Source organism: Molossus molossus, unplaced genomic scaffold, assembly GCF_014108415.1.
Source record: "Molossus molossus isolate mMolMol1 unplaced genomic scaffold, mMolMol1.p scaffold_m16_p_2, whole genome shotgun sequence".
NCBI classification, from domain to species: domain Eukaryota; kingdom Metazoa; phylum Chordata; class Mammalia; order Chiroptera; family Molossidae; genus Molossus; species Molossus molossus.
The window spans coordinates 10,826,113-10,898,201 of NW_023425355.1; the positions used below are offsets into that span (position 1 = coordinate 10,826,113).

Below are 72,089 nucleotides of genomic sequence, written 5' to 3' on the forward strand. Positions count from 1 at the left end.
GCAGCTCTTGTTGGTAAATGTGACAGGTGACGTGAGAAAAAATTCTAAACACACGTGTGAAGAAGTTTAAACATGACAATAAGATTTTATTATGAATTAAGGGGAATTGATACACCCTCAGTGATATAGAGGATGGGCAGGCTCTAAAGCACTGCCACAAGTCTTCTGTTAATCCTCCATATATCTTCTTGGTTCAAGTAAAGGACAAAGAACCATTCAAATTATACAACCAAAATTCCTAACTTTTCCCAGGCCTGGATTGGACCCTCCTCCCAGTAAATTCTATTGGGGTTTCATGTTCTCTATCCAATCTGATTGCCTTTAGGATTGTTCCCAGGCTAGGCCCTGCCCCTCTGTTTCATCACCTTAACTCCCATTGCACATGTCCAAAAATTTCATTACTTCATCTGATTCTTATTGTGCATGCACCCAGCACAGGAATTTCCTCCCCTCTCTTTGGTAGGTACCAGGCTTTCAGTACCTACAGGGACATTTTCTGTCTCACTTCCCATAATTAAGTCTCCTGGGCAGCAGTTCCACGGAGAGTGTGAATTAAGTCTGTTTACCAGTAAACTAAATGGAATTCTGCAATTTTTTACCCGCTTCTGCCTCCCAGTTTATTAAGATTACTTACTTCCTTTTTCCATTTTTCCTTATATTAATAACTAGCTATCTTCCTCATATCAATAACTAGCTATCTATGTTGACACAGCCTGGCTCCTTGGCTTTGATTTTCTATCTGGCAATGGCATCTGCCAGACAATCATGGATGCACCTATGTGCTCCTTCTCTGCCCAGGTCACTGAGTTCAGTCACAGTATGTACTAGCCACCCTCACAGAAATGCTCACTCTGTCTCTGCTTTTCCTCACTAGGAGGAGTGCCCGTGGCAAGTTCATTCCTCTTCTCTTTTGAGAACCACAGTGAGCTCCAGACTGCTTTTGTGGCTCCTGTGTCCAGTGTTCTTTCTTCCCTCCTCTCCTCTATATCTCGCTCCTACTTGTTTCAATGCATGGATCTCTCAGACGTGTTTGTGTGTTGAGCAGGATATCCTTCGTTGAGTTATAGCTGTTCAAATAATTGTAACTTAAAGGGGACAGACCAGGGGACCTCTCACAATGCCATTTCTCTGACAAGAAAGTAAATCTTAATCGTTATCATAAAAAAGGTAACTGGCCGGTTTGGCTCAGCGGTTAGAGCGTCGACCTGCGGTCCTGAGAGACCCGGGTCCGGTTCCCGCTAAGGGCACGTACCTCAGTTGCAGTTTGTCCCCGGCCATGGTCGGTCGTGCGGGTGGCAGCCACTCGATGTGTTCCTTTCACATCGATGTCTCTCTCTCTCTCTGTTCCTCTCTCTCCCTCCCACTCTACCTGAACAACAACAAAAAGTAACTGTGCAATATGATCGATATGTTAACTTGATTTCAGAAATTATTTTGTAATGTATACATATATCAAATTTTCCTGTTGTATACCTTAAATATATACATTATATTTTCCAGATATATCTTAATAAGGCTTGAAAAGAAAGCAAAAAATAAAATAAAAAGTCTCTTTTTATAATGACACCATTAATTTTTTTCTTTGATTTTCAGAGGGAGAGAGAGATAGAAACATTGATGAGAGAGAACATCGATTGGCCACCTCCTGCATGCCCCCCACTGGGGTAAGGCCCACAACCTGAGCATGTGCCCTGACCAGGAATGGAGTCAGAGACCTCTTGGTTCATGGGTTGACGCTCAACCACGGAGTCACACAGGCTGGTCTATAATGACACCATTTATATTGAATTAACACTCACCATAATGGCCTCATTTTAATTTGATCACCACGGTATATAATCTATCTCTAAATAAAGTTAAATATTGAAGTTATAGGAGTAAATATTCAACCCATATGAGAGTGTTTGTATTTATATATCCCATCTGGAAATGTATAGTAATTTACATTGTGATCTTTTGTCAAAACTTGGGAAATAAAACAATCAAATAACTTATTGAGGTTATGTAGTATAGAATTTTTAGGGAAGACATATTCTAATATTATTTGCTATTAATTTGTTCCCTAAATCAAGTTTGATGTTTGATTTGTTTTGATTTGTTTACTTGAGCTGACATATTATTTTATGTTTTTGATATTCTTTTGACATATGCTGAAACTTTTTCAAGATAAGTACTTTAAAATTTATAGAAGGTGAAAGGAGATTTAAAAATGGTAGAACATTAATTGTCCCAGAATAAAGCTTTGGTTATACTAGTAATAATAAGTCAAATTCTATTAAAACATGTTGATATTATGTAGTATAAGAAAATAAATTACTTATAAATATTATGATGATGACAATGATTATGATGATGATAATGGTAAGAAAATTTAAAAAAATAATGTAGTGTATATCAGAAACTAATTTTTTAAAATTTATTTTTGTTACAGATGTTTCTCCTTTTCCCCCCATTGACACCCTCCTTCCCATCACCCCCCTTGCCCCGTCCCCAGCTTTGTTGTTTATGTCCATCAGTTATGCATACATGCGTATAAGTTTATCAGAAACTAATTTATGTGCCTTAAATTTACTACCATGTTCATAACATCTCCATTTTGCAGGTAATAAAATTTAGGCATACAATATTTAAGTAATTTAACCTTGGTCATATAGCTAGTAAGCAGCATTAAACAACTGAAGTTAGGCAGGGAGGGCAGGGCAAAAAAATGTCATTTCAAAACACTCAAAGAAATGAACCTAGGAATGGGGTAAAAAAAGGAGAAACATCTGTAACAAAAATACAATTAAAAAAAAAAAATGAACCGAGGGAAGAAGTGTAAGAATGTTGGAATAGGGAAGCCTTTTGATATAGAAAGTCATCAAAGGGCACATGATCTTAAAAAGTGTACGTGATTAAAAATCTCAATATTGTAGCAACATTTATTTATTTTTATTTACTTCTGTAATACATGTAAAAGTCATTCTTAGCATTTATCCAAACCCTTGCTTTCCAACTTACTTAACCTCAAATATAAATAAATGAGAGTGATGTTATTATAGAGATTGCTTTGGATATACTTGGATTTTTAGTTTTTAATAATTCAAAATTTATAGTAATTTGTTATTTTTAATATTTATTTAAGGCACACCTTGTAGCTGACCATGGCATACTTTATACTTTACAATAATTCAGTATGGATTGAACTTTTTGCCCTTCCCCAGTTCATGTGTTGAGCCCTATCTCCAAGGTAATTATATTTGAATGTAAGATATTTAAGGAGGTAATTGAAGTTAAATTAGATCATAAGAGTGGAACTCTAATATAATAAGACTGGTTTCCATATAAGAGATACGCCAGGGGAGCTTACACAGAGGAAAAAGGAAATGTGAGGACATGGTGAAAGGCAAGGAGAGAAGCCTCAGGAGAACCCAAGTCTGCTGGCATCTTGACTTTTGTTCTCCAGAAATTTGAAAAATAATTTCTGTTGTTTAACTCACCCAATCTGTAGTATTTTTTTTTATGACAGCCCTATTAGACTAATACAAGCACATTGATGAAACTACAGTACAATGGAGATTCATTCTCATAAATTTTTATCAATGGACAAAACTTAGCAATTACTGTGCTTTTAGCCTTTGCATTAGTGCTACCTGTTAAAGAGAACTTGGATACCATAGCTTACCTGTAGACATCTACACTACTATCAGTGAAAGGGCCACATCCCACTTCCAAGACAGAGTTGAAAGTTTGAGCCTGAGTTTCATGCTAAAAATGGAGAAAATTATTTGAAAGGACAATAAGAAAATTATGGAAAGCAGAGTGTTTTTCAGAGATTGGAGGGACTGAATGATTGGCGGCCAGAGGAGATGTATTTGAATTATAAAAAAACAGCATGATCTAATTTTATTTTTTCAAAAAAACTAGTGGGACTGCAACGAGTTGGTGAAATAAGAGGCTCCTAATTTCTCCTCCTCCCACAGATGTGCCAAACAAATATAACACAAAGATCAATTCCTGCCCTGGCTGGTTTGGCTCCGCGGTTGGAGTGTCGGCCTGCAGTCCAGAGAGACTCAGGTTTGGTTCCCGCTAAGGGCACGTACCTCAGTTGCAGTTTGTCCCTGGCCTTCCTTTCACATCGATGTTTCTCTCTCTCTCTCCCTCGCACTCTATCTGAACAAAAATTGGAAAAAATGTCCTCGGGTGAGGATAAAAAATGAAATCAGTTCCCAATGAGATAAATGCAAAAATTAGTTGACTGAGTCCTATACATTGAGCAAATGAGAAACTAGATACATCAAAATGGGTAGGAAAAGCTGAGACACTTTTATGTCATAAACCCCACTCCCAGCACAGTGCCTTAGAGTCAAAAGGGAACCTCCAATTTTCAGGGTCTCCCTGAGGAGTGAAGGATTTGACCCACATCTAGTACTCCAACTTTTATGGCTATCACCTGACTAACTAGGTTTCAAATAACCTATGTCTGAAAACCAACAGGGCTTGGTGTTTGAGAGTGTGTCTGGACCACAGAAAACAAAGAAGCCATTTTTAACAGAATCATGTGTACTTCCTAAAGATTTCCCACTGGGTTTAGTAGAGAGGGAGCAGACAAATAAAACAAGGATCCCAGTTTTATCCCAGAAGGGGTTTGACTGCATACTTTCCCAGCTGTTGCCCAAGAGTCAGACTTCTAATCAGCTTGCATATGGGAAATTACTGGGATCCTCCTGGAGTCTAAAAGTACTTTGGGAATCTCTTTCTCCTTCTCGCACTGGTGTACTCTAATGACAAACTTAGGCCTCCAACTTTTCTCTATGTAGAATTTATTCACACACCCAGTACTCAAATAATTTGTCTGTCATTCAAGGGACTGGCTCATAAATCACCTATCTCTGAGTTGATCTGGCTTACATGTTGAGAGTTCCCTTGGACCACATTAAACAAGGAGGCAGTTATAAACAGACACACAAACAGTTCCCAAGGCTGTTTCCCTGAGATTATTGCAGAAAGAGCAAGCAAAAGCACAAGGGTCATTGTTTTTTCCTCCTGGGAAAAGTTTGACTGCGTTTTTTCTCAGCTATTGTCCAAAACACAGGTTTCTAATCAGTCTACATCTGTGAGGTGCCTGGTTTCCTCTGTAAAGGGCTTCATGCTTAAGGGCACTTACCTTAAAATGGCTTGTGGAGACCCCCCTTTAACACAAAAAAGACAATTTTTAATAGATATGCAAGTTCTTTTTGTGGCTATCTACCCAGGCTCAGCACACAAGAGCAGACAAAAATACAAAGTTGTCATTTTGTCCCTGGAATGGATTTGACTACATACTTTCCCAGCTGCTGTTTCAGGGTCAAGCTTCTAAATAGCCTACATTTGTGAGCCAATGAAATTCTTAATTGGTAGTCCTACACACGCATGAACAAGCATGTGGGAATTTCCTGCATATTTTCCCCAGGCTTCTCTCAATGACAAAACTCCAGCTTCTCCCCAACTTTCACAGCTATCACCTTTAGGACTGGATTCTAAATATGTAGATCAGGAAGATGAGTCCACTGTGACCTCAGGAAACAGAGAGATGGTTTTATATTAGTGCAAAAACATTCCTATCTGCTATTCCCACTGGCTCAATCAACAACAAACAGGTCCATTCTTACCATTCAGAAAGAATATATGCACCTCTATTTTCACAACATCATTATTTACAATAGCTAAAATCTGGAAACAGCCCAAGTGCCCATCAGTAGATGAGTGAATAAAAAACTAGTGATACATTTACACAATGGAATACTATGTGGCTGTAAAAAAGAAGGAACTCTTAGACTTTGGGACAGCATGGATAGACTTGCAGAGTATTATGCTAAGAGAAATAAGCCAGTCAGATAAACACAAATGCCATATGACTTCACTAATGTGGGAAATCTAATGAACAAAATAAACTGAAGAACAAAATAGAACCAGAGACATGGATACATGGAACAGTCTGACAAATGTCAGACAGGAGTGGGGTGGGGGTACTGGATAAAAGAAAGTGAAGAGATTAGCCATATACATATATGGCCCATGGACACTGACAACAGTGTGGTGAAGGCCGGGGAGAAGGGGGTGGAAGCTGGATGCAGGTGGGCGAGGGGGGAGAATAGGGGACATCTGTAATAGTGTCAATGTTAAAAAAGTAACATCCTGGAAATGGAATAAGAGGAGGCTAGCATAAGTGCTAGAGAATTTAATGCCTAGAGTAAGGTGTAAGAGTAAGATGACCTAACACAAAAACTGGAGTGATATGAAAGCAAGTGTGATTGTAAACAAAATTCAAAGATTTATTATTTTGGTAAATATTTGGGAGAAGAGGTCAATTGTGTGGAAGGGGTATATGCAAGCATTGCTGTAGTGACCATATTTTAGCAAATTAGAATCCTATTTCATAATAAGGAAGGCTTTTAACTGTAAACATTTGTTGTCCAAACAAAAGAATGTGTGATGAGTTAGTGGAGTGTGATTATAATGTAGTATTCAAGCAGAAAATATTTTTTGAGCATGACTGCTGGTGTTTAATTTTTGCATCCTATCATAATACACATGTTTGGTTAATCTCATGATTTGAGAGTTAAAAAGGGCTTTGCTAGTTTTACTAAGAATACTGCAATCCCATAAAAAAGAGAAAAAAAAGATAGGCTTCAGTGATAAATTATATTATCTCTGTACTGCTTGACTCAAGTGGGTTTTCTATGGCTACAGCTTTCAGGAGTTGAATAGTATTTCTTGACGATTGGGTGGAAAATAGTTATACATATTGTGGTTATGAACTTGGCAAAGTTTAAGCATTTCTGAAGCAAAATGGGCCATATTTTTCTGTGTATTTTTTTCTTTGTAGAGTGTCCTTGTATATTATTAGAGTGTATTAACTGCCAACATCCAGATTATAAATTACCTTAGGGCCATTCTAGATGGAAATATAATTCTATTTCCTTACAGACTCAAATACACACACAGACACACACACACATAGAGATACACACATATATATGTTATATATGATTTCTGCTTCCTCACAGTAGTAGCATAACTGACATGCTTGTTCTTACTTTGATAGTTTCATGGCAGATGTGATACATTATATCTGCTGGATCCCTTCTTAATCCCAGTAGGCCAGATATCAAAGCTCAATAGTACTGTAATTTTTGCCCATGTTTTATCTCTTCTAATATATGAAGTGTTCAGTTATCATATCTGGTTCATCTTTATCTCTTGTATGCACAGTGTGTTAGCATATAGTACCTTTGTGATAAATATGCTTTGATGTGACATATTTCCTTTGTAAAAATCTGGTGCTTGTCAACATTTGCTTAACTTTGTTTCAAATAATTTAAGCACTTACTTATCAATCATTATGACCTGTAATAAAGGAAAGCAGACTTTTAAAAATAATCATTTTATAATTGTTGGTAATTCTAGATGTACAACTATTAATGGATGATACATTTTCCTTCTTACTCACTTTCTCATATTTTTATAATCTCATATTCCTTTTTATTAATCTCATATGTGTAATTTTTCCCAGGACCAAAATGGTCCAAAGGTGCATTTTATTTATATGTTGATGTGTTTTCCTAGATAATTCCCATTCCTCCCATTTTTAGTGGATGAAGAATGACAATGGGAGGGACCTTAAGCAAAATTTTTTACCTATTGTTCTTCCCTTTTGAAACAAAATAATTCTTTAAAGAGAAGGTATTTTGAAATTTAAAATCGCAATGGCATTATTGCATATAATTCTATATTAATAGTAGTAGCCAGTTCTCACACATTTGTAGAAAACATATTTGTAACTATTATATGCTGAGATTGGGACAGGGAAAAGAATAAATAGGAGACAATAAAAAAAAAATCAAGGTTCATACTCTGCAAGAGCTTACAGATCAGTCAATCTATGGCTGAGCTGTGACATTAATAGTCTTAAAATCAAAGACTAGTCTTAAAATCAAAAGACCACTTTATGTCTTGGTTTTATAATATTATAGTTGTCTGACTTTGAATGTGAACTTAAAGTTTGACTTCTCTATTATTATCTGTAATGTGATTAAAATAACTTGTCCTGTCCACGTCACATTAATTATTTTACATTATGTAATAGAAAGAGACTGGTTAAATGTTAACTGTCATGCAATTAACAGATCACATGAAGAGCTAAAAAAAAGAAGAATGTTTTACATTTTGTTAGTTTTATGCATGTCAAAGCATGTTCAGGTTCTCCCATTTTATTTTCATGAAAATTTGTGAAATAGAGCCCTGAGTTTTTTGAAAAATCTTTGATTTTTAAACTTTTTTTCTTATAAAGATATTTATTGTACATATGTATTTATGTATGTAATATAAGTGCAAGCACTGTGCATTTATTTTTGTCTTTTAAATGTTTTTTTTTCCCATCATCATTTATCCCCTCTATACCATCTTCCAACTCCATTCATCATCCTTCCCCCACCATCACCACACTGTTTTCCATTATCTATGAGTGCTTTTTCCCCTTTGTGCTCAATTCTTTCACTCCCTCAAGTGTCCATCAGTAGATGAATGGATAGAAAGAGCTCTCTGCCTACTTTTTATCTGTGAGTCTGTCTCTGTTTTGTTTGTTAGTTCAGTTTGTTCATTAAATTTAACATAAGACTGAAATCATGTGGTACTTGTCTTTCTCTGACTGGCTTATTTCACTTAGCATTTTGTTCTCCAGGTCTATCCATGCTGTTGCAAAGGGGAACTTTTTCTTCCTTTTTATGGCAGAGTAGTAATCCATTATGTAAATGTACCATAGCTTTTCTATCCATTCATCTACTGATGGACACTTGGGCTGCTTCCAGATCTTGGCTATTGTAAATAATGCTGCAATGAACACAGGAGTACTTGCATTCTTTTGAATTAGTGTTTTTGGTTTCTTCAGAAAAATTCCTAGAAGTAGAATGGCTGGGTCATAAGGCAGTTCCATTTTTAATTTTTTTGAGGTAACTCCATACTGCTTTCCACAGTGGTTGCTCCAATGAACAGTGCACGAGGGTTCCATTTTCTTCACATCCTTGCCAACACTTGTTTGTTGATTTATTGATGATAGCCATTCTGACAGATGTGATGTAATGTCTCATCGTGGTTTTAATTTGAATTTCTCTGATGATTAGTGACATTGAGCACCTTTTCATATGTCTACTGGCCATCTCTCTGTCTTATTTTGCAAAGTGTCTATTCAGGTCTTTTGCTGATTTTTTTAATTGGATTGTTTGCTTTTTGGTGTTGAGTTTTATAAGTTCTTTATATAGTTTGCATATTAATCCCTTATCAGATGTATTAGCAAATATATTCTCCCATTCACTGGGTTTTCATTTATAAATTTTGCTGTGCAGAAATGTTAAGTTTGATGTAGTCCCATTTGTTTATTTTTTCCTCAGTTTTTCTTACCCTAGGAAAAATATTGGCAAACATATTGCTAGGAGAAATATCTGAAATTTTACTACTTATGATTATTTTTAGGACTTTTATGGTTTCGTGACTTCACCACACTTATTCACCATAGTGCTGGAAGTCCTAGCCAGAAAGATCAGAAAGGAAGAAATGAAAAGCATACAAATTGGAAGATAGAAATAAAAAACTATCATTATTTGCAGAAGACATGATACTGGACATAGAAAACCCTAAAGACTCCACCAAAAAACTACTAGATCTAATAAATGATTTCAGCAAAGTAGCAGGATACAACATTAAAATTCAGAAATTGGTGGCATTTTCATACATCAATAATGAATGATTGGAAAGGGAAACTAGGAAAACAATCCCATTTAGTACTGCAAAAAAATAAATAAGGTACTTAGAAATAAATTTAACCAAAGAGGCAGAAGACCTGTATTCAGAAAACTATAGATATTGAAATAAGAAATTGAGCAAGATACAAATAAGTGGAATAATATACTATATTCATGGATTGAAAGAATTAACATCATTAAAATGTCCACACTATCCAAGGCAATCTATAGATTCAATGCAATTCTCATTAAAATACCAATGTCATATTTCACAGATCTAGAACAAATATTCCAAAAATTTATATGGAAACAAAAAAGACCCTGAATAGCCTCAGCAATCTTCAGAAACAAGAACAAAGTTAGATGTATCACAATATCTGATATCAAGCTATACTAGAAGGCCATTGTAATAAAAATGGCCTTTTACTGGCATAAGACTAGCCATGTAGATTAATTGAACAAAGCAGAAAGTCAAGATTTTAACCCACATCTTTATGGTCAATTAGTATTTGACAAAGGAGGCAAGTGCATACAATGCAGTAAAGATAGTCTCTTCAATAAATGGCATTGGGATTATTGGACGGGTACATAAAACAAAATGAAACTAGGCAACCAGCTTATACCATACACAAAAATTAACTAAAAATGGATAAAATACTTAAATATAAGCTGTGGTTCCAAAAAAAAAAATCCTAGAAGAAAACATAGGCACTAAAATCTCAGACATTTCTCCTAGCAATATTTTTGCTGATACATCTCCTTAGGCAAGGAAAACAAAGGAAAAAAAAACACAAAAGAAACAAATGGTACTACATCAAACTACAAAGACTCTGCACAGCAAAATAAACCATAGAGAATATGAAAAGGGAATTCAGTTAATCAAAGAACATATTTTCCACAAATACCTCTGATAAGGGGTTAATTTCTAAAATATATAAATAACTTATACAACTCAACACCAGGAAGACAAACAACTGAATTAAAATATGGGCAAAGGATCTGATTAAACACTTCTCCAAAGAGGACATACAGATTGTCAATAGATATATGAAAATTGCTCAACGTCTCTTATCATCAGAGTAATGTAAATGAAAATGACAATGAGGTATCACCTCAAATCTGCCAGAATGTTTACCATCAATAAATCAACAAACAAGAAGTGCTGTCAAGTATGTGGAAAAAAGGGAACTCTAGTGCACTGTTGGTGGGAATTGCAGACAGGTACAGCCAATGTGGAAAACAGTGCAGAGTTTTCTCAAAAATTTAAAAAAGAAACTGCCTTTTGACCTAGTAATCCCACTTCTTGGAATATATCCTAAGAATCTTTAAACAGCAAACAGAAAGAATATGTGCACACTGATGTTCATAACAGCATTATTTACAACAGCCAAGATCTGGAAGGAGCCCAAGTGTTTATCAGTAGATAAATATATAAAAAAGCTGTGGTACATTTATACAATGGAATAGTACACAGCTTTAAAAAATAAGGAAATCTTACATTTTGTGACAGCATGGATGGAGCTGGAGATTATTATGCTGAGAGAAATAAGCCAGTCAGAAGAAGACAAGTCCCATACAAACTCACTTACATATAGAATCTAGTGAACAAAATAAACTGATAAAATAGCAAAGGAGGCATGGATACATAGAACAGACTTATAGTTGTTAGAGGGGAGGGGATGACGGTGACTAGATGAAAGAAGGTGAAAATATGAGCTAAGGAACATATATACATAACCCATAAACACAGAAAACAATGTGGTCATGGCCCGAGGGAATGGGGTCTTGGGCTGGGTGGAGGTGTGCAAAGGTGAGAAAATATGGGGACATCTGCAATAGTGTCAACAATTAAAATAAAAACTTAAAAATGTCTTTTTTGTCTTTAACCTTTGTTATTTTAATTATTATGAGTCTTGGTGTGGGTCTCTTTGGGTTCATTTAGTTTTGGACTCAGTATATTTCCCTGATGTGTGTGTCTTTTTCTTTCACCAGGATAGGAAAGTTTTCAGTCATTATTTCTTAAATAGGTTCTGAATCCAATGCATTTTTTTTTTGCTTTCTGTTATTCCTATGATGCCAACAGTGTTACTCTTCATGTCTAGAGGTCTCTTAAACTATCCTCATTTTTAAGTTCATATTTTTTTTTTTGCTGATATGATTTAGTATTTTCTGGTATCTTGTCTTCAAAATTACTAATTCAGTGATTTCTTTGTTTTGTTTTGTTACAGGCTATTTATTTCTCTATTATCCATTATAGTATTTCTTATAAAATTCTTCATTTCTGATTGGTTCTTTTAAATAATTTCTGTATCTTTTTTCATGCTGTTGAAGTTTCACTAATCTCATTGAGCATCCTTATATCCTTTTTCTTAAACTCAATATCTGATGAATTGTTTACCTCCATTTCATTTAGTTATTTTTCTCTATTTTTTAAATTTGGGTGATGCTTCTTTGTTTTCCCATTTTAGATACCTCTCTTTGTTTTTGGTTTTTGTTTTCTGTGTATTAGGTTGATGTGCTATGTCTCCCAGTCTTGATAGGTCAGCCTTATATAGTAAGTGTCTTATGGGACCTAGTGGCACAGTTTTCTTGACCAACTAAGCTGGAGGCTTTAGATATTTCTCTTGTATGGTTTATATGAATCCTCCTGCTATAGTTGAGTCTTAATTGCTGTTGGCCCATTAATGCATGTTGTAGACCCTCAGGCTGGCTGACTGCGAATGTTGACCCTGACCACAGTGTATTAACTGCTTTGTGGGTGCTGACCACATGAAGCAGAATTTGCCTCACACAAATCTGGTGCCTGCTAAGATCTCCCTTTGAATATGCTGCATGTGGAGCTAAATGAATCCTCCTTTAACGTTGTCTAAAACTTGAAACTGGGTGTGTTCATTTTATGGCCTTTTGGGAGGAAATCTGGTGCATGTCAATGTTATATATTGCTTGTCATTTGTCCTGGGCAACCTGTTTAGAGTTCCAAAGCAAACCAGTTTGTGGCTGTCTATGCTGGGCCTGGGTGTGCGTTTGAAGGGCCAAACTGTGCACCAAGGTCAGCCTCCACTAGTACTGAGCCTGGGGGCAGGTCAACAAATGGTCCAAGGCACCCTGAGATCTACTTCTACTTGCTTCTGCCTGCTGGTTGCCTGTTAGGCTTAATCACTGAAAGAGGCTTTGGTATCAAGAAAGTCGTATTAGGCAGATTCTTAGTGAGTCACGAGGTAGGGGCAAGAAGAGTTCACCAGATTTATACAGATTCAAACTTGGTGCTGGTCCTGGGTTTGAGGCCACTCAGAAAAAGTCTTAGGGTACAACACAGCTATATTCCACTGGCCAGGAGCTCATAGACCTTTGTGGTGGTTCAGGGTCTCAGAGAGTCATCAAAGGGTAGCCATCAGAGTTTAACCAGCCCCAAAGACCATGGTTTGGCTAAGTGAATGGAGGGAGGGCTCTGTACCATGTGCGAGAAAAATATCCCTGTTCTAGAGTCATACAAGTCAGTGTATCCTGAATTCTGCCTGGACCTCCTGGAAAGCCTGATCTCCACTGAGCACAGCTACCAGGAGTCTGGAGGTTTGGGTTATTGGACCTCCCATTAAAGGAAGATGTTGGTCAGGCTCACAGAGAGGCAGCAGGAGTGGCCTCCACTTTGGGGTCACACAATTCAGTCACCGGCATCCTCTGCATTTTTCAGGATCTTTAAACCACTTGCCCAGGCAGCTGTCCCTTCTGCAGGGCATGCATGAGTTCCACAGGGTGGGGCTACAGGGAGTCAAGAGGATGGTGCTATTGCATTCCACTAGGTTGATGTCACATGGAGGGGAGAGCTCAACGGAAGAATGATGGTATTGGCTTTGTGGAAGCAGGACTCAGCACAGGGACCCTTGTCACTTTTCCTTCATCTCTCTCCTCAGAGCCACATAACCCAGTTTCTCATCACATAGCTTTCACCCACTTTGCCTTCCCTCTGCCATAAACCAGGGTATGTGGCTAGGAATAAGATTTTTGCACTGGCTCTTTAAGAAGGTGCCTTGTTTTCTAGTAAATTCCGGTCTCACCCTGGTGGTTAGAGTATCTGCTGATTCACACAGGCAGATGTTATTTGGGTGCCTCTTCTTGGCTCTGTTGCTCTGGGTTTGGGAGCCTGGCATGCAATCGAGATCTCTCACTCCTCAGTGGGAAAATTTTGAAGCTGAGATATTTCTGCAGATGCTCAGACATTGCACTTGGTTGTGGGGCCAGCCCTTTTTGAATCCCCACCATTTCTACCAATCTCAATGTGGCCTCTTCTCTAAATTCTTGGTTATAAGACTACTGTTCAGATAGTCTTTAGTTGGTTATTAAGGTTGATTGTTCTATATTTTAATTTATTTCCCATTTGGTCCTTGGAGGAGGTGAGTGTAACTTCAATGTACTCTACTGTCATATTGGATCCAAACCACTTTTTTTTTTTCATTCATTCATCCATTGAGGGACACTTTGTTTTTTGTTTTTGTTTTTTTCCCCATATTTTGGCTATCATAAATAATGATGCAATGGACATAGGCATGCATATATTATTCCAAATTAATGTTTTGGTTTCCTTTTGATAAATTCCCAGAAGTGGAAATGCTGGATAATATTGTAGTTCTATTTTTAATTTTTGAGGAATTTCCATAGTGTTTTCCATAGTGACTATACCAGTTTACATTCCCAATAAAAAAACACAAGTGTTTCCCTTTCTCTACTTCCTCACCACCCATGTTATTTCTTGTTGTTTATGAAAATAGCCAGTGTGAAAGTGATATCACACTGTGGCTTTAATTTGCATTTCCTTGATGATTAGTTAAGTTGAATATATTTTCTTTTTTAAAAATTTATTTTATTTTTGAGGGTATTACAGATGTGTCTCCCATTTTCCTCTCTTCACCCCCCCTACCCATCTCCCACCCTACCCCAGGTCTTCACCTGACTACTGTCTGGGTCCATGGGCTTTGCACATATGCATATAAGTTATTTGATTAATATCTTCCCTCCCTTCCTCTAACATTCCCTTGGAGATCTATCACTCTGTTCTATGCTTCCATGTCTATTTATTTTATTTTTTTAAATTTTATTTTTAATTTTATTGTTGTTACAGATATTTCTCCCTTTTTACCCCATTGACACCCTCCTCTACATCCCCCCCACCCTGTTCCGGCTTTGTTGTCCATGTCCATTGGTTGTGTGTACATGCATATAAGTTCTGTGATTTATTTCTCCCCCCCCCCCACCACTCTTCTGAGGGTTGTCAGTCAGTACCCTACTTCCATGTTTCTGGGTCTACCCTATTCCTCAGACTGTTATGTTCTTTATATTCCACAAATCAGTGAGATCATTTGGTATTTGTCTTTTTCTGCTTGGCTTGTTTCACTTAGAATAATACTTTTCAGGTCCCTCCATTTTGTCTCAAAAGATAAGAAATCTTTCTTTCTTACAGCTGCATAGTACTCCATTGTGCATATGTACCACAGTGTTTTTATCTATTCCTCTACTGTTGGACACTTGGGCTGTTTGCAGATCTTAGCTATTGTAAATAGTGCTGCTATGAACATGGGGGTACATATATGCTTTCTGATTGGTGTTTCGGGATTCTTAGGATATATCCCTAGAAGTGGGATCACTGGGTCAAATGGAAGTTCAATTTTTAATTTTTTGAGATAACACCATATTGTTTTTCATAGTGGCTGCACCAGTCTGCATTCCCACCAGCAGTGTACTAGAGTCCCCTTTTCTCCACACCCTCGCCAACACATTGTTTGTGGTGTGAGGTGATACCTCATTGTTGTTTTAATTTGCATCTCTCTGATGATTAGTGATGTTGAGCATTCCTTCATATGTCTCTTAGCCATTTCTATGTCCTTTTTGGAGAGGTGTTCAGATCCTCTGCCCATTTTTTAATTGGATTCTTTGTCTTCCTTCTGATGAGTTGTATGAGTACTCTATATATTTTGAAAATTAACCTCTTATCTGATGTATCATTGGCAATGATGTTTTCCCATAAAGTGGGTTGCCTTTCCATTTTGGAGGTTGTTTCTTTTGCTGTGCAGAAGGTTTTGAGTGTGATGTAGTCCCATGTGTTCATTTTCTCCTTTGTTTCTGTTGCCTTAGGTGATGTAACAGTGATAATTCTGCCGTGTACGATGTCCAAAATTTTGTTGCCCACATTTTCTTCAAGAATTTTTATGGATTCACAGGTCACATTGAAATCTTTTATTCATTTTGAGTTTATTTTTGTGTATGGTGTAGGTGGATGGTCTAGTTTCATTTTTTTTTTTTGCATATAGCTGTTCAATTTTCCCAACACCATTTATTAAAGAGACTGTCTTTACTCAATTGTATGCTCTGGCCTCCTTTATCAAATATTAATTGAGCATAGTGTCTTGGGTCCATTTCTGGGTTCTCTATTCTGTTCCACTGGTCTATATGCCTGTTCTTGTGCCAGTACCAGGCTGTTTTGATTACAGTCGCTTTCTAATATAACCTGATATCTGGTATTGCGATCCCACCTACATTGTTCTTTTAAAAGATTGCTGTGGCTATTCAGGGTCTTTTTTGGTTCAACTTTTTAAGTATTTGTTCTAGTTCTGTAAAGTATGTCGTTGGTATTTTGATGGGGATTGCATTGAATCTATAGATTGCTTTGGATAATATGTACATTTTAATGATGTTAATTCTTCCAATCCATGAACAAGGTGTGTGCTTCTACTTTTTTATATCTTCCTGTATTTCTTTTTTCAATACCCTCTAGTTTTCTGCAAATAGGTCCTTTATTTTACATATTAAAGGCCATATATGAAAGACCTATAGCCAACATCATACTCAGTAACTCCTTTTTTTTTTTTTTTGGTTAAGTTTATTCCTAGGTATCTTAATTTTTTTGCCATGATGATAAATGGGATTGTTTTTTCAGTTTCTCGTTCTGTGAGTTCATCATTGGTGTATAAGAATGCCATTGATTTCTTGATGTTAATTTTGTATTTTGCTACTTTTCCAAATTCATTTATTAAAACTAGTTAATTTTTGATGCAGTCTTTAGGGTTTTCTATGTATAGTATCATGTCATCTGCGAATGATGACAGTTTCACTTCCTCCTTTCCAATGTGGATCCCTTTTATTTTTTCTTAATGTCTGATAGCTGTGGCTAAGTCTTCATGAACTATGTTAAATAAGACTAGCGAAAGTGGGCATCCCTGTCTTTTTCCTGTTCTTAAGGGAAATGCTTTTAGTTTCAGCCCATTGAGTATGATGTTGGCTATAGGTCTTTCATATATGGCCTTTATTATGTAAAGATATGGTCCCTCTATTCCCACATTGCTGAGTGTTTTTTTTTTTTTTTTATCAGAAATTCATGCTTGATTTTGTCAAATGCTTTCTGAGCATCTATTGATATGATCATGTGGTTTTTATTCTACATTTTGTTTATGTGGTGTATCGCATATATTGATTTGTTAATATTGTACCAGCCTTGTATCCCTGGAATGACTCCCACTTGGTCATGGAGAATAACATTTTTCATGTATGGCTGGATTCGATTTGCTTGTATTTTGATCAGGAGTTTGGCATTGATGTTCATCAGGGATACTGGCCTGTAGTTTTTTGTTTTTTGTTTTGTTTTTTTTAGTGTCTTTTTCTGGTTTTAGAATTAGAATTATGCTGGCCTTATAAAATGAGTTTGGAAGTCTTCTTTCTTCTTGAATTTTTTGAAATAGTTTGAAGAGAATGGGTGTTCTTTTTTGAATGTTCGGTAAAATTCCCCCATGAAGCCATCTGGGCCTGGGCTTTTGTTTGCTGGGAGAGTCTTGATTACCTCTTCAATTTTCTTAGTTGTTATTGGTCTGTTCAAGTTTTCTATCTCTTCCCAGTCCAGTTTTAGGAGACTGTGTGTTTCCAGAAAAGTTCCCATTTTGCTTAGTTTGTGAATTTGTTGCCATATAATTATTCATAGTAGTTGTTAACAATCTTTTGTATTTCTGTGGTGTCAGTTGTTACTTCTCCTCTTTTGTTTCTGATTTTGTGCATTGGCTTCTCTCTCTGTTTCTTGGTGAGTCTAGGTAATGGTCCATCAATCTTGTTTATCTTTTTGAAAAACCAGCTCTTTGTTTCATTGGTTCTTTAAGTTGTTTTTCTTTTGGACTCTATGTCCTTAATTTCTGCTCTGATCTTTACTATTTCCTTCCTTCTACTTGTTCTGGGGTTTTCTTTTTGTTTGCTTTCTAATTCTTTAAGTTGTGAGGTTAGACAGTCAATTAGAAATTTTTCCTGTTTCTTGAGGTAGGCCTGTAGTGCTATGAACTTTCCTCTCAGAACTGTTTTTGCTGCATCACATAGATTTTCTGTTGTTCTGTGTTCATTTTCATTGGTTTCCAGGAAGTTTTAAATTTCTTCCTTGATCTCCTCGGTAACCCATTCATTGTTTAATAACATGCTATTTAGCCTCCATGTGTTCAAATGTCTTTGCATGTTCTTGTTGCAATTGATTTCTAGTTTCATGCCATTGTGATCTGAGAAGATGCTTGATATGATTTCAAACTTCTTGAACATGTAGAGATTTAGTTTGTGTCCTATCATGTGGTCTATCTTTGAGAATGCCCCATGTGCACTTGAGAAGAATGTGAATGCTGTAGTTTTGGGGTGTAAGTCCCTGTAGATATCTATTAAATCTATTTGGTCTAGTGCTTCATTTAGAGTCTTTGTTTCCTTGCTAATTTTTTGTCTAGAGGATCTATCCAGTGATGTCAACGGGGTGTTGAAGTCCCCTGCTATGATTGTATTGTTGTCGATTTCTCCGTGGAAGTTCTCCAGAAGACTTTTAATATATTTTGGTCCTCCTATATTGGGTGCATATATGTTATCAAGGTTATATCTTCCTGTTGGATAGATCCTTTCAATATTATGTAGTGGCCTTCTTTGTCTCTAGGTATGGCCTTCATTTTGAAATCTATTTTATCAGATATGAGTATTGCTACCCCAGCTTTTTTTGCTTTCCGCTTGCTTGAAAGATTTTTTCCATCCCTGCAGTTTCAACCTATGTGAGTCTTTTGTTGTGAAGTGGGTCTCTTGTAAACAACATATAGAAGAGTCATGCTTTCTTATCCAATCAGCTACTCTGTGTCTTTTTATCGGAACATTCAGTCCATTTACATTTAAGGCGATTATTGATATGTACTTATTTATTGGCATTCTTGTTTAGTTTGGTCCAATTTTTCTTCCTATTTCTTCTACTAATTACAGTAGTCCTTTTAGCATACATTTCAGTGCTGGTTTGGTGCTAATGTATTCCCTTAGCCTTTTTTTTTTTTTTTTCCTGGGGAGCTCTTTATTTGACCTTCCATTTCGAATGACAGCCTTGCTGGGTAGAGTAGTCTTGGATTCAATTCCTTGTTTTTCATGACCTTTATTACTTTCTGCCACTCCCTTCTGACCTGTAGTGTTTCTTTTGAGAACTCAGCTGAGAGCCTTATGGGGTTTCCTTTGTAGGTAACCTGTTGCTTATCTCTTGCTGCTTTTAGGATTCTCTCTTTGTCTTTAATTTTTGGCAGTTTGATTACTATGTGTCTTGGTGGGGGCCTGTTTGGGTTCTTCTTATTTGGGGCTCTCTGTGATTCTTGAAGTTGAATGCCTTCTTCCTTCACCAAATTAAAAAAGTTTTCTGTCACTATTTCTTTGAATATATTCTCTAACCCTTGCTCATTTTCTTCTTCTTCGGGGACTCCTATGATGCGAATATTATTATGTTTCCCGTTGTCCCACAGTTCTCTTAAGCTGTCTTCCTGTTTTTTAATTTTCTGTTTGGTTGTCTCATTGGTTGATTTTTTCTACCTTGTCTTCTAATTCCCTGATCCAGTCCTCAGCTTCCTCTACTCTGCTGTTTAGCCCTTCCAATGTGTTCTTTATTTCTGATATGTCAGAAATTTGATTTCTTCTTGGTGGTTTTTAATTTCTAATTGGTTGATTTTCAACATCTTGATGTCCTTACTCATTTTATTGAACTTCTTCAAGATCATGGCTCTGAATTCTAGCTCTGTTAACTTGCTTAACTGCTCCACATTGATCTCATCTTTGGTAGAGGTCTCTTGTTCTGTCATTTGGCTTTTGTTTCTGTTTTTCACCATTTTGGATATCACAGGGGGCTTTGGAGCATGTCAAGTTTTCCTTGTGGGTGTTGGTGTTCTGCTGTTTATGGCACCCTCTCTGGGTTTGGATGAGTGAGGGAGAACCCACATTAAACACCACTGTCGAGTCCCACCTTCCTGTGTAGAGTTGCTAGCCCAGGAATGGTGCAGTTATTTTCCAGCTTTTTGCCTGGGGGTTATGAGTAGCAGTTACTTGAAGAACCTTGGGTTCTCAGTTGGATGAAAAACTCCCTCAGGTGCTCAGAGTAAGGGGATTTCCCAAGGGTGGGGCAAATGCTGGTGGTTAATGAGCCTCAATTTGCATTTCAATGGCCACCTGGTGGGGTTGAGTCTCCGAGGGAGGGGCTGCAGCCTCTCCCCAGAACCCTGGGAAGGAGCAACATGGCCACTGTCCTGCATGGCTGCAACTCAGCAAAAGCTCTGAGTGCCCTCTAAATCCTGAGTGTCCCCACACAATTCTAGGCCAGTCTGCCCTCCTCTGCAGGACCCCAAGGTGAGTGGCGGTGGCTATTTCAGCATCTGTCCTGGCACTGTGCTGTGGAGCTGCTTGGGAATTTAACCTGAGGGCCCTGCTAACCACTAATGCCACTGCTGTCTGTGGGCTCTCAGCTTTTGTCTCGTACCTTCGCAATCCTACCTGGATTGAGTCAGTGTCCCTGGATATATGGTCCTCCAAGCTGCTTTTCTGTTGATTTTTCTTGTAGATTTGTCTGTGTTTTGGTTGTAATTCCAGTTTGGTCCTGGAGATGGTCTTTGAAGCTTCCATTCACTCTGCCACCATTTTGGAATCCTATCCATGTCTATTTTGTTCATCAATTTATTTTGTTTATTATATTCTAATATTTTCAAGTACCTGTTTGCCATATGTAGTCTTTCTGGAAAAGTGTTTAGTGAGATGGTTCACAGACTTAAGAGGAATTGTGAAATGAGACATCCCCTTGGTATCTCCTCCTGGAATGTCAACACATCAACCAACTATTACTCAACAAATAATCCCCTACTCAGTATAGAGACACACATGAGAGATTCATGCATTTGAGTATCTAGAAATGGGAAACCAGGAATAAATGGCTCCCCAAGAAGGAAAGAAATCTCAGACATTCATAAATGTAGCCTTGCAGCCAGGAGCTTACAGCTCAGCCCAGACAGTGGAGGACAGTGGAGGAGGTCAGAGGTAGCAGGGTAGCAGACACTTTTTTTTTTTTTTTTTGGCAGGGAGGAACAGAGAGTCACAATGGGCAGTCCAGCAGGACAAGTAGAGCAAAGAGTTACTGAGCCAGCAGAGATGCCTGGGCAAGGACCAAGCTCAGGGATTCTTCCACATGGCTGTCCATTTTCAGGCATTGAGTTTCATTTTCAGACAAAGAAATGTGACCAACGAGCCCTGCTGCACCTTGGATTCCCACCAGGGTGAGATACTTTAACCACCAGGATGAGACCGAAGTTTGCCCTTGGTGTCAGGTCAAGGAAAACATTATCTGTACACCAAGAGCTATTGCAGTAGAACCACTGTTTTTCTCAGTGATAGATCCACAGGTGGGGCACTTGGGTCTCTGTGGAGGTCTAGGGTCTCCATTATGGTGAAGGCAAAACAAACACCACCCCCAAGCAGTGTGGCTGTACTGTCTTACAGGAGCCTTAGAGATGGAGTCTGGAATATCACAGAGGTAAAAATCTTGTGATTTAACACCATCTACTGGAAAATAGTAGAAAGACTTCTTCAGAGAAAGCTGCTAGAGAAGGGCCAATAATAAATACACACATACATGCCTAGACAGAGGAGAACAGAATATACCAAAATAATCACAATAATTGGGAAGCTCAGAAATAAAACAAAAAATCCCCAGAAAGCAAGCTGGAACACATAAAAATATATGATACAAATTACATAGATTTCAAGGTTGCAATTCTGAAAATACTCAATGAGATGCAAGAAAATACAGACAAGCAATTCAATGCACTTAGAAAACAAATTAATGATCACAACGAGTACTTTAACAAAGAGATTAAAACTTTAAAAAAGAACTCATCAGAAATCCTGGAAATAAAGCATGCAATTAGGGAGATTAGGAGTAAGCTACTGAACATAGGAAACAGAGCCAATCAGATGGAGGAAAGAATTAGTAATATCAAACATAGGAATCTAGAAATGCTTTAGAGGGAAGAAGAGAGTGACCTGAGCATGAAGAAAAATGAAAGAGCTATAAGATAACTATCTGATTCTATCAGAAAAAGCAATATAGGATTAATAGGCATACCAAAAGAAGAAGAGAGCGAGAAAAAATGGAGAGTGTATTCAAATAGTGGAAGAGACTTTCCAAAACTATGGAAAGAACTAGATCCTTGAATCCAAGAAGAAAACAGAACACCTAGTCTCATCAGTCCAAAGAGGCCCTCTCCTAGGCACTCTGTATTAAAGCTGTCAAAAATGAATGACAAAGAAAACATTCTCGGGAGATCCAAAATGGCAGCGAAGTGAACGGAAGCTACACAGACCGTCTCCCAGAAGCAAACTGGAAGTACAACTATAATACAGACAAATAGATGGGAAAAAGCAACAGAAAAGCAGCTTGCGAGGAACATATAACCAGGGACACTGACTTGATCCTGGTAGGATTGCGAAGTCGTGAGACGGGAGCTGGGAGCCAATGGTGGGCGGCTCGGCAGTGGCCTTAGCTGGGAGCAGCACATTCAGGTTAAAGTCCAAAGTGGCTCCTCAGCACAGAGCCGGGACAGAGGCTAAAAAAGCCACAGCCACTCACCTTGGGCTCCGGCAGAGGGAGAGCAGACTGGACTGGAACTGTGTGGGGACACTCGGGATTTGGAAGGTACTCAGAGCTCTTGCTAAGTTGCTGCCACATAGGATGGTGGCCATATTGCTCCTTCCCAGGGCTCTGAGGAGAGGCAGCAGCCCCTCCCTCAGAGATCCAAGACCACTCTGTGGGCCATTGAAATGCTAATTGAGACTCATTAACAACCAGCATCTGCCTCACCCTCAGGAAATCCCCTTATGCTGAGAACCTGAGGGAGTTTTTCAATCAATTTACAATCCAAAACTCTTCAAGTAACCTAGACTGATAGCCTCCAGGCAAAAGGCTAGAGGATAACAGGAACTTCCTGGGCTAGCAACTTTAACCAGAAAAGTAAGACTTGTCAGTGGTGTTTAATGTGGGTCCTCCCTCGCTCATTAAACCCAGGAGAGGGAGCCACAAACAGCAGAACACCAACACCCACAGGGAAAACATGACATGCTCCAAAGCCCATTGTGATAGCCAAAATAGTGAAATACAGAAACAGAAGCCAATGAAAGAACAGGAGACCTCCACCGAAGATGAGATCAATGTGGAGCAGTTAGGCAAGTTAACAGAGCTAGAATTCAGAGCCATAATCTTGAGGAAGCTCAACAGCATGAGTAAGGACATAGAGATGCTGAAAATAAACCAACTGGAAATTAAAAACCACCAAGAAAAGATAAAAAATGACATATCAGAAATGAAAAACACACTGGAAGGTCTAAAAAAAGCAGAGTAGAGGAAGCTGAGTACTGGATCAGTGAATTAGAAGACAGGGTAGAAAAAATCAACCAATGAGACAACCAAAAGGAAAATTAAAACAAAACAAAACAGGAAGACAGCTTAAGAGAACTGTGGGACAACTGGAAACATAATAATATTCACATCATAAGAGTCCCTGAAGAAGAATAAAATGAGCAAGGGTTAGAGAATATATTCAAAGAAATAGTGACAGAAAACTTCCCTAATTTGGTGAAGGAAGAAGGCATTCAAGTTCAAGAAGCACAGACAGCTCCAAGTAAGAAGAACCCAAACAGGCCCCCACCAAGACACATAGTAATCAAACTGCCAAAAATTAAAGACAAAGAGAGAATCCTAAAAGCAGCAAGAGATAAGCAACAGGTTACCTACAAAGGAAACCCCATAAGGCTCTCAGCTGAGTTCTCAAAAGAAACACTACAGGTCAGAAGGGAAAGGCATGAAGTAATCAAGGACATGGAAAACAATGATCTGAATCCAAGACTATTCTGCCCAGCAAGGCTATCATTCAAAATAGAAGGTCAAATAAAGAGCTTCCCAGAAAAAAAAAGCTAAGGAAATACATTAGCACCAAACCAGCACTGCAAGAAATGTTAAAAGGACAACTGTAATTAGTAGAAGAAGTAGGAATAAAAATATAACCACACTAAACAAAACTGGCAATAAACAAGTACATATCAATAATCGCCTTAAATGTAAATGGACTGAATGCTTCGATAAAAAGACACAGAGTAGCTGATTGGATAAGAAAGCATGACTCTTCTATATGTTGTTTACAAGAGACCCACCTCACAACAAAAGACTCACATAGGTTGAAACTGCAGGGATGGAAAAAAAATTTTCCAAGCAAATGGAAAGCCAAAAAAAGCTGGGGTAGCAATACTCATATCTGATAAAATAGATTTCAAAATGAAGGCCATACCTAGAGACAAAGAAGGCCACTACATAATATTGAAAGGATCTATCCAACAGGAAGATATAACCTTGATAACATATATGCACCCAATATAGGAGGACCAAAATATATTAAAAGTTTTCTGGAGAACTATCAAGGAGAAATCGACAACAATACAATCATAGCAGGGGACTTCAACACCCCGTTGACATCACTGGATAGATCCTCTAGACAAAAAATTAGCAAGGAAACAAAGACTCTAAATGAAGCACTAGACCAAATAGATTTAATAGATATCTACAGGGACTTACACCCCAAAACTACAGCATTCACATTCTTCTCAAGTGCACATGGGGCATTCTCAAAGATAGACCACATTTAGGGGCACAAATTAAGCTTCTACAAGTTCAAGAAGTTTGAAATCATATCAAGCATCTTCTCAGATCACAATGGCATGAAACTCGAAATCAATTGCAACAAGAACATGCAAAGACATTTCAACACATGGAGGTTAAATAGCATGTTATTAGACAATGAATGGGTTACCGAGGAGATCAAGGAAGAAATTAAAAACTTCCTGGAAACCAATGAAAATGAAAACACAACAACAGAAAATCTATGTGATGCAGCAAAAGCAGTTCTGAGAGGAAAGTTCATAGCTCCACAGGCCTACCTCAAGAAACAAGAAAAATTTCTAATTGACTGTCTAACCTCACAACTTAAAGAATTAGAAAGCAAACAAAAAGAAAACCCCAGAGCAAGTAGAAGGAAGGAAATAGTAAAGATCAGAGCAGAAATAAATGACATAGAGACCAAAAAAACAACTTAAAGGATCAATGAAACAAAGAGCTGGTTTTTCAAAAAGATAAACAAGATTGATGGACCATTAGCTAGACTCACCAAGAAACAGAGAGAGAAGCCAATGCACAAAATCAGAAATAAAAGAGGAGAAGTAACAACTAACACTACAGAAATACAAAAGATCGTTAACAGCTACTATGAACAACTATATGGCAACAAATTCAACAATCTAAGCGAATTAGACAAATTTCGAGAAACACACAGTCTCCTAAAACTGGGCCGGGAAGAGATAGAAAACTTGAACAGACCAATAACAACTAAGAAAATTGAAGAGGTAATCAACACTCTCCCAGCAAACAAAAGCCCAGGCCCAGATGCCTTCACCGGGGAGTTTTACTGAACATTCAAAAAGAACTAACACCCATTTTTTGCAAACTATATCAAAAATTCAAGAAGAACGAAGAATTCCAATCTTTTGCTATGAGGCCAGCATAATTCTAATTCCAAAACCAGAAAAAGTCGCTACAAGGAAAGAAAACTATATGCCGATATTCCTGATGAACATAGCCGCCAAAATCCTTAACAAAATATTAGCAAATTGGATCCAGCAATACATCAAAAAAATTATTCACCATGACCAAGTGAGATTCATTCCAGGGATGCAAGGCTGGTACAATATTTGCAAATCAGTAAATGTGATACACCACATAAACAAAATTAAGAATAAAAACCACATGTTCATATCAGTAGATGCTGAAAAAGCGTTCGACAAAATCCAGCATCCATTTCTGATAAAAACACTCAGCAATGTGGGAATAGAGAGATCATATCTCGACATAATAAAGGCCATATATGAAAGACCTATAGCCAACATTATATTCAATGGGCATAAACTACAAACATTTCCATTAAGAACAGGAACAAGACAGGGATGTCCACTTTCGCCAGTCTTATTTAACATATTACTGGAAGTCTTAGCCACAGCAATCAGACATGAAGAAAATATAAAAGGGATCCAAATTGGAAAGGAGTGAGTGAAACTGTCATTATTTGCAGACGACATGATACTATAAGTAGAAAACCCTAAGGACTCCATCAAAAATTTACTAGACTTAATAAATGAATTTGGCAAAGTAGCAGGATACAAAATTAACATCAAGAAATCGGCAGAATTTGTATACACCAATGAAGAACTCACAGAAAGAGAAACTGAAAAAATAATCCATTTACCATTGTGGCAAAAAAATTAAGATACCTAGGAATAAATTTAACCAAAAAAATAAAGGACCTATTTGCAGAAAACTAGAGGGTATTGAAAAAAGAAATACAGGAAGATATATAAAAAGCACATACCTTGTTCATGGATTGGAAGAATTAACATCATTAATATGTCCATACTACCCAGAGCAATCTATAGATTCAATGCAGTCCCCATCAAAATACCAACGACATATTTCACAGAACTAGAACAAATACTTCAAAAGTTCCTATGGAACCAAAAATGTCCCCGAAGAGCCACAGCAATTTTGAAAAATAAGGACAAAGTAGGTGGGATCACAAACAGCCTGATACTGACTCAAGGACAGGCATATAGACCAGTGGAACAGAACTCAGAACCCAGAAATGGACCCAAGGCAATATGCTTAATTAATATTTGACAAAGGTGGCAAGAGCATACAGTGAAGTAAAGACAGCCTCTTTAATAAACGGTCTTGGGCAAATTGGACAGCTACATGCAAAAAATTAAAGTAGACCATCAATTTACACCATACACAAAAATAAACTCAAAATGGATAAAAGACTTAAATGTGACCCATTAATCCATAAAAATTCTAAAAGAAAATGTAGGCATCAAAAGTTTGGACATCATACGCAGCAGAATTTTCACCGATACATCACCTGAGGCAACAGAAACAAAGGAAAAAATGTACACATGGGTCTACATCAAACTAAAAAGCTTCTGCACAGCAAAAGAAACAATCATCAAAATGGAAAGGCAACCTACTTTATGGGAAAACATCATTGCCAATGATATATCAGATAAGGGGTTAATTTCCAATATATATAGAGTGCTCATACAACTCAACCAAAGGAAGACAAAGAACCCAATTAAAAAATGGGCAGAGGAGCTGAATAGACACCTTTCCAAAGAGGACATACTAATGGCCAAGAGACATATGAAGAAATGCTCATCATCACTAATCATCAGAGAGATGCAAATTAAAACAACAATGAGGTATCACCTCACACCTGTCAGAATGGCTGCCATCAACAAATCATCAAACAACTAGAGTTGGCGAGGGTGTGGAGAAAAGGGGACTGTAGTACACTGCTGGTGGGAATGCAGACTCGTGCAGCCACTATGGAAAACAACATGATGTCACCTCAAAAAATTAAAAATTGAACTGCCATTTGACCCAGTGATCCCACTTCTAGGAATATACCCTAAGAAGCCTGAAACACCAATCAGAAAGAATATATGCACCCCCATGTTTGTAGCAGCACTATTTACAATAGCTAAGATCTGGAAACAGCCCAAATGTCCATCAGTAGACAAATGGGTAAAAAAGCAGTGGTACATATACACAATTAAGTACTATGTAGCTGTAAGAAAGAAAGATCTTTTATGCTTTGAGACAACATGGAGGGACCTGGAAAGTATTATCCTAAGCGAAACAAGCCAAACAGAAAAAGACAAGTATCATATGATCTCACTTATTTGTGGAATATAATGAACATAACAGTCTGAGGAACAGGGTAGTCCCAGAGACGTGGAAGTGGGGTACAGACTGACAATCCCCAGAAGAGGGTGTGGTGGGGGAGAGATAAACCACAGAGCATATATGCATGTATACATTAACAATGGACATGGACAACAAAGCTGGGGACTGGGCGGGGAGAGTGGGAATCAGTGGGGGAAAAGGAGAAAGAAACATCTGTAACAAAAATAAATAAATTAATTAATAAAAATTTAAAAAAAAGAAAATGAAAACAAAACAACCCCAGATCTATGGGACACAGTGAAAGCATTCTTAAGAGGGAAATTCATAATAGATAGTATAGGCATAACAGAAGAAACACAACTGAGTTGACCCAGCCCCTATGTGAGTGTACATTATATCTGAACAACCAGGGTGTCTGGGTTCCCTCTTCTGTAGTCCTCAGACACTGATGGCCCCTGACAGTTGACAGTCAACTTGTCCCTTCCTTCTCCTCCCTTAATGCGTCCAATGCTGCTCTGGTTGAGTTGGGTGTCATGTTGTCCGCGACTTCCCTTCTTGTCCCCTGGTATTCTCTCTCCCTCAGTCACTGGCCCTGAAGGCTCTGTTAAGGGGCACCAATGATTTATCTTACTCTTTCTTCCTCTGCCTTCAATAGGAGGTAGCATATTCTACCCAGTCACCACTCCTATTTTCCCAATGCAATGCAGATGTGGCTGGGGGCTTTTGGGGTGGCAACTGGAGAAGGCAGAAATTGCCTCTGCTCCTGGTTGGTGCTCCTGCTAAGAGAGCACCCATTAACTTGATGGAGTTTCATTCAAAATAAAGTGATCTATTGCCTTTATTGATTAGTTGAGCAAATCCAGTTGATAATTTCAGTGATCCAGATTAAAACAATAATATCTTTCTTTGAAAATATGTGGTTTTGTCAATGTCTTATATTCTAGGAGAAGGAACCATGTAGAGTCTACAAAGCACAGGACAATAAAGCTTCCTATTTATACCATCAGGAGGATCTCTTTGAAAGATTAAAAAGAGGACTACCAGAGACACTAATTTGTCTGAAGCATCATCTGTTAAAACAACAGAAGATTACTTTGCAGCAACAGGAAACAAAGTTAAGATATTTGCAATTCTTTGAGCTTTAGGAAGCCAGGGGAGTGAGATGAGAATCCAAAAATGAGGCCATGGACTTGTTCCTAGTGTTGGATTATGCTCATTCTTTATGCCTGTGGTACCTTGCCGTTTTATATAGGTGGTCATTTGTTATAAGATAATGACCATCCTGATCTCTCTAGCCAAGAGCTGTCCAAGATCCTGGCAAAGCTTTAATGAAGATTTGAGGTGAATGGCTGATTCTCTCCAGATACCAGAAGGCCCCAATGATCAGAGCCCGCTTCCAGAAGGATTTGTGCTTTGGAAGAGAAGCTGGTAAAGGCAAAAGAACAAATTAAAAATTATGAGAAACAAACCATAAATATCTGGGGAAGGATCATAAAATCCCAAAGAGGGGAATTGAAAATAAACTGACAAACAAAATAGAAACAGAGGCATGGGTACATGGTACAGACTGACAGCTGTCAGAGGGGAGGGGTTTTCGGGGGCTGGATGAAAGAAGGTGAAGGGATTAGGTAAAACATATGTATATTTTACTCATAGACACAGGAAACAGTGCGGTGTTAGCCAGAGGGAAGGGGGTGGGGGTAAGTGGAGGTGGACAAAGCAGGAGAAATGGGAACAGAAGGAGATTTTGCTTTGCTTGGGGCAATAGGCACACTATGCACTGTGCAGATGATGTTTTCTTGAGTTGTACAGTTTAAACCAGTATGTTTTTTTTTTTTAAATTAAGTCACCCCAATAAATTCAATAAAAATGTTAGCAAATTCAGAAATGACATCTTTTAAAGTATACACAGTAAATAATTTTCACTCAATGTGTTACACTGGATTGTGCTCCATAGAGATTTTTGGTAACATAAAAGTCAAAACAAAATAGATAAACTATATCAAAAGCCTCAAAAATATTTATAACCCAGTGATTCTTCCTCTGTGAAGATGTCACTTTGGGTGGTTTTGGCCTCCCTATAAGGAGTGAGGGCTGGGTCTCCAAATAATGAGAATGAGACTTTGAAAATATATGTATAAACTAGAAGTAGAGCTTCAAGCACACAAATATATGAAGCTAAATAGCTGTTTTTTCTTACAAACTGAATTGAAGAAATTAAATAATTTATAAGGAAATGGTTCCAAAGACATGCAGATGTCACTTGAAAGGTCTATGACAGATCTATAATACCTCATTCAAACAGCTGGATCAGGTGATTGGAGGGAAAAAGTGGCCAAAGATCTGTGGCTATGGCTCTCAACTCTATTATGTGGTCTACTGCTTCATAGTTGCTTATGGCACTCTGTGAACATTAATTTTTAAATCTCAGAATTTACACTGTGTTATTGTTGGATGGAAAATGGTGTTTAGAGCTGTAAGTGAGATTTGCATAGAGAGATCTAGCATCTCCACTGGACACTGGTCAGGTGAAATAAAGGATAAAAACAAATGTTCAGGCGTTTGAGCTCCTCACTGTGGACGGTCTTTATCCTTGTCCTCCACATTTACTCCTGGCTGTAGTAGAAGACTTTGTGGATCAACCTGTTTGAAACAATCGTGGTCCTGCAGTGTGGTGTGTGTCTAAGTTTATGAAATACTTGGTCCACCTGCAACCTTGGCTGGAAAAGAAATGGAAGAGGCCACTAAGAAGCTGGGCTTCAAACATCCAATTATTGGAGTCTATAACAGATATAAAGACAACATGAGAACCTTTCATTCCATTGAGAAGTAATGGGGCACATTGAAGAACATTTTCAGCTTCTCATTCAAAGTATTCAATTGGATTAAAAATAGTATATTTGGCCATGGATGTACTAAAGGAGGCAAAAACAAAGTAGCCCAATTATTAATTTATTAGTGATAATTCTATCTCTTGTTCAGCTGAGCTACACAATTGATACATAAAAAATTTACTTAGTGTGTGATCTAGTATATACAAATTTTTCCCAGGCAGACTTCCTAGATTTTGTTTTTTTCCCACCCCCTCAGGTCTATCTAATTGCTGATGAAATCATGCAAACACTGCATTCTGATGCCTCTGCAAACTTACATTATTTGAAAGATATCTACAGTTTTGGGGACCAAAATGCCCCCAATCAAATTGCCATTTATCCTGACCAACCTTGAACTGCAGATGAAATTCCCATGGAACCTGGAAATATCATTGGCATGGCTAGAAATCACTGGGATGGCTATTGTAAAGGTCTTAACAGGAAGGATGACCTACATACCTCATGCAGAGTCTGAGAGAAAATAGAAACATTTAAGTACCCCACATATCCTAAGGCTGAGAAAAAAAGTTGAAAATGGAAGAGGACAATGAAACTCAGCTCTAACCATGTGAGCCAAACAGTAGATGAAGAATATCCTGACCTAACAATACATGGTTAAATGAGCAGACACCCTCAACACCAGGAGCAACTGAAAGCTGACAGTTGCTTTAGTGGTGGAATTTTTTTTAAGTAAGGGCTACAATATCCAAAACACATGCACAGCCCAATAATGTACTCAAAAGTGTTAACATAATGTGGCAAAGCTACATTTATCTGGTGATGATGAGATGAGATGCAACGAGATAATTTCTTGAGATGTTGATGACCTTGCCTCTGATGATGGATGATGATCTGGTTGACTTCTTTGATACAGATGATAACTCCAATCTAACCTTTATCCACATGTCCACAATCAATAATATTTGAAAAAACTGAATCTCAGATGAAGTTTAAGGAAATTACAGTACACAAATAAAGACCTCAAGGGTTGATGACATGAACGTTGGATATGTTCCAAATATAAGATGCAGGATTAGAACAGTAATCAAATCAAAATAATTTTGTTGATGGTGACACACACACTGGATAGTTATTAAAACTTAAGTGGTATGACATCCTACAAATGGCAACTACAAAAAAAAAAAAAGAAAAAAGAAAAGAGAAATTGATGCAAAGTTTCAATTTCTCCAAGAGAAATGAACAAATGATTATTTTTTTTGTTGAAGTCAAAAGCAAATCTCTGTGCCTGGTTTGTGGCAGTGCATTGACAGTAATGAAAAAAGTCAATCGGGAGCATCTTTATAGCTCAAAACATGCTAAACTCAATGAATTGGGAGGACAAATACAACTGGATAAAATCAATGCTCTTCAGCAGGATTTGGAATCACAACAAGCCACTTTCACTAGGTTTCACTGTGACAGACAACGTTATTCAGATGAGTTATGTAGCGAGTGAGATAATCCCAAAGAAGCTGAAGCCTCATTTCAAGGGAGAGTTTGTAAAAGAGTGCATGGTGGCTGCTTCGGAGTTGTTAGCACCAGACAGAGTAAAATTGTTTCAATGTTAGTCTCTCCACACCTGCCAGAATGGCTGCCATCAACAAATCATCAAACAACAAGTGCTGGTGTGGAGAAAAGGGGACTCTAGCACACTGCTGTTGGGAACGCAGACTGGTGCAGCACTATGGAAAACAACATGGTGTTACTTCAAAATATTAAAAATTGAACTGTCATTTGACCCAGTGATCCCACTTCTAGGAATATATCCTATGAAGCCTGAAACACCAATCAGAAAGAATATATGCACCCCATGTCCATAGCAGCACTATTTACAATCGCTAAGATCTGGAAACAGCCCAAATGTCCATCAGTAGATGAGTGGATAAAAAAGCTGTGGTACACGTACACAATGGAATACTATGCAGCTGTAAGAAAGAAAGATCTATTATCCTTTGAGAGGACTTGGAGAGACCTGGAGAGTATTATGCTAAGCCAAATAAGCCAATCAGAGAAAGACAAGTATCACATGATCTCACTTATTTGTGGAATATAACGAGCAAAACAAGCTGAGGAACAAAACAGACCCCAGGGTCATAGAAGTAGAGTTCAGACTGACAAACTTCAGAAGAGGGGGTGGGAATGGGAGGAGGGTGTCAGTGGGGGAAAAAGGAGAAACATCTATAACAAAAACAAATTAATTAAATAAAAAATAAAATAAAAAATGACTATGAAGAGAACAGGAAAAAAACCTGTTTTATGTGTATATGTATGTATGTTTTAGACTCCTTCATTACACATCTACAGTTTCCATATATGGTCCTCCCTTGCACTGCAGAATTTTATCTTCATGTACATACATATACAGGGTGAGGCAAAAGTATGTTTGCAGTTGTGAGTGTTTGAAACACTTTATTCTGGTACTGTGCATAAAAAAATAACATTGTATGAAAAAATAACTTTTCAAGTATATTTTCACATTTTATAATATTATTTATCACAACTTTTTCTCCATTTGGGCACATAGAAAAATACATGAATATTTTAATGTACATATCTTTTAAAAATTTGCAATGCTGGAATATACTTTGCAATCTTTGGAAAGAAATATGTAACTCATATGTGTGTATAGAACTTTTAGCTAGTAGTATTGTTTTTCAGACAGAAGTAATGCATTTTATAAAATTTATGTTTCCTAACATTGTTCTTATAAATGAGATTATTATTTGAGGGGATGTCCTAAAAATATTTGATTATTCTGTGTTGACTGCTCTGTAACTAAATAGATGATGTTTATCTTTTTTCTGACCAGAAGAGGGCACTAGTGGTTCTTAAATCAGGAGCTCCAGGGTTGAGAGCTGAGGTGAATTTAGAGAGTGTTTTTATTTGTTTGTTTTTTAATTTCCAGCACTCTGGCTTCTTTTATGTAAAACTTACTTTTATAACATATATGAATGGCTTAACAAGAGAACTTGGCAGGAGCTAGGAATCCATTAACAAATAGTTCTGTGTCAACTATAAGGAAGACCTTTGCTTGACTCATGAAGAGCTTAGTCATCCACAGTTTTACTAGAATTGGAATCAGGTTAGATCTCAGAAGCTCCTTGAGGTTGAGCCTTGTTTTGGAGGGATTGAGGAAAGCTGCTGGGAAACCTTTCCTTAGCTGGACAAAACTGCATGAAGCATCAGAATGAAACAAAATTATAAGTGCCTAAGTATTATGCAGGCCCTGAGTATTTAATTTCGATAGTTTTTATTTTTAATATGTTTTATTGATTTTTAGAGAGAGAGGAAAGAGAGGGAAAGAGAGATAGAAACATAAATAAAAGAGAACACTGATTGGTCGCCTCCTGCATGCCCCCCACTGGGAAATGAGCCCTCAATGCCCTGACTGGGAATTGAACCAGCGACCTCTTGGTTCATGGGTTGATGCTCAACCACTGAGCCACATTGGCTGGGTAATTCTGATGATTTTTAAAAATAATCTGTGGTTATTTGAAATTATTAGTCTGGGTTCAGATAACCACTTTTGTATGCTACAGGAAACTTACTGGGTAAGAAAGAGCTGGGACTTCCTTTTCTTTTTCCTTTTTATTGAATTTATTGGGGTGACATTGGTTAATAAAATTATATAGGTTTCAGGTGTGCAATTCTATAATACATCATCTGTATACTGTATTGTGTGTTCTCCACCCCACGTCAACTCTCCTTCCATCACCAGTTATTCCCCTTTCTTTTAAAATGCAACCTTTCAGTGTTTCAGATATTCCACTATTTATTGTTCAGCACCACATTTCTAAACGGATCTTAAAATCAGAGTGTGCTTTATTTAACCACCATTATTAACAAAGTGGGAATGCTTCCATCTCAGCCAATACAGAATTATTAGGGTCAACAAAGGGCTTAGGCATAGCAGGCAAATAGCCATATGGTGGAATTCATGGAGCTAAAAATGCCTCCCAAGGTACTAAAAATGCCCCCAAGGCATTTCTAACAATAAGAAAAAATCTAAATTTCTTTTTATTGTTAGAATTACCCCTGTGGGAAACTCTTTATCCAAAATAGTTGTGTGAAAATGCAAATATTTGACTCAGGAAAAATGCATTAACAGCTTAGTTAACCACACAGCCTGACAAGCTCCAGAAGGAGTGATCTATCACACAGCTAAATTTTTATGTGGGGAAAGCATAAGGGGACGAGTTTAAAGCACAGAACACTTCATGAACTCATAAGGTCTTGAAGGCTGAGTGGAATATGGCTGTCTGATGTAACAGGAACACATTTGGTGTCTAGTAATAGATTTTGTTAGTGGTTGGGGGAGAATCGAAGATAATTGTTTTTCTTTTTACTTCATTGTCATCTTGGCTTTTCTCCCAACAATCATCTGTACAGTATCACCTCTTGGGTGTTGTATAATGCCATTTTCATCTGTCACATTTGCTCTCTTTCATTGTGATACAAGTTTGCAACTGGATTTAATTCTGATATTTGCACCACATTTTAAATGTTGCTTGTCTCAGTGGCATTTGTCTCAAATATCCTATCAATAGAACTTTCCATTGATGTTAATATGTGATGTGAAAAGCAAAAAAAAAAAAAAAAAGAAGTTTTCATATATTCTGCTTATTCTAACTTGTTTAAAAATATGTGTCCCATAATACTTTATAAATATTTGATAAGATAAATCCCTTGACAGATGTTTAGATGAGAGTAAAAATACTTAACTCTAAATTATTGCTTAAAACTTTTTTTCTTTATTGATTTTAGAGAGAGTGAAAAGGAGAGCAAGACAGAGATAGAAACATAGATGAGAGAGAACATTGATTGGCCGCCTCCTGCATGTCCCCCACTGGGAATTTGGCCCATAACCTGGGCATGTCTCCTGACCAAGAATCGAACCTGCGACCTCTTGGTGCATGAGTTGATGCTCAATTATTGCTTTTAATATTTTAAAATGTAAAGTATGCTGAGCCTTGTCCAGCCGGTGTGGGTCAGTGGTTGAGTGTTGACCCATGTACCAAGAGGTTGCTGGTTCAATTCCCAGTATGTAGGAGGGGGCCAATCAATGTTTTCTCTGTCATTGATATTTCTATCTCTCTCCCTCTCCCTTCCTCTCTCTCTAAAAAAATTAATAAAGAAAAAAAATGTTTAAAGTATGCCGAGCCTTTTAGAGAAAACAATTTGAACATCTTCAGAGGGGAGGGTTTTGTGAGGGACTGGAAAAAAGAAGGTGAAGAGATTAGCCAAAGAACATATATGCATAGCCCATGGACACAGACAACAGTGTGGTGAAGGTCAGAGGAAGGGGAGGTGAGGGCTGGGTGGAAGTGGTCAAATAGGGGGAAAATGAAGACATTTGTAATAGTGTCAACGATAAAAAATGCAAAACTCTCCAAATTAGGATTAAAACATAATTATTAAGGAAGTTTAAAGCTTTTTTCAGTGTCTCTCCTACATATCTGTAAACTGTAAATTTCGTGGAAATTAGTTGATCAGCACTGATTACAATTGTGATGTTTTTCTTTGGAAATAATTTAAGCTTTACAGATCAATTCTGATTTTAGCAACACATTTAAATTTCTTGAAATGTGAATAAATACCAATTAAACAATATTATGTAAGTAGTAAGTGACCATGATAGTCAGAACACTATATGCCTTGCTATATTATTAATTGTGCTATTATACCAGTTGTTGTAAACTGCAATGCCTGCCTTACCTACTTTGATGACATGTCATGAAGTCACATGAAGAATGGATATGAATGCACTGGCAAATAAAAAGCACAGTATTATATAAAAGTACTGTTGTTTCTGTTCAGGCCTGAAATAGTCTGTCCATGAGCCAAGGATTGAAAATTGTAGCCAATCTTGAGGAACAATGACATACAACAAATTTACATTTGGGTATATAATTGTGTAATAGACACCTATGAGACTGTAGTTAGTAAGAATATAGCTTGTGATGAGTATGAGTTCTACAAATGCCATTCTTGCTGGATTTTGTTCTACAATATAGAAAATTATTGGTCTAGCAACAAAATAATTTATGAAGACATGTATAACAAAGGAAAGACCACGGAAATGAGAAAGGAAGTTTTATACACTTAAATAAGACTCATGTTTCTCTTTGTGAGAACTAACAAACATAAAGAAACAGATAAATGTCCATTGTAAGATTCTGCTTTGAAATTAGCTTTACCACTAGTCTTTGGAAGTTTTCCGTCATTGAGAAATATTACACACTTCCTGGTGCAATAGAAGGGGGGCTGTAATTAACCAACTCCAATGTATACCTTTCTGATGGATAACCTGAGTTTGCATGAGTTTGTGTTGACAATTTACAAATAGCTCTGTTAATACCTATGTGCATTAGCTGTTGATGCACAATCATTAATCACAGCCATCAACAGGCTTCCTAGAGTGGTTTACGGCAGCTTTTAATGTATGTTTTGCTAATTGGAAGTTACAGTGTTTCTGTGAATTCCCAAATGAATAACTACTTTGGTACTGAATGCCTGAGGAGGAAAAGTCCTCTAAATAGTCCTATAGAAAGTCAGTTAAAATTATGAGAAACATATTCTTATTTGCTTCTAAATCCTCCAAAATTAAAAAAACAAATCTTCCATTTTTAAAAACAAAGTAAGATGACCCAGAATGATGTAAAATTATATTTTTTATTTATATTTCACTAAACCTATATTAAAAATGGTGTCCTCTCCTCCACTGAGAGCTGTTGTTTTATGCATTTCTGTGTGTAGTTCCTTGACAGAAACCATTTTTCTTGCCTCTCAGGTGGCTCATGTAGAGAGATTTATGTCCGTTATGCAAAATCCTTTGTAGTATAACAGAGGCATAATCAGCAGAAAGTCGGAGAAATCACCCACCATAACACAAGAATCAAATCTGGATTTGGGCCACCTTCATTAAATTTCAAGAATCTTGCTTTCATTGAAATGCTTTTTTGGCCCTGATTCACAAACCTACAAGGACAAATGATATTTTCAGAATGACAGCATTAAGGAATAGCACCTAGTCAAAAGGCAATATTCTGAGACTATTAACACCAGAATATTGATTATATTAATTCAGACCTTGTGAATAATGCATAAAGAATCACTCATGTTAAAATCAGAATTTGGCAGTAAGTTGAATTAAAACATAACAATCTTTATTTTCTACATAGTAAGTGGAACTATTATTATGGGGATTTGGATAATTCAGCCATCATTTAAGAGGAGATTTACCTAATACCAACAATATGTACCCATCCCAAAGTGCTTTTGTTTCAGATAGTTATAAATTATGACCACTTTAGTAGATGTAGTGTGTCAAATAATTAACATGTAAAGACACAATATATAATATTCTTTATACCACCAGATTGTAATGTGTTACTTTTAAAGATATAGTGAATAAGAATTTTGCAGTATTACATGTACGATAACTTCAGATATATTTTAGCACACTGAATTTTTTTTACCAGTGACTGAATCAGTTTACTAGAAACCAACATCTTTCATTTATTTATTTATTTATTTATTTATTTATTTATTTATTTATTATTTTTATGCTCACCCAAGGACATTTTTTGCATTTATCTTCAGATAGAGTGGAAGGGAGAGAGGGAGGAAGAGAGAGAGAGAAACATCGATGTGAGAGAGACACATCGAGTGGTTGCCACCCACACAACCCCAACCAGGGCCGGAGACAAACTGCAACCAAGGTACATGCGCCTAGTGGGAACTGAACCCGGGACTCTCTGGTCCGTGGACCAACACTCCAACCACTGAGCAAACTGGCCAGGGCGAAACCAATATCTTTCTTACCCATTTACTTTCTATTTTTTTTTCATTCTCTATATAAAATCACATAATTACATGAAAAAACATCCAATTTGGTTAGGACCTTAGTGAAAAAATACTTGCTAATTTCATGATTTAATTATCTCCCTGAAAAGTGATTCTGGTTTACAATTGCTATTTTAAGTTTGTTGTAAATATTAAAAACGTGCATCCCCAATATGTGTTTTACTAGCTTAGTGGATGTCCAAGGTGGTTCAAATGATGTTCAGTGATGTGTGAATGAAGGTAATATTTACTTATCCTACTAACTTCAAAGCCTGGGAGAAAAAAGACAGGTGATATCACAGTAATAAAATAACAGCAAATAAAACTTGCTGTCAAAATGGGAATAATGTGTTTGTAAACTCAGTACTTGAAGATGAATAATTAACCATCAACAAAACTGTCAGGCTGAAGTTATGTTCCCTCCCATTTGTGTGTATCTCTTTTCTACCTCTTCTCTCTAATCTTAGCCACTTATATTGTCAGGGACCTCAAGATGTCCTCTGATTGCCCACGCTGCCCCCAGTAGGCAGCTAGACCTAAGTATCTGATTCAAAATTATTTAGGTTCCAAAATTATCTACTCCCCAAATCAAAAGTCCCAAATTTTACCAAAATTAAGTCCTTAGCCAACATATTTTGTAGCATTAATGAGTACAGAATTTCCATGCAGTAGGCATGATTTGAAGATTGAGGGGCAAATGCTAGTTTTCTCTATTTTTCCAACTGAAACTTTTTAGAGCAGTGCTTTTCAACCAGTGTGCCACAACAATTTTTAAAACATGCAATACTTGACTATTTAGTCAGGGGCACTGACATTTCCCCCCTTAGATTATAATACAAGATTGATGAACTTTTAGCCAGACTTATCAAGAAACAAAGAGTGAGGACCCAAATAAATAAAATCAGAAACGAAAGAAGTGAAGTAACAACTGACACCACAGAAATAAAAAGGATTGTAAGAAAATACTATGAACAATTATAGTCCAATAAATTGAACAACCTAGGTGAAATGTTCAAATTCCTAGATTCACGTAATCTTCCAAAACTCAACAAGGAAGATACAGAAAACCTGAACAGATCAGTAACAACTAATGGAATTGAAGCAGTGTCAATAAACTCCCAGCAGACAAAAGCCCTGGTCCAGACAGTTTCACAGGGGAGTTTTATCAAGTATTCTAAGAAGAACTAACACCTATCCTCCACACACTATTCCAAAAATTTCAAGAGGAAGGAAAATTTCCATGCTCTTTTTATGAGGCCAGCATTATCTTAAATCCAAAACCAGATAAAGATACTACAAAGAAAGAAAATTACAGGCCAATATCCCTGATGAACACAGATGCCAAAATTCTCAATAAAATATTAGCAACTTGGGTTCAGCAATATATTAAATAAATTGTCAAATAAAAAATGACAACAGCCAGCAAAATAGCTGTCCATTATGAATGAATCAAAATCTATTTTATTGTTAGATTGGCAAAAATATATATTTTTGGTGTGCCACAGAATTTTAGTAATTAGTTTATATGTGCCATGAGATTAAAAAGGTTGAAAATGGCTGCTCTAGAGGCATAAACCTGTTTTTTATTTTATTTTTTGTTTATTTAGCATCATGGGAAATGTTTGAAACACATGGTAGAGTTTTTGAGATGCATCCCAATGAGGAGAGAGTTAGTATCTTAGTGCTTCAACTAACAGATTCTGGAGTCAAACTGATCAGAGTTTTATTTACAGCTCTGCCAAAAATTAGCTGTCTGACCTTAAACAATTAATTAACTTGATCTCAGTTTTCTTATCTGCATAATGGATAGTAGAAGTATTTATGTCAATTATCATCATTATCACCAAAAACATCATCAGTAACATATTTTTCATAAGAAAATGTGTATACCACATCTTCTTTGGGTGGGGTCCAATATATGTTAATGGATAGAAAGTGATCACTTGGTAGTGAGCAAGCAAAAGCATATTCAGCTATTAAATTATATCGCCCTGGCCGGTTTGGCTCAGCGGTTAGAGCGTCGGCCTGCGGTCCTGAGAGACCCTGGTTCGGTTCCCGCTAAGGACATGTACCTCGGTTGCGGTTTGTCCCCGGCCCCGGTCGGTTGTGGGCTGGCAACCACTTGATGTGCCCCTTCGCATCGATGTTTCTCTCTCTCTCTCTGTTCCTCTCTATCCCTCCCACTCTACCTGAACAAGAAATGGAGAAATGTCCTCGGGTGAGGATAAAAAAAAAAAATTATAATGTACACCTGAAATTCATATAATGTTTAATATCCAATGTTACCTCAATAAAAATAATTAATAAAAGAAGAAAATATGCTAGTCTTAGAAGTTCAAACACACTCACATTGATCCAGTTGCAGAATCATCAATCAGTAGCCTGTAATTCAATTTGAGCATGTGACCTTAAATAATAGTTTGAATAAAATTTTGTATTATTTTAATATTTTTGGAGTATATCCTCCCAAAAAAGTTACCACTAGATTCTTCAAGAGGTAAAATATGGAGTGAAAGAGCAGAGAAATGGGCACCATCAAATAATGATTGTCAGGAATAAAGTGGTACAGCATTTACAGAAAGCAATTTGACAACATAAATCAAGAGTTTTAATAATGTTTATCAGCTTTGGTCCACTAACTCTTTTTGGAGAACTCTATTCCTTTTAAAAAATGATCAGAAATACCTCACAACTTAGTATTTTTAAAATAGAAAAAATAATAACCAAAACACTCAAAATATTAAGCAATAGAAAAATAAGAAATATTAGTCTAACACAACACTATTTAACTATAACTTGATGGTGTTAATAATTACAGATATAAAAATGCTCATAATATTACTTTTTTTAAACAATTTATTTTTGTTACAGATGTTCACCTTTTATTCTCCATTGACACCCTCCTCCCTATACCCACCATCCCCAGCTATGTTGTCTGTGCCCATCGGTTATGCGTACATGCATATAAGTTCTGTGGTTTATCTCTTCTCTCCTCCCCGACCCCCTCTACTGAGGGTTGTCACTCTGTACACTACTTCCACGTCTCTGGGTCTACCCTGTTCCTTAGACTGTTATGTTCATTAAATTCCACAAATAAGTGAGATCATATGAAACTTGTCTTTCTCTGTTTGGCTTGTTTCACTTAGGATGATACTTTCAAGGTCCCTCCATGTAGTCTCAAAGGATAAGAGATCCTTCTTTCTTACAGCTGCGTAGTACTCCATTGTGTATATGTACCACAGCTTTTTGATCCATTCGTCCACTGATGGACACTTGGGCTGTTTCCAGATCTTAGCGATTGTAAATTGTAAATAGTGCTGCTACAAACATGGGGGTACATATATTCTTTCTCACTGGTGTTTTAGGGTTCTTAGGGTATATTCCTAGAAGTGGGATCACTGGGTCAAATGGAAGTTCAATTTTTAATTTTTTGAGGTAACACCATATTGCTTTCCATAGTGGCTGCACCAGTCTGCATTCCCACCACCAGTGCACTAGAGTCCCCTTTCCTCCACACCCTCGCCAACACTTGTTGTTTGATGATTTGTTGATGGCGGCCATTCTGACAGGTGTGAGGTGATACCTCATTGTTGTTTTAATTTGCATCTCTCTGATGATTACTGATGATGAGCATTTCTTCATATGTTTCTTAGCCATTTGTATGTCCTGTTTGGAGAGGTGTCTATTTACTTCCTCTGCCCATTTTTTAATTGGATTCTTTGTCTTCCTTTTGTGCAGTTGTATGAGCACTCTATATGTATTGGAAATTAACCCCTTTTCTGATATATCAATGGCAATTATGCTCTCCCATACAGTGGGTAGCCTTTCCGTTTTGATGATTGTATCTTTCGCTGTGCAGAAGCTTTTGAGTTTGATGTAGTCCCATGTGTTCATTTTCTCCTTTGTTTCTATTGCCTTAGGTGATGTGTCAGTAACAATTCTGCTGCGTATGATGTCTGAGATTTTGTTGCCTACAGTCTCTTCTAGGATTTTTGTGGATTCATGAGTCACATTTAAGTCTTTTATCCATTTTGAGTTTATCCTTGTTTAGGGTGTAAGTTGATGGTCTAGTTTCATTTTTCGGCAAGTAGCTGTCCAATTTTCCCAGCACCATTTATTAAAGAGGCTGTCCTTACTCCACTGTATGCTCTTGCCATCTTTGTCAAATATTAATTGAGCATATTGCCTTGGGTCCATTTCTGGGTTCTCTGTTCTGTTCCACTGGTCTATATGCCTGTTCTTGTGCCAGTACCAGGCTGTTTTGATTACAGTGGCTTTGTAGTATAACCTGAAATCTGGTATTGTGATCCCTCCAACTTTGTTCTTCTTTTTCAAGATTGCTGTGGCTATTCAAGGCCTTTTTTGGTTCCATATGAACTTTTGAAGTAATTGTTCTAATTCTGTGAAGTATGCCGTTGGTATTTTGATGGGGATTGCGTTGAATCTATAGATTGCTTTGGGTAATATGGACATTTTAATGATGTTAATTCTCCGAATCCATGAACAGGGTATGTGCTTCCACTTTTTTATATCTTCCTCTATTTCTTTTTGCAATGACCTGTAGTTTTCTGCGAGTAGGTCCTTTATTCCTTTGGTTAAGTTTATTCCTAGGTATTAATTTTTTTGCCGCAATGGTAAATGGGATTGTGTGCTTAATTTCTCTTTCTGTGAGTTCATCATTGGTGTATAAGAATGCCATCGATTCCTTGACGTTAATTTTGTATCCTGCTACTCTGCCAAATTCATTTATTAATCTAGTAAACTTTTGATGGAGTCTCTGGGGTTTTCTATGTACAGTATCATGTCATCTGCAAATAATGACAATTTCACTTCCTCCATTCCAGTTTGGATCCCTTTTATTTTTTCTTCCTGTCTGATTGCTGTGGCTAAGACTTCGAGTACTATGTTAAATAGGAGTGGTAAAAGTGGGCATCCTTACCTTGTTCCTGTTTTTAAGGGAAATGCTTTTAATTTTTGCCCATTGAGTATGATGTTGGCTGTAGGTCTCTCATATGTGGTCTTTATTATGTATAGGTATGATCCCTCTATTCCCACACTGCTGAGCGTTTTTATCAGAACTGGATGCTGGATTTTGTCGAAGGCTTTTTCAGCATCTGTTGAAATGATCATGTGGCTTTTATTCTTCATTTTATTTATGTGGTGTATCACATTTATGGATTTGCGAATATTGTACAAGCCTTGCATCCCTGGGATGAATCCCTCTTGGTCATGGTGGATAATTTTTTTGGTGTATTGCTGGATTCGATTTGCTAGTATTTTGTTCAGGATTTGGCATCTATGTTCATCAGGGATATTGGCCTGTAGTTTTCTTTATTTGTTGTGTCTTTTTCTGGTTTTGGTATTAGAATTATGCTGGCTTCATAAAACGAGTTTGGAAGTCTTCCTTCTTGAATTTTTTGAAATAGTTTGAGGAGAATGGGTATTAGTTCTTCTTTGAATGTTTGGTAAAACTCCCCCATGGAGCCATCTGGGCCTGGTCTTTTGTTTGCTGGGAGAGTCTTGATTACATCTTCAATTTCTTCTGTTGTTATTGGTCTGTTCAAGTTTTCTATCTCTTCCTAATCCAGTTTTAGGAGACTATGTGTTTCTAGAAATTCGTCCATTTTGCTTAGATTGTCGAATTTGTTGCCATATGATTGTTCATAGTAGTTGTTAATGATCATTTGTATTTCTGTGGTGTCAGTTGTTATCTCTCCTCTTTCATTTCTGATTTTGTGTATTTGGGTTCTCTCTGTTTGTTTCTTGGTGAGTCTAGCTACGGGTCCATCAATCTTGTTTATCTTTTCGAAAAAACAGGTCTTTGTTTCATTGATCCTTTGAATTGTTTTTTTTTTTTTGGTCTCTATGTCATTTATTTCTGCTCTGATTCTTACTATTTCCTTCCTTCTACTTGCTCTGGGGTTTTCTTTTTGTTTGCTCTCTAGTTCTTTAAGTTGTGAGGTTAGATAGTCTATTAGAGATTTTTCTTCTTTTTTGGGGTAGGCCTGTAGTGCTGTGAACTTCCCACTCAGAACTGCTTTCACTGCATCCCATAGATTTTGTGTTTTTGTGTCTTCATTTTCATTGGTTTCCAGGAAGTTTTTTATTTCTTCCTTGATCTCCTCGGTGACCCATTCATTGTTTAATAACATGCTATTTAGCTTCCATGTGTTCAAATGTCTTTGTTCTTCTTGCAATTGATTTCTAGTTTCATACCATTGTGGTCTGAGAAGATGCTTGATATAATTTCAATCTTCTTGAACTTGTAGAGACTTAGGTTGTACCCTAACATGTGGTGTAACTTTGAGAATGTTCCATGTGCACTTGAGAAGAATGTGAATTCTGTAGTTTTGGGGTGTAGTTCTCTGTAGATATCTATTAAATCCATTTAGTCCAGCGCTTCATTTAGAGTCTCTGTTTCCTTGCTAATTTTTTGTCTAGAGGATCTATCCAGTGATTTCAGCGGGGTGTTGAAGTCCCCTGCTATGATTATATTGCTATCGATTTCTCCTTTGAAGTCCTCCAGAAGTTTTTAATATATTTTGGTGCTCCTATATTGGGTGCATATATGTTTATCAAGGTTATAGCTTCCTGTTGGATAGATCCTTCCAATATTACATAATGGCCTTTTTTGTCTCTAATTATGGCCTTCATTCTGAAATCTATTTTATCAGATATAAGTATTGCTACCCTAGCTTTTTTTTCTTTTCCATTTGCTTGAAAGATTTTTTTCCATCCCTTCACTTTCAACCTATGTGAGTCTTTTGTTGTGAGGTGGGTCTCTTGCAAACAACATATCTGATGAGTCATGCTTTCTTATCTAATCAGCTACTGTACTTTGTATCTTTTTATGGGAGCATTCAGTCCATTTACATTTAAGGTGATTGTTGATATGTACTTATTTATTGACATTTTTGTTTAGTGTGGTTCTATTTTCCTTCCCATTTCTCCTGGTAATTACAGCAGTCCTTTTAACATTTCTTGCAGTGCTGGTTTGGTGCTAATGTATTCCCTTAGCCTTTTTTTGTCTGGGAAGCTCTTTATTTGACCTTCTATTTTGAATGATAGCCTTGCTGGGTAGAGTAGTCTTGGGTTCAGAGCCTTGTTTTTCATGACCTTGATTACTTCATGCCATTCCCTTCTAGCCTGTAGTGTTTCTTGTGAGAAGTCAGCTGAAAGCCTTATGGGGTTTACTTTGTAGGTAACCTGTTGCTTATCTCTTGCTGCTTTTAGGATTATCTCTTTGTCTTTAATTTTTGGCAGTTTGATTACTATGTGTCTTGGTGGGGGCCTGTTTGTGTTCTTCTTACTTTTGGCTGTCTGTGCTTCTTGAACTTGAATGCCTTCTTCCTTCACCAAATTAGGGAAGTTTTCTGTCACTATTTCTTTGAATATATTCTCTAACCCTCGCTTACTTTCTTATTCTTCAGGGACTCTTATGATGCAAATATTATTCCGTTTCCAGTTGTCCCACAGTTCTCTTAAGCTGTCTTCCTGTTTTTTTAATCGTTTTTTCCTTTTGGTTTTCTGATTGGTTGATTTCTTCTAGCCTGTCTTCTAATTCACTGATCTAGTCCTCAGCTTCCCCTACTCTGCTTTTTAGACCTTCCAATGTGTTTTTCATTTTTGATATGTCATTCTTTATTTCTTCCTGTTGGTTTTTAATTTCCAACTGGTTGATTTTCAAAATTTCTGTGTCTTTACTCATGGTGCTCATGTCCTTACACATGCTGTTGAGCTTCCGCAACATCATGGCTCTAAATTCTAGTTCTGTTAACTTGGTTAACTGCACCTCCTTTATCTCATCTTCTGTAGAGTTCTCTTGTTCTTTCATTTGGCTTTTCTTTCTGTTTTTCACCATTTTGGCTATCACAGTGGGCTTTGGAGTCTGCCAAATTTTTCCAGTGGGTGTTGGTGTTCTGCTGTTTGTGGCTCCCTCTCCTGGGTTTGGATGCGCCAGGGAGGACCCACTTTAAACACCATCGTCAAGTCTTAGCTTTTCTGGTTAGTGTTGCTAGCCCAGGGAATGGTAGTTATCTTCTAGCTTTTTTTGCCTGGAGGCTATTAGTAGAGGTCACCTGTAAACCCTTGTTTTCTGAGTTGCTTGAAAAACTCCCTCAGGTGCTCAGTGTAAGAGGATGTCCTGAGAGTGAGGCAGCTGTTCCTTGTTAATGGGCCTCAATTAGCATTTCAATGGCCACCAGGTGGGGTTGAATCTCTGAGGGAGTGGCTTTCGCCTCTCCCCAGGGCTCTGGGAAGGAGTAAATTGACCACAGTCCTGAGTGGCTGCACTCAGCAAAAGTTCTTAGCACCCTCCAAATTCCGAGTGTCCCCACACAGTTCTAGTCCAGTCTGCCTTCCCTCTGCAGGAGCCCAAGGTGAGTGGCTGCTGCCAATTTAGCCTCTGTCCGGACTCTGTGTTGTGGAGCCACCTGGGACTTTTAACCGGAGTGTGCTGCTTTCAGCCAAGGGCGGCAGCAGCTGTGGCACCAGCCGCGGGGGTTGCACTCATCAGAAGCCCCAGGACCGAGCCGCAGTAGCGGGACACTGCAGAGGTGGCAGTAGCGTCCAGCACAGTCCCCTGGTACCCGCGATTTGTGCGGCACCAGCCGAGGGCTTAGCACGCAGAGTTCGCCGGACTCAGCCTTGGTGGCAGCGTCCCACCAAGTCCCCTTGTCCCCGTGAGTCTGTGCGGCACCAGCCGAGTCCCCTGGTCCCTGCAAGTCTTAGGAGGCAACAGAGTTCCCGGGACCCATGCAGGGTCGCAAGGGAGGTGGTAGCAGTAACTTCCCGCCGAGTTCCCTGGTCCCTGCCCAGGCCGCTGCGGACCGTGGGCTCCCGGCCCCCTCTCCCGTCCTCGCAAGCCTACCAGGATTGAGTCAGTGTTTATGGTTATGTGTTTCTCCAAGGTGTCTTTTGGTTGCCCCTTCCTGATGATTTGCCTTTATTTTCGTTGTAAATCCAGTTTTGTCCTGGGAGATGGTCTGTGTCGCTCCATTCACTTCGCCGCCATTTCTCTTTCCCTCCTCTGCCCATGTTTTAATTGGGTTCTTTGTCTTCCTTTTGTTGAGTTGTATGAGCATTCTATATATTTGGGAAATTAACCCCTTATCTGATGTATCATTGGCAATTATGCTCTCCCATAGAGTGGGTTGCCTTTCCATTTGGGTGGTTGTTTCTTTTGCTGTGCAGAAGCTTTTTAGTTTAATGTAGTCCCATATGTCCATTTTTTCCTTTGTTTCTGTAGCCTTAGGTGATGTATCAGTAAAAATTCTGCTGTGTATGATGTCCAAAATTTTATCGCCAACATTTTCTTTTAGGATTTTTATGGATTCATGAGTCACATTTAAATCTTTTATCCCTTTTGAGTTTATTCTTGTGTATGGCATAAGTTGATGGTCTAGTTTCATTTCTTTGCATGTAGCTGTCCATTTTCCCCAACACCATTTATTTATTTAGTTTTATCCTCACCTGAGTACATTTTCCCATTTTTTGTTCAGGTAGAGTGGGAGGGAGAGAGAGGAATAGAAAGAGAGAGAGAGAAACTTCGACATGAAAGGGACTCATCGAGTGGTTGCCACCTGCACGACCAACCAGGGCCGGGGACAAACTGCAACCGAGGTATTTGCCCTTAGTGGGAACCAAACCTGGGTTTCTTCGGACCGCAGGCTTATGTTCTAACCACTGAGGCAAACCGGCCAGGGTGATAAACACCATTTATTAAAGAGGCTGTCTTTACTCCATTATATGCTCTTGTCTCCTTTGTCAAATATTAATTAAGCATAATGTCTTGGGTCCATTTCTGGGTTCTCTGTTGTGTTCCACTGGTCTACATGCCTGTTCTTGTGCCAGTACCAGGCTGTTTTGATTACAGTAGCTTTGTGGTATAACCTGATATCCGGAATTGTGATTCCAGCTACTTTGTCCTTCTTTTTCAAGATTGCTGTGGCTATTTGGGGTCTTTTCTAATTTCATATGAACTTTTGAAGTATTTGTTCTAGTTCTGTGAAATATGTCATTGGTATTTTGATGGGGATTGCACTGAACCTATAGATTGCTTTGGGTAATATGGACATTTTAATGATGTTAATTCTTTTAATTTTTGAAAAAGGTATATGCTTCCACTTTTTTATATCTTCCTCTATTTCTTTTTTCAATGCCCTGTGGTTTTCTGTAAATAGGTCCTTTACTTCTTTGGTTAAGTTTATTCCTAGGTATCTTAATTTGTTGTTGTTGTTGTTGCCATGATGGTAAATGAGATTGTGTTTTAAATTTCTCTTTCTGTGACTTCATCATTGGTGTATAAGAATGCTGTCAATTTCTTGACGTTAATTTTGTATCCTGATACTTTGCCAAATTAATTTATTAAGCCTCGTAAGTTTTTGATGGAGTCTTTAGGGTTTTCTATGTATAATATCAAGTCATCTGCGAATAATGACAGTTTCATTTTCTCCTTTCCAATTTGGATGCCTTTTATTTTTTCTTCCTGTCTGATTGCTATGGCTAAGACTTCCAGTACTATGTTAAATAAGAGTGACGAAAGTGGGCACACCTGTCTTGTTCCTGTTCTTAAGGCAAATGCTTTTAGTGTTTGCCCATTGAGTATGATGTTGGCTGTAGGTCTCTTATATATGGCCTTTATTTTGGCAAGATATGATCCTTCTATTCCAACACTGCTAATCATTTTTATAAAAAATGGGTGCTAGAAATGATCAAAAGCTCTTTCAGCATCTATTGGTATGATCATGTGGTTTTTATCCTTCATTTTGTTTATGTGGTGTATGACATTTATTGATTTGCGAATATTGTACCAGCCTTGCATCCCTGGGATTAATTCCACTTGGTCATGGTGACTAATTTTTTTGCTCTTTTGCTGGATCCGATTTGTTCAGGAGTTTGGCATCTATGTTCATCATGGATATTCGTCTCTAGTTTTCTTTCTTTGTAGTGTCTTTTTCTGGTTTTGGAATTAGAATTATGCTGGCCTCATAAAACAAGTTTGGAAGTCTTCCCTCTTCTTGAAATGTTTGAAATTGTTTGAGGAGAATGGGTATTAGTTCTTCTTTGAATGTTCGGTACAACTTTCTCGTGAAGCCATCAGGCCTGGCCTTTTGTTTGCTGTGAGAGTCTTGATTACATCTTCAATTTTCTTAGTTGTTATTGATCTGTTCAAGTTTTCTGTCTCTTCTGTTCTTGTTCTAGTTTTGGGAGACTATGTGTTTCTAGAAATTTGTCCATTTTGCTTAGATTGTCAAACTTGTTGCCATATAATTGTTCATAGTAGTTGTTAACGATGTTTTGTATTTCCGTGGTGTCAGTTGTTATCTCTCCTCTTTCATTTCTGATTTTGTGTATTTAGGTGCTCTCTCTTTGTTTCTTGGTGAGTCTAGCTAAAGATCCATCAATCTTGTTTATCTTTTTGAAAAACCAGCTCTTTGTTTCATTAAATATTTGAATTGTTTTTTTGTTTGTTTGTTTGTTTGTTTTTTCGTCTCTATGTCATTTATTTCTGCTCTGATCTTTACTATTTCCTTCCTTCTACTTGCTCTGGGGTTTTATTTTTGTTTGTTTTATAGTTCTTTAAATTGTGAGGTTAGATTGTTTATTACGTATTTTTCTTGGGTTTTGAGGTAGGCCTGTAGTGCTATGAACTCTTAAAACCGCTTTCACTGCATCCCATAGATTTTGTGTTGTTGTGTATTCATTTTCATTGGTTTCCAGGAAATTTTTAATCTCTTCCTTGATGTCCTCAGTAACCCATTCATTGTTTAATAACATGCTATTTAGCCTCCATGTGTTCAAATGTCTTTGCATGTTCTTGTTGCAATTGATTTCTAGTTTCATGCCATTTTGATCTGAGAAGATGCTTGATATGATTTCAATCTTGTTGAACTTGTAGAGACTTAGTTTGTGCTCTATCATGTGGTCTATCTTTGAGAATGTCCCATGTGCACTTGAGAAGAATGTGAATTCTGTAATTTTGAGGTGTAATTCTCTGTACATATCTATTAAATCCATTTGGTCTAGTGCTTCATTTACAGTGTCTGTTTCCTTGTTAATTTTTTGTCTAGAGGATCTATCCCATGATGTCAATGGGGTGTTGAAGTTCCCTGCTATGATTATATTGCTATTGATTTCTTCTTTGAAGTCCTCCAGAAGATTTTAATATATTTTGATGCTCCTGTATTGGGTGCATATATTTTTACCCAGGTTGTAGCTTTCTGTTGGATAGATCCTTTCAATATTATGTAGTAGCCTTCGTTGTCTCTAGTTATGGCCTTCATTTTGAAGTCTATTTCATCAGATATGAGTATTGCTACCCCAGCTTTTTTCCCCTTTCTGTTTGCTTGAAAGGTTTTTTTCATCCCTTCACTTTCAACCTATGTGAGTCTTTTGTTGTGAGGTGGGTCTCTTGTAAACAACATAAATGTGAGTCATGCTTTCTTATCCAGTCAGCTACTCTGTGATTATTTATTGGAACATTCAAACCATTCACATTTAAGGTGATAGTTGATATGTACTTCTTTATTGCCATTTTTGTTTAGTGTGGTTCTATTTTTTTTTTCCTATTTCTCCTACTAATTACAGCAGTCCTTTTAACATTTCTTGCAGTGCTGGTTTGGTGCCAATGCATTCCCTTAGCTTTTTTTCTGTCTGGGGAGCTCTTTATTTGACCTTGTATTTTGAGTGATAGCCTTGCTGATTAGAGTAATTTTGAATTCAGATCCTTGTTTTCCTTGACGTTGATTACTTTATACCCTTCTGGCCTGTAGTGTTTCTGTTGAGAAGTCAGTTGATAATCTTATGGCGGTTCTTTTGTGGTTAACCTGTTGCTTATCTCTTGATGCCTTTAAGAATCTCTCTTTGTCTCTATTTTGGCATTTTAATTACTATTTATCTTGGTGTGGGCCTGTTTGTTTTCTTCTTACTTGGGGCTCTCTGTGCTTCTTGAACTTGAATGCCTTCCTCCTTCACCAAATTAAGGAATTTTTCTGTCACTATTTCTTCAAATATATTCTCTAATCCTTGCTCATTTTCTTCTTCTTCTAGATCTTCTATGATGCGAATATTATTATGTTTCCAGTTGTCCCACATTTCTCCTAAGCTGTCTTCCTGTTTTTTAATTGTTTTTTCCTTTTGGTTTTCTGACTGGTTGATTTTTTTCTACCCTGTCTTCTAATTCACTGATCTGGTTCTCAGCTTCCTCTACCTGCTGTTTAGTCCTTCCAATGTGTTCTTTATTACTGCTATGTCATTCTTCATTTCTTCATGTTGGTTTTTTATTTCCAATTGGTTGATTTATAATGTTTCTATATTTTTACTTTTGGTGTTGATGTCCTTACTCATGCTGTTGAGCTTCCTGAAGATCATGGCTCTGAATTCTAGCTCTGTTAATGTGCTAAACTGCATTTTACTGATCTAATCTTCGGTAGAGATCTCTTGTTCTTTCATTTGGGATTTGTTTCTTTGTTTCACCATTTTGGCTATCTCAGTGGGTTTTGGAGACTGCTAAATTTTCCCTATGGGTGTTGGTGTTCTGCTGTTTTTGGCTCCCTCTACTGGGTTTGGATGATTGTGGGAGGAGCCACGTTAAACACCACTGTCTATTCTTACTTTCCTGGGTAGAGTTGCAAGCCCAGGAATGATTCAGTTATCCTCTAGCTTTTTGCCCGGAGGCCATTAGTAGTAATTACTTGAGGAGCCTTGGGTTCTCAGTTGAATGAAAAACTCCCTCAGTTGTTTAGTATAAAGGGATTTCCCAAGGGTGGGTAGATTCTCTTTGTTAATGAGCCTCAATTTACATTTCAATGGTCCACCTGGGTAGGTTTGAATGTCTGTGATAGGGACAGTCTTCTCTCCCCAGAGCCCTGAGAAGGAGTAAGATGGCCACCGTCCTGTGTGGTTGCAACTCAGTAAAAGCTCTGAGGGCCCTCCACATCCCAAGTGTCTCCAAACAGTTCCAGTTCAGTCTGTCCTCCCTCTGCTCTATCCCCCAGGGGAGTGGCTGTGGCTATTTTAATTTTAGTGTTCTGTCTAAGCTCTCTGTGTTGTGGAGCAGGCTTGGGGATTTAACCCCGAGGATGCTGCTCACAGCTAAGACCGCTGCTGTCCATGGACTCCCAGCTTCCCTCTTGTACCTCAGCAATCCTACCAGGATAAATTCAGTGTCCCTGGTTATATGGTACTTCCAAGCTGCTTTTCTGTTGCTTTTTCCCAATGATTTGTCTTTATTTTAGTTGTAATTCCAATTTGGTCCTGGGAGATGGTCTGTATAGCTTTCATTTACTCCACTACTATTTTGGAATCCCCTCAAAATTTTAGTTTTAAGAGGTTATAAAACAGTCTATATAATATAATATTGTTTTTATAAACATAGAAAAGATCATATATACATTTTTAATAAAACACACACACACTCACACATATCATACTGGAAAGAAATCCTACAATATTACCAACTTTTATATCTCTATATATCTACTGGGATTACTAAGAATTTCAGGGATGTTTTATCTATGTGTCTTTATTTTTAAAATTCACTACTCTAAATATACATCTTTATAGTAATCAAAAAAAGAATAATTTTAAAACAAATATATGAGATACAAAATTTACTTTATGTAGTGCCAAGCTATGCCCACCAGAAGCTTCTACTGTTCTTTCCCTCTGTATTCAAATGCCACTAATTACAGTTGACCTTTGAACAACATGGGTTTGAACTGTGCAAATCCACTTATATGAAGATTTTCTAGGTGTGCTCCTTCAGGGTCATGGTCCAGACTGATTGCTCAGGGTCCTGATGTTGTCTACCTGGTTTTGCTGCTTTTCTGGGTCTGGAGCTGAAATACAACTGAAGCCTAGATGCTATCTCTAGGGAGATGACCTTCTGTATCCACTGTAAATTGCTCCGTCAGTTTGTTCAGCTATCTGTCTAAGTTTTCCTATTCCACCTATCCTGGCTTACTATCTTGTCTCATTTCCAAAATTTTCTCTACCTCACAGGAAACCAACTAGCAACTATTCATAGACAAGATACAATTTGTAAAAATCCCAGAAACCAGAGATTAGTTTGAAGCACAACTCTGGAACACAGAAATGAAGAAAACATAATTGGAAGAGTAAGTAGAATATCTACACTCTGCCCTAGAAAAGCACCACACAAAGAGATCACCTACCCCCTGGTACTACAGATTCCATGGTGGAGATAAAAAGCCCAAGGTCAACCAACATCAGGCTCTTTTAGTGTTTCTGAATGCCTCTCAGAAATCCCAGGCAGAAATCACATTAAAAAGACAATTAGAGCCCTGGCCTGTTTGGCTCAGCAGTTAGAGCATCGGCCTGCAGTCCTGAGAGACCAGGGTTCAGTTCCCGCTAAGGGCGCATACCTCGGTTGCAGTTTGTCCTCAGCCCTGGTAGGTCGTGCGGGTGGCAGCCACTCGATGTGTTCCTTTCACATCGATGTTTCTCTCTCTCTCTCTGTTCCTCTCTCTCCCTCCCACTCTATCTGAACAAAAAATGGAAAAATGTCCTCGGGTGAGGATAAAAAAAAAAAAAGACAATTAGAGCCCTGGCCAGTTTGGCTCAGTGATTAGAGTGTCAGCTCGCGGACCAGAGATACCTGAGTTTGGTTCTTGCTAAGGGCATGTACCTTGGTTGCAGTTTGTCCCCAACCTCTGTTGGGGTCATGTGGGTGGCAACCAGTCAATGTGTCTCTCTCACATCAATGTCTCTCTCTCTCTCTCTTCCCCCCTCTTCCCCTCCCACTCTATCTGAATATAAATGCAGAGATGTCCTCAGGTGAGGATAAGAAAAAAGACAATTGGTAGAGTTTGTGGGGCTTGAACACTGGGTGTAACATACAGCAGAGAAGGCGGGCAGGACTTATAGCAACCAGTTCTAAATCTTGGTGCACCTTGTTCTTGTTTGTAGTGGTATACGAGCAGAGATCCAAGCCAGCACTTCCATCCTTCTGCAAGGCTGAAGTAGTAAATTTATCTGGCCAGGGTGCTTGGTTGGCAGTTATGCTTGATTTTTCTGTCCCTAGCTAGTGAGTTGTACCAGCTTTGGAACTGATTCTATGGCCTTGCCTGTGACAGAAGCAAATTCTCAGGTTTACCCAAAAGCTGAATTTACCCTCCAGTCTCACATAATCAGCAAGTCTGGTCAGAGAAATGAAGCAGCTGCAGAACCTGTACTTATAATGCTTTGCAGGCAGGAAAGAATCCCAACAGCAACCCTATCCAATGGTGGAACATAGTCTGTGGTTCCACCCAGTGAGGTGGACTGGGCAGCAACGCAGCAAATGCAAAACACAGACTGTAACCCTGCCCAACTCTGGGGCACAGCTTGTGGCTTCAAATAATAACAGAACATAACTTGTCCTGTACCTTAAATATGTAGTTGGCAACATTCAGACCTGTTATTGGAGTGTCTGTTGCATTAGGAACAATTGTAGAAGTTGTTTTTTTCCCATTAAACACCACAAATACTTTTAGAGATTGACAATGTAATTTCTGTCCTCTTTCAGAACAATGATGAAAGGGGTAAATAATTAAAAGAAATTGGTCATTCTCAGGGGACAGGCAGGCATAATGCTTTTGAAATTTTAGTGGACCTCCTTTTTTTATTTTTTTATCCTCACCCAAGGACATTTTTCCTTTTTTTTTTTTTTTTTTTTTTGTTGTTGTTGTTCAGAGTGGGAGGGAGAGAGAGGAAGAGAGAGAGAGAAAGAGAGAAACATTGACATGAAAGGGACACATTGAGTGGCTGCTTCCCATAGGACCCCAACCAGGGTTGGGGACGAATCACAACTGAGGTGCATGCCCTTGACCGGAATTGAACCCGCAACGCATTGGTCCATGGGCCAATGCTCTATCTGCTGAACAAAACAGGCCAGGGTGTGGACCTCCTTTAAATAATTGTTTTATGTATAGTGACACGAATATTAGGTGAAATAGCTATAGAGCTGGCTGAGCTTTTGTACTTTGTAATGCAGTAACAGACTTTGATTTTATCATCACCATTGTCATTATTGAAAATGTTCTTTTACAAGATCCTTTGGGAACAATTCCCAGGGGCAAATTTCTGATGTCTTCTTTGCAAACAGTAGCTTGACTGCAGTGATGCATTCACTAAATGAAGTGATGAAAAATGTTGAAGTTTATCACAAATTTTGGTTTGAGGAAGCCACCAATTTGATGATCAAACTTGACATTCAGTTGAAGCTACCTTGAAACTTCCACAGAGCTAACCAGGTAACCTGGAATCTCACATGACCTCTGAGAGTTACTATAAAGAAACTCTAAATGTTCCAACAGTGGAACACAATATTCAGGAACTGAAAGATATATTCTCAAAACAATACCTTAAGGCTCTTAAATGCTTATCTCTAGTACCTTCTGTGATAGGATAGCTCAAATGTAATACATCATAGGAACATCATGCTGACATTTAAAGATGCTACTTAATCCTGACATGCTCTCAGCTGAGATTCATTGTTGGAAAATCAAGTGGAAACACTGAGGGAAGGACATAGCGCTTCCACCTACTGTTTATGAAGCCCTCCATCTGCCAGACACCAAATTTTTCCTAATGTTTAGGCATTCCTGAAGGTTATATGTATTATTTCTGTGATAAAGGCTGAGAATTAATGTTTTGAAAATGAACAAAAGCATCTGAGAAACACTTTGACAGACCAAAGTTCAAGTAACATAACTTTGCTTAACATAAATTTTGATATAGAACATGATTTGGATTTAATATTTCAAACATATATGCACACATATATCAAACTCTATACAACAATGTCAGAGGTACCTACAGAATTATTTTTAAAATTTTATCTTTATTGTTGAAAGTATTACTGATGTTCCCCCCTTTTGTTCCTCAGTGGCCCCCTCCTCCCTGTTCTCACTCCTCTCCTGCCTTCCCCACACTATTGACAGTGACCATTGGTTTTGCATATATGCAAATAAGTTATTTGGATGATCTCTTCCTATGCCCTCATCCCCCTTCCCTCTGATGTTTGGCAGTCTGTTTCCTACTTTCATGCATCTGGATCTACTAGAGATAATTCTTATATTTGATGTTTGAAAAAATTATAAGAAATTTGAAAACACCTTATAGAAAAGCTGTAATGTGTATTCAGGCCACTTAATCCTTGAATATCTTGACCTATAGGCCATGCATTGAGTACATTAGCCATTGATAATCTACCTGTTTTATGTCCCCTATTTGAACTCTTCTTTGGAGATCTAACTGTCCCTCCAGAAGATAGCACTGAAAGTGCCATGTTATACTCCTACCTAGTCTCTGCTAATCACACTTTGAATTTGTTTTAGACATAACATCTCTTAACACTGTATATCTGGGTGTTGAGTATTAAGTTATCAGTTCTTTGAAGAAATAATCTTGAGGAGGTGTGGAAGGAAGAAATATATTTTATAAAACATTTCAATGAACCTCACTACTAAATTTTGAATAGCAAGAGTTTTAATTATGCTGCTAAAAATCTGTAATAAACAGTGAAGGAAATTGCCAGAAAGTGAAAGAAACATGTGAGCATATAAAAAAAAGTATTTCACTGTAGATTTTATTTTTGTTCAATGATCTAAAAGGAACAAGTTACAGTTAAAGTGTGAGTGGAAGAACCTGTCATTGTTCCAAATCTGGCGGCTGCTGTTTACATTCCTATTTTAAGCCTATATCTTGCAGGTATATGTCAAAAACTTTTGATTCAGGTTCAAAAGTCATGATATGGTCAACCAATTTATCTTTTTTTGTTTGTTTGTTTGTTTGTTTTTTCTCCATGATATATCTACTACTTTCTCTCAATTTATAAACAAACCCTAAAAAATTTACAAAGATGTATTTTGCAGTTTATCTAAGAATAATAAAGAAAATAGTGCTGTTAATTAGGTGAAGAAAATAAATTAAGCATAGTTTATTTCAACCTAAATAAAATGTAAATTTTGTTTAAAAAACAAAAAGAAAGAATACCCAAATTGAAAAGAAACAAGTAAAACTGTCAATGTTTGAAAATGAAATATGTAGGAAACCCTAAAGGCTTCACCAAAAACCTGTTAGAACTAATAAAATAATTCATCAAACTTGAAGGATAAAAATTAACATACACAAATTTATTGTATTTTTATACACTGAAAATGAACTGTTAGTAAAATTTAAAAAATAATGTAATTTACAATTGCATCAAAATAATAACATACCTGAGAATAAATTTAAAGCAGGATTTGAAAGACTGATATACTGAAAACATTTTAATAATTTTAAAAATTATAATAAAAAGAACAAGCACCCATAGCATCTGGCTTTAGGGGGGAAAGTAGCTTTTTCTTCAGGAGACTCAAAGGGATGTAGAAAAATAATTTTCTATTCTTAAACTTGCATACAACTCATTTGCTTCAGGTCCTCAAACTGAGGCAGCAGTTTGAAAAGTGCCTAGACCATATTCTCTAACTAATATATTCTTTAATCTTATAGTATTTGGCATAGGGACAGAATCACTCGTGAGCATTTTTTCATTCTCCTTCCCTGCTGGCCTGACACTGGTGAATCCTAGTTTTTTATGCACACAATCTAAATGCTTTGTGCTTCTTGCCCAGGCCTAGTTTTACTCTGTAAAAACCCCCATTCAACTAAGTGCTCTTCCACTGCAGATCACACCTTGCCCAAACTGGCACTCTTCTACCTTGGCCCCTGCCCTGCCTGACCTTGTGGGTGGTTGCACCACAGATGGGTGCTCCTTTAACTTTGCCCTAAGCAAACAAGACACAATGTCAGGCTGACTCAATCCTGGAGCTTCTCCACTGTAGCCCCACATAGCCAGATATGGAGAATATTTACTGTCAACACAAGGGATGCCCCTTGAATGCTTGGGGCGGGTGTTCAGGGCTATTGTGTTTTGGGCTCCACAAGACTAAAAAAATCAGAGAAACAATGATTGCCAGGCTACCAACCTAAGAGTACTGCAAAACAAAAAACAAAACAAACAAAAAACAGAAACACACCCTCTTTCTTCCAGTGACCAGTTCTTCAAGACTAAAAGTGATAACCATTTCAACTAATACATAGAAATAAACACAGAGAGTCCAGCAAAATAATAAATACAATAAAACAAAAAATATAAAACCCCAGAGAAAAAAATAACATGGAGATAAGTAATTTGCCTAATAAAGAGTACAAAGTCATTAGTTAGAACAATGTTCACTGATCTCAGAAAAAGTTTAGATGAACACAAACAGAATTTCAAAAAAGGGGTAGAAAATATATGTAAGTACCAAAGAGATGTCACAGATATGAAGAATACAATAAGTGAATGAAAAAAAAGTACCCTATAGGTATTCAACAGCAACTAGATGAAGTAGAAGAAAGGACACAAGACCTCAAAGATAGGGTAGTAGAACTCATACAAATAGAACAGTAAAAAGATAAAATAATTAAAAAAAACTAAACAGGCATGAATACATGGAACAGACTGACAGATCTCAGAGGGGAGAGGCATGGCAGGGCTGAAAGAGATTAACCAAGGGACATATATGCATAGCCCATGGACACAAACAATAGTGTGGGGAAGGCCTGGGCGGTGGGGTGGGAGATATCTGTAATGGTGCCAACAATAAAAAAAAAGTAAACATAGTTTAAGGAACCTATGAAACAACATCAAGCAGAAAATCATTCATGTTATAATGGTCCCGGGAGGAGAAGAAAGAGAAAAAGGCACACAAATTTATCTGAAGAAATAATGACTAAAAACTTTTTTTTTTTTTTTTTAGTACTATTTATTGGCACTTTGTCCTAGAAGTTAACTTTTTCTTTTTTTGAATTTAATAATTAATTTATTTTTGTTACAGATGTTTCTCCATTTTCCCCCCACTGATGCCCCCCTCCCTCTCTCCCCTCCCTGTCCCCAGCTTTGTTGTCCATGTCCATTGTTCATGCATACATGCATATAAATTCTGTGGATTATCTCTTCCCAACCACACCCTCCTCTGGGGATTATTAGTCTGTACCCCGCTTCCACGTCTCTGGGACTACCCCATTCCTCAGACTGTTATGTTCATTATATTCCACAAATAAGTGAGATCATATGATACTTGTCTTTCTCTGTTTGACTTGTTTCACTTAGGATGACACTTTCCAGGTCCTTCCAGGTCCCTTAAGAACAGGAACAAGACAAGGATGCCCACTTTTGCAACTCTTATTTAACATAGTACTGGAAGTCTTAGCAACAGCAATCAGACAGGAAGAAAAAATAAAAGGGATCCAAAGTGGAAAGGAGGAAGTGAAATTGTCATTATTTGCAGATGACATGATACTATATGTAGAAAACCCCAAAGACTCCATCAAAAGTTTACTAGACTTAATAAATGAATTTAGCAAAGTAGCAGGATACAAAATTAACGTCAAGAAATTGATGGCATTCTTATACACCCACAGAAAGAGAAGATAAAAAAAACAATCCTATTTACCATTGCGGCAAAAAATTTAAGATACCTAGGAATAAACTTAACCAAAGAAATAAAGGACCTATTCGCAGAAAACTACAGGTCATTGAAAAAAGAAATAGAGGAAGATATAAAAAGTGGAAGCACATACCTTGTTCATGGATTGGAAGAATTAGCATCATTAAAATGTTCATACTACCCAAAGCAATCTATAGATTCAATGCAATCCCCATAAAAATACCAAAGACATACTTCACAGAACCAGAACAAATACTTCAAAAGTTTATATGGAACCAAAAAAGACCTCGAATTGCCACAGCAATCTTGAAAAAGAACAAAGTAGGAGGGATCACATTACCAGATATCAGGTTATATTACAAAGCCACTGTAATCAAAACAGCCTGGTACTGGCACTAAAAACTTTCTTAACCTGAGAAAGGAAATATTAACCGCCATGAAGTCCAAAAAGTTCCATATAAGATGCAACCAAAGTGATCGACACCAATACACATTATATATTAAAATATCATAAGTTAAAGAAAATGAAAAAAATCTTCAAAGCAGCAAGATTTTAAAAAAACTTTTTATATACAAGGGAACAGCCAAAAGATTATTGACAGTTTTCTAAGCAAAATTTTTGCAGACTTAGTGGAAATGACATAATATATTCAACTTGCTGGGGGGAAAAAACAAAACAAAACAAAACAAAAAGCTTCCAGGCAAGAATACTTGCCCTGACAATGTTCTTTAAAGTTGAAAGGGAGATTATTTTTTTCAGGCAAGCAACAATTAAAGGAGTTCATCACCATTAAACCAGTCCTACACAAAATGTTAAAGTGACTTCTTTTTTTGTTTATTTGTTTGTTTTTTTATCCTCACCCTAAGACATTTTTTTTCCATTTTTTTTTGTTCAGATAGAGTGGGAGGGAGAGAGAAGAAGAAGAAGAAGAAGAAGAAGAAGAAGAAGAAGAAGAAGAAGAAGAAGAAAAAGAGAGAGAGAGAGAGAGAGAGAGAAACATCGATGTGAAAGGGACACATCGAGTGGCTGCCACCCGCACGACCAACCAGGGCTGGGGACAAACTGCAACCAAGGTACATGCCCTTAGCGGGAACTGAACCTGGGTCTCTGGACTGCAGGCCAACGCTCTTAACTGCTGAGCCAAAATGGCCAGGGCTAAAGTGACTTCTTTAAGCTGAAAATAAATTAATTAAATTATAATTAATATCCAGAAAACATAAGAACATAAAATTCTCTGGCAATAATAAATATATCATGAAAGTAGGAAGCTAATCAATTATAAAACTCATAAAAATGTTAAAAGTCAAAAGCAGTAAAACAACTATAACTGTAACAATTTGTAAAGGTATATACAAATGAACAGTTATAAAATGTGTCATCAAAAATGTAAGGTGAGCGAGTGGGTAGTAAAAATTTAGAGTTTTATATTGCATTCAAACAACCTATAATCAACCTTTCAGACAACCTTTTATTGTTGTTCATATAAAAAATAATACAATAATTAGGCTGGCGGGCAGCCAGGGGTGGAGTAAGAGAAGCAGCAGAGGGAGGAGTTGCCGCTGCTGCTGCCACTGCCACAGACTATGCCACCACCACAGCCACAGCCACTGCTGTAACTATGACTTTTCCTCCTGTGTGAGATTGGAGCCTCCAAGTGTGGGTTTGTTGCTGTCAAGGGCTACGTAGCTCCCAAGATTTAACCATAGGACAAAAACCAGAACCAGACCAAATTTATGGCTAAACTGTAGAATATTTGACTTGAAAAACCAGCTGAAAATAGCTGATTGGAAATCTTGTGACCAGTGAGTGAAGAGAAGGGACAGGAGAAGACATTGGGTTACAACCTATATAACAGTTGGCGTGATATGGTCAGGGTTGAAACTCACAATCAACAACCATGAGGGCAGAGCCCACCTTTAAACAGACAATAGGAATCAAGATCCAAATTCAACAGGAGAGTCCACATAATCCACACAAGGGTCATTCACAAGGGTCAGCTCAGAAGATCAAGGAAACTACTCTACTGGGTCCCACAAGAATGCCACACCACAAAGACTGGGAGGCATATCAGTCTTATCCAATATAAAAAATTCAAAACCAAAAACAAAAATGCAGCAAAAATGGGGAAAGAAAATACAGGCCCCAAATGAAAGGACAGGAGGAATCTCCAGAAAAAGAGCTAAATAAAGTAGAGTCAAGCAATTTATCAGATATAGAGTTCAAAATAATGGTTATAAGGATGCTCAAACATCTTAGTGAGAACTACAAGCAAGTAAATGAGAACTACAAGGAACATAGTGGAAACTTCATCAGAATAAAAACAGATATACAAACCATTAATAAGAAACAATCAGAAATGAAAAATAACATAACTGAAATAAAGAAACCCTTGAAGGAATCAAGAGTACATTAGAAGAAGCTGAGGACCAAATCAGCAAATTAGAAGGCAAGGTAGAAAAAAACAAAACAAAACAAAACAAAACACCCAACCAAAGCAGCAAATAGAAAAAAATTTAAAAAGTAAGACAGTTTAATGGATCTTTAGGACAATATAAAATGTAACAACATCTGCATCATAGGGCTACCAGAAGGAGAAGAATCTGAGCAAGTAATATAGAACCTGATTGAAGAAATAATGACAGAAATCTTCCCTCATCTGGTGAAGGAAAAAGTCACTCAAGTAATGGAAACACAGAGAATCGCAATCATGATAAATCCAAAAAGGCACACACCAAGACATATCATAATTAGAATGGCAAATGTTAAAGACAAAGAAATAATCTTAAAGACAGCAAGAGAAAGATAGAAAGTTACCTACAAGGGATCTCCCATTATACTCTCAGCTGATTTCTCAATAAAAACACTTCAGGTCAGAAAGGAGTGGCATAAAGTATACAAAATAATGAACAGCAAGGGACTGAATCTAAAATTACACTATCCAGCAAGGCTATCATTCAAATGGAAGAATAAATGAAATAAAGAGCTTCACAGACAAAAAAGGCTAATGGCATTTATTACCACCAAACCAGCACTGCAAAAAAGGCTAAAGGCACTGTTGTAAAGAGAAGAAGAAATAGAGAGACAGAGGACAACACATGCATAAAAAATAAAAATGGTAAAAAATAAGTACCTATCAATAATGACCTTAAGTGTAAATGGCTTAAATGCTCCAACCAAAAAATATAGGGTAGCTGAAGAGATAAGAAAACATATACATATATATACATATATGTATATAAAACATATACATATACATATACATATGTATAGTGTGTGTATATATATACACATCAGAAAATAAGACTCACATCAGAAAATAAGACTAACACAGGATAAAAATGAGACCCACATCAGAAAATAAGACTCACACAGGATAAAAATGAAGGTATGAAAAAGATTTTCCATGCAAATGGAAACAAACAAACAAAAAGCTGTGGTAGCAATACTCATATCTGATCAAATGAAGGTCATAACAAGAGACACAAAAGGTTACTACATAATATTAAAAGGATCAATACAACAAGAGGATATAACCCTGGTAAATATATATACACCCAATATAGGAGCACCCAAATATATATATATACTTCTGAAGGACTTTAAAGGAAAGATTGACAGCAATACAATCATCATAGGGAAACTTAACACCCCACTGAAATCACTGGATAGACCTTCTGGACAAAAAATCAACCAAGAAACAGCTACCCTAAATGGCACACTGTATCAGATGGATTTAACTGATACTTGCAGAATATTTCATCCCAAAGCCACAGAATATACATTTTTTTCAAGGGCACATGGGACACTCTCAAAGATAAACTACATGTTTAGATACAAACTAAGTATGTACAAGTTCAAGACTGAAATCATATCAAGCATCTTCTCAGAGCACAATGGAATGAAATAGTCAATGAAATACACAATAAAAATACTCAAAAACATTCAAACACATGGAGGCTAAATAGCATGTTATTAAACAATGAAAGGATTTACAATGAGAACTAAAAAGAAATTTTTAAAAATCTGGAAAGAAGTAAAAATAAACACACAACAACCCCAAATCTACAGGACACAGTGAAAGTATTCCTGAGAGGGAAGTTCATAACACTACAGGCCTAACTCAAGAAACAAGAAACATTTGTAATAAACTATCTAAACCAAAACTTAAAGAATTGAAAAGAGAAATAAAAGAAAATACCAGAGTAAGTAGAAGGAAAGAAATAATAAAGATCAGAGCAGAAATAAATTACATAGAGACTAAAAAAAAGTACAAAAGACCAATAAAACAAAGAGCTGGTTCTTTAAAAGGATAAACAGGATTGATGAAACTTTAGCAAGACTCATCAAAAGACAAAGTAAGAGTACCCAAATAAATAAATCAGAAATAAAGGAGGTGAAGTCACAGCTGACACCACAGAAATAAAATGGATTGTAAGAAAATCCTATGAAAAACTATATGCTAACAAGCTGGACAAACTAGATTAAATGGACAAATTCGTAGAAAAATAACATCTTTCAAAACTGAAATAGGAAAAATTAGAAAATGTGAATTGACTGATAACAACTGATAAAATTGAAGAAGTAATAAAAAAAATAAAAAACAAAAACAAAAAACTCCCAGCAAGCAAAAGTCGTGGTCTGGATTGCTGCACAAAGGAATTTTACCAAACATGCAAAAAAGAACTAACATATATCCTTTTCAAACTATTCCAGAAAATTCAAGAGGAAGGAATACGTCCAAGCTCTTTTTATGAGGCCAACATTATCCTAATTCCAAAACCAGATAGAGACAGTATAAAGAAAGAGAAATACAGGCCAACATCCCTGATGAATATAGATGTTAAAATTCTCAACAAAATATTAGCAAATTGAATTCAGCAATATATTGAAAAGATTGTACACCATGACCACATTAGATTTATTCCAGGTATTCCAGGCTGCTACTATATTCACAAATCAATAAATGTGATATATCACATAAACAGACTGAAAGATTAAAAAAATTACATAATCACATCAAAAGACACAGAAAGAACATTTGTATATACCAATAATGAACTCTCAAAAAGAAAAACAAACAAATAAAACAATCCCATTTATCATTGTAACAAAAAAGTTAAGATGTTGAGGAATAAACTTAATCAAGGAAGTACTTGTACTCAGGAAACTATAGAACATTGAAAAAAGAGATATCAGAAGATATAAACAGTGGAAGAATATACCTTGTTCAAGGATTGGAAGAATTAACATAATTAAAATAAATACTACCCAAAGCAGTATTAAAGAAAGAGAAATACAGGCCAACATCCCTGATGAATATAGATGTTAAAATTCTCAACAAAATATTAGCAAATTGAATTCAGCAATATATTGAAAAGATTGTACACCATGACCACATTAGATGACCACAAAGCAATCTATAGATTTAATGCAATCCTATTATAATACCAATGGCTTATTTTACAGATTTAGAACAAATACTCCAAAATTTTATATGAAAAAAAAAAAAGTCCAAGAATAGCTGCAGTAATCTTGAGAAAGAAGAACAAAGTAAGAGGGATTATAATACCAGATAACAAGTTATACTACAAAGCCACTGTAATCAAAACAGCCTAGTATTGGCACAAGAACAGGCATATAGATCAATGGAACAGAACAGAGAACCTTTAAATTGAACCAAGCCATTATGTTCAATTAATATTTGACAATGGGGGCAATGTAATACACTGTACTAAATACAATCTGTTCAATAAATGGTGCTGAGAAAATGGGTCAGGCACATTCAAATAAATGAAACTAGACCATGAACTTACACCATATACAAGAATAAACTCAAAATGGATAAAATACTTAAATGTAACTTGTGAAACCATTACAAATCCAGAAGCAAATGTAGGCAGCAAAATTTCAGACAACTCAGAGAATTTTCACTGCTACATTGCCTAGGGCAAGAGAAACAAAGGAAAAAAAATATAGGACTACATCAAACTAAAAATCTTCTGCACAGCAAAAGAAACCAGCATCGAAATGAAGAGGGAACCCACAGCTTGGGAGAACATATTTGCCTATGATACATCTAATAATGAGTTAATTATCTAAATATTTAAAGTACTCACACAACTCAACAAAAGGAAGACAAACCAATTAAAAATGGGGCAGAGGACCTGAATAGACCTTTTTCCAAAGAGGACTTACAAATGGTTAAGAGACATATGAAAAAAATGCTCCAAGTCACAAATCCTCAGGGAGATGCAAATTAAAATGACAATGCATTATCACCTCACACCTGCCAGAATGGCTACCATCAACATCAATACATCAACAAACAAGAGTGCTGGCAGGGATGTGGAGAAAAAGGAACTCTAGTGCACTGCTGGAAGGTTTGCAGACTGGTACAACTACTATGGAAAAAAACAATTTCCTCAAAAAATTAAAAATTGATTTGCCTTTCACCCAGTGATTCCACTCCTACGAACATATGCCATGAAGACTGAAACACCAGTCAGAAAGAGTATATGTACCCTTATGTTCATAGCAGCACTCTTTACAATAGCTAAGATCTGAAAACAGCACAAGTGTCCATCTGTAGATGAGTGGATAAAAAAGCTGTGGTACATTTACACAATGGAATGCTATGCTGCTGTAAGAAAGAGAGCTCTCTTACCCTTTGAGATGACATGAGGGACCTGGAGAGTACTATGCTAAGTCAGAGAAAGACAAGTATCACATGATCTCACTTATTTGTGGAATATCATTAGAAAAATAGATCCAGAGTCATGGAAATAGGGAATAGACTGACAAACCTTAGAAGGAAGGGGGTTTGGGAATGTGATAGAAAGAGATAAATCAAAGAACTTTAAAAAATTTTTCTCATATAAATGCAGTGTCATATTTTATCTGTTACTAGTTTTACCCAATTATGTTCTTGATTTCATTCATTTTTTCATCCTACCAAATCTATTTTTTACTGCCATACATATGGTCTTCTACTGTATGAATATGATAAATATACTATAATTAAACACTCTTGATGGACATTTTGATTGTATCACATTTTTTTTGTATATATCTGTTTACATTTTTAAAATCTTTATTGTTGAAAGTATTACAGATCTCTCTTTCTTTTTTCCTCATTGAACTCCCTCTTTCCTGCTCTCTCCCCACTCCCCAAACTGAATCCATTTGTTATGCATATATAAACCAAAGAACATATATGCATATATTCATAACCAATGAACACAGAAAACATTGTGGTGAAGGTGGTAAGGGACAGGAGTGGGGAGGAGGATGTCAATGGGGGTAAAAGTAGGGACATCTGTAACATAAATAAATACATAATAAATAAATAAATAAATAAATAAATAAATAAATAAATAAATAAATAAATAAATCAGCGAGCCTCAGACAACACAATCTGCCTAGACTAATGCCTCTTGGCTGGATTTTTTTTTCCTGTTTTTCTAAATTTTCTTCTTTATTGCTTTGGTATTATTATTATTGTTAATATTTTTTCTTTCTCTCTTGTTTTTTTCATATCTCTTATTGGCCTTCTTTCTTTCTTACTTTTTTTTTTTCTTTTCCAGTCTTTCTTTCACTTTATCTTTCTCTCTTTTTACCTTTCCATAACTTTTCTTTCTTCTTTCTCTATCTTCTCATTTTTGTACTGTTTTCCTTTTCTTATCTCTACTTTTATTTTTTGCTCTCCCTAAGATTCAGAATCTTTTTTTCCTTTTTATCTTCCAGTATCCTCTTTAATTTTTATTTTTTCTATTAATAATATTATATATTTCTCTCTTTTTTTCTGTTTGTTATCCTTGTTCTTTTTCCACTTTTCTAATTTTTTTCTTTGTGATTGTTTTTACTGTTGTTGTCAGGATCCTTTGTATGTTCCGTTTTTTTTCTCCTGTTTGTTTGGTTTTGTTATGTTTTGCCCTGTCAGCACTTGTAAAACAGGTCACATGATATGGTGGTTTCTGAGCCTTACAGTCAGTCAGCCAGCCAGCCTAAGAGGATAGCCTAGTCACAAACAGGACAACAACAATCAAGATCCGATTAAAAGAGGAGAACCCAAATAACCAACAAAAGGTTCATTCCAAGAGCATAGGGATCAGTAGAACAATAAAACCACACCACTGGATCATGCAGGACATCTACTAAAAAAGCCCACCCCACAAACAGTTGGAGTAACAGCGAGGATAACTAATAAATAGATGCCAACACAAAGAGACAACTAATCCTAAATGAAAGAAAAGAAGGAATCACCAGATAAAGAGCTAAATGAAATGGAAGCAAACAAGTTAGCAGACATAGAGTTAAGAGTAATGATATAAAGATGCTCAAAGAACTTAGAACTATAAGGGACATAATGGGAACTACAAGAAACTTAGTGGGAATGACATCAGAATGAAAATAGAAATTATAAATAAGAACCAGGCAGAAATGAAGAATACTATATTTGACATCAAGAACACACTGGGAAACATTAAAAGTAGGATCAATGAAGCAGTGGATCAAATAAGAAAATTAGAAGACAAGGTAGAAAAAAAACAATTAGAGCCTCAAAAACAAAAACAAAAAAACAATACTTTAAAAGCATGAGGATAGTTCATGGGAACTTGGGGACAACATAAAATGGAAAAACATTGACCTCATAGGGGTACTAGTAGGAGAAGGAAGTGAGTAAAGGATAGAGAACCTGTTTGAAGAAATAATGACAGGGAACTTCACTAAGCTGGTGAATAAAAAAGCCACTCAATTTCAGAAGCACAGAAGGTGACAATCAAGATGAACACAAAGAAACCAATTCTAAGACACATCATAATAAAAAATGGCAAACGTCAAGGACAAAGAGAGAATCTTAAGGACAGAAAGAGAAAGCTGGTTACCTACAAGAGAGCTCCCATAAGGCTGTGAAAAGATTTATCAAGATACACACTACAAGCCAAAAGGGAACGGCATGAAATATTTAAAGTAATGAAAAACAAGGATCAGGAACCAAGACTACTCTATGTAGCAAGGCTATCATTCAAAACAGAAGGTGAAATAAAGAGCTTCCCTGACAAAAAAGAAAAAAAGAAAAAGAAAAAGAAAAGAAAGGCTAAAGGAGTTTATTACTACCAAACCAGCAAATCAAATGGTCAATGAAACCAAGAGCTGGTTCATTGAAAAAATAATGAAGAATGATGAATGTTCAGCTAGACTCTTCAAGAAACAAAGAGGGAGGACACAAATAAATAAAATTAGAAATGACAGAGGTGAAGTAACAACTGACACCACAGAAACACAAAGGAGTATAAGAAACTTCTATGAACAAATATATCATAACAAATTGGATGCATTGGGAGAAAAGGACAAATTCTTAGAAAAATATAACCTCCCAAAACTGAATGAGGAAGAATCAGAAAACCTGAATTGATAAATAACAACCAAAAAAATTGAAGCAGTAATTAAAAAACAACAAAACAAAACAAAACTCCCAGCAAACAAAAGCCCTGGTTTGGACAGCTTCACTGGATAGTTTAAGCAAACCTTCAAAGAAGAACTAACACTTATTCTCTACAAGCTACTTCAAAAAATTTTAGAAAGATTCCCAAGCTCTTTATACAATGCCAGCATTATCATAATTTAAAAACCAGATAAAGACACTACAAAGAAAGAAAATTATAGGCCAATATCCCTGATGAATATAGATGCCAAAATCCTCAACAAAATATTAGCAAATCAGGTCCAGCAATATATCAAAAAAAAATTATTCACTATGACCAAGTGGTATTTCCCTTGGGATGCAAAGATGGTACAATATTTGTAAATCAATAAATGTGATACACCACATAAACAAAATTAAAGCTAAAAATAATATAATCATATCAATAGATGCTGAAAAATATTTGACAAACTCCCTCACCAATTTCTGATAAGAACTCTCAGCAAAGTGGGAATACAGGGATCATATGTCAACATAATAAAGGCCATATATGACACACCTACAGTCAACATCATACTCAATGGGCAAAAACTAAAGGCATTTCTCTTAAGAACAGGAAAAAGTCAGGGATGCCCACTTTTGCCACTCTTATTTAACATAGTACTGGAAGTCATAGCCACAGTGATCAGACAAAAATAAATAAATAAATAAAAGGCATCCAAATTGGAAAGGAGGAAGTGAAACAGTCATTTTTTGCAGATGACATGATGTTGTACATAGAAAATCCTAAAGACTCCATCAAAAAACTACTAGATTTAATAAATAAATTTGGTGCTATAGCAGGATACAGAATTAACATCCAGAAATTGATGAACACTCAGAAAGAGAAACTAAAACAAACAAACAAACAAACAAACAAAAACAGAAAAACAATCCCATTTACTATTGCAACAATAAAATTAAGATACCCAAGAATAAACTTAGGCAAGGAGGTAAAAGACCTATTTCCAGAAAACTATAGAACATTAAAAAATAAATACAGGAAGATATTAAAAAGTGAAATCATATACCCTGTTCATGTATTGGAAGAATTAGCATCATTAAAATGTCCATACTACTCAAAGCAACTTATACATTTAATACAATCCCTATTAAAATATAAATGGCATATTTCACAGACGTAGAACAAATATTCTGAAAGTTTATATGGAGTCAAAAAAGACACCAAATAGCCACAACAATCTTGAAAAAAAAAAAAAAAAAAAAAAAGAACTAAGTAGGAGGGATCACAATACCAGATATCAGGTTTTACTACAAAACCATTGTAATCAAAACAGCCTGGTATGGGCATAAAGCAGGCATATGGATTAATGGAATAGGACAGAGAACTCAGTAATCTACCCAACACATTATGCTCAATTAATATTTGACAAAGGAGGCAAGAGCATACAATGGAGTAAAGACAGTCTCTTCAATAAATGTCGTTGGAAAATTGGACAGTTACATGCAAAAAAATGAAACTAGACCACTAACTTTCACTCTACACAAGGATAAACTCAAAATGGATAAAAGACTTAGATGTAACTCATGAATCCATAAAAATCCTAGAAGAAGATGTAGGCAGCAAAATCTTAGACACCTCACATAGAAAAATTTTCACTAATACAACGCTAAGGGCAAGAGAAACAAAGGGAAAAGTAATAAATTAGACTACATTAAACTCAAAAGCTTCTGCACAGCAAAAGAAACCAACATCAAAATGAAAAGGGAACTCATTACATGGGAGAATATATCTATCAAAGATACATTGGGTAATGGGTTAATATCCAAAATATACAGAGTACTCATACAACTCAATAGAAGGAAGACAAATAATCCAATTAAAATGGTCAGAGGACCTGAATAGACACATCTCCAAAGAAGACATACAAATGGCCAATTGACATATGAAAAAATGCTCAACATCACTCATTATCAGATAGATGCAAATTAAAACAACTATGAGGTATTACCCCACACCTGCCAGAATGGCTGGCATCAACAAATCCTCAAACAACAAGTGCTGGCAAGGGTGTGGAGAAAAGGGGACTGTAGTATACTGCTGGTGGGAATGCAGACTGGTGCAGCCACTATGGAAAACACTATGGTATTTTCTCAAAAAATTAAACATGGAACTGTCATTTGACCCAGTGGTTTCACTTCTAGGGATATATCCTTTGATGCCTGAAACACCAATCAGAAAGAGTTTAAGCGACCCTATGTTCATAACCAAACTATGATACCACTTAATTTTTTTAATATAATGGACAAAATAAGCTGATTAACAAAATAGATTCAGAGACATGGAAGTAGGGAACAGACTGACAAACCTCAGAGGGCAGGGGAGTAGGGGACGAGAAAAGATAAACCAAAAAACTTATATGCATATATGTATAACCAATGGACACAGACAATAGTTCAGTGAAGGTGGGTGGGGGTGGGAATGGGGAGGAGGGTGTCAATGGGGAAAAAAAGAAGGGACATTTATAATACTTTCAATAATAAAGATATTTTAAAGAAATAATAAAAAGACAAGCCACAGACAA

At 36.9% G+C, this 72,089-nt stretch overlaps 1 pseudogene; it reads left to right on the forward strand.

Moving 5' to 3' along the window:
* Positions 1–29,055: 29,055 nt before the first annotated feature.
* Positions 29,056–31,284, forward strand: LOC118636077 (annotated as a pseudogene).
* The last annotated feature ends 40,805 nt before the right edge of the window (positions 31,285–72,089 follow it).